General features: G+C 41.3%; 2 protein-coding genes across 5 annotated transcripts; one reads left to right on the top strand and one right to left on the bottom strand.

The window, feature by feature from the left end:
* Positions 1-15,754: 15,754 nt before the first annotated feature.
* Positions 15,755-45,742, bottom strand: LOC124286036 (inositol polyphosphate 5-phosphatase K-like). The gene is given in 13 exon segments (XM_046722353.1): positions 15,755-16,083; positions 16,235-16,420; positions 19,910-20,041; positions 21,122-21,284; positions 21,712-21,821; positions 24,263-24,374; positions 24,653-24,720; positions 24,878-24,985; positions 39,556-39,567; positions 39,569-39,673; positions 39,983-40,076; positions 41,946-42,050; positions 45,474-45,742. Coding segments are annotated over 13 exon segments (1,239 nt in total). The 5' UTR covers positions 45,506-45,742; the 3' UTR covers positions 15,755-16,071.
* A 159-nt stretch (positions 45,743-45,901) lies between these two features.
* On the top strand, positions 45,902-54,574 carry LOC124286037 (RPA-interacting protein-like). Of its 4 annotated transcripts, none has more exons than XM_046722355.1 (9): positions 45,902-46,197; positions 46,598-46,699; positions 47,747-47,929; positions 48,584-48,662; positions 48,862-48,982; positions 50,137-50,200; positions 50,956-51,093; positions 53,731-53,836; positions 54,563-54,574. In XM_046722355.1, the coding sequence occupies exons 2-8, from the start codon at positions 46,619-46,621 to the stop codon at positions 53,758-53,760; spliced, it is 696 nt and encodes a 231-aa protein (XP_046578311.1). In that variant the 5' UTR covers positions 45,902-46,197; positions 46,598-46,618; the 3' UTR covers positions 53,761-53,836; positions 54,563-54,574. The 4 variants fall into 4 exon arrangements, with proteins under 4 accessions (XP_046578311.1, XP_046578310.1, XP_046578312.1 ...); XM_046722354.1 differs by lacking the exon at positions 54,563-54,574 and adding an exon at positions 53,873-54,556 and having other exon boundaries at positions 53,731-53,833; XM_046722356.1 differs by lacking the exon at positions 54,563-54,574 and adding an exon at positions 53,873-54,556 and having other exon boundaries at positions 46,603-46,699; positions 53,731-53,833.
* The last annotated feature ends 6,846 nt before the right edge of the window (positions 54,575-61,420 follow it).

The raw sequence follows: 61,420 nt of genomic DNA on the forward strand, positions 1-61,420 counted from the left end.
AACATATGTGATTTTCTACATCCAATGTATGTGCTTGTCTGCATCCAACCCATGTGCTTGTCTTCTTCCAACCTATGTGCTTGTCAACATCCAACCTATGTGCTTGTCTATATCCAACCTATGTGCTTGTCTACATCCAACCTTTGGCTTGTCCACATACAACCTATGTGCTTGTCTACATCCAACCCATGTGCTTGTCTACTTTCAACCCATGTGCTTGTCTGCATCCAACCCATGTGCTTGTCTACATCCAACCTATGTGCTTGTCTACATCCAACCTATGTGATTGTCTACTTCCAACCCATGTGCTTGTCTACATCCAACCCATGTGCTTGTCTACATCCAACCTATGTGCTTGTTTGCATCCAACCTATGTGCTTGTCTACATCCAACCCACGTGCATTTTTACTTCCAACATATGTGATTGTCTACATTCAACCCATGTGCTTGTCTACATCCAACCCATGTGCTTGTCTACATCCAACCTATGTGCTTGTTTACTTCCAACCCATGTGCTTGTCTACATCCAACCCATGTGCTTGTCTACATCCAGCCCATGTGCTTGTCTACTTCCAACCTATGTGCTTGTCTACATCCAACCCATGTGCTTGTCTACATCCAACCCATGTGCTTGTCTACATCCAACCCATGTGCTTGTCTACTTCCAACCAATGTGCTTGTCTACATCCAACCCATGTGCTTGTCTACATCCAACCCATGTGCTTGTCTACATCCAACCCATGTGCTTGTCTACTTCCAACCTATGTGCTTGTCTACATCCAACCCATGTGCTTGTCTACATCCAACCCATGTGCTTGTCTACATCCAACCAATGTGCTTGTCTACTTCCAACCCATGTGCTTGTCATAAGAGGATATTTGGTGGATCAGGTGGTCATATTTTCTAAAGATTTGGTTGTCAGCCTTCCATTTAGAATTTTGTGATTTCCTTTACCAACTGAATGCCAGTAGTACTAAAGTATTTTCACACTTTCTATCGACTTTTTACAGTCTATTATAGAATGTAACACATGTTGTATTTGGGATTACACTTCTCAGTAAAGTACTGATTCTAGTGCGTTTGTTGGGTTGAGTCCCATCTGCAGACTGAGGCACCTCACCGCCAGCACACAAAGTCAGACGCCTATCCCGCTAAGCCACCGCGGCTTCCACAAAAATGGAAATCGGACAACTTGTAGTCTAGACCACGGACTTTGTGTACCCCTCTGATAAGTGTAAATTGGCACGACTCCAACGGCCGAAAGCTATGAATACACAATGCCATGTAGAAAGTGGTCAAATGTAGTCTGTTACACTTGGGATTACACTTTCTCAGTAAAGTACAGAGTCTACTACTTTTGTTGGGTTGAGTCTTACCAGAATTCAAACCCACACTCAGTCAGGCACATAATCGCCAGCACACGAAGTCAGTCATCAAACAACTGGTTGGACAACTGAGGAAGTGCAATCCCAAATACAACATGTGTTACATTTGACCACTTTCTGAACACCATTGTGCATATATATTTAGAATTTGGTGATTCCGCTCACCAAGTGAATGCCAGTGGTGCGAAATCATTATCATCTGCAGGTAAGATTGCTCTAAATTGAAAACACAATATGTTTACCTCCCAAGTGCACTCTGGAATTTCATTCTCATCTCCTTGGGAATACACAACCTGTGCTGTGAGGCACTAGAAGGCCTAATTACAAACCTTGTTCTGCCCCCATACAGGAGGAATACAGCATTGTCTTACACAAGTCAACAGCCCCCTATACAGGAGGAATACAGCATTGTCTTACACAAGCCAACAGCCCCCATACAGGAGGAATACAGCATTGTCTTACACAAGTCAACAACTCCCTATACAGGAGGAATACAGCATTGTCTTACACAAGTCAACAGCCCCCATACAGGAGGAATACAGCATTGTCTTACACAAGCCCCAACAGCAGCCCCTATACAGGAGGAATACAGCATTGTCAGTCAACAGCCCCCTATACAGGAGGCATTGTCTTACACAAGTCAACAATACAGGAGGAATACAGCATTGTCTTACACAAGTCAACAGCCCCTATACAGGAGGAATACAGCATTGTCTTACACAAGTCAACAGCCCCCTATACAGGAGGAATACAGCATTGTCTTACACAAGCCAACAGCCCCCATACAGGAGGAATACAGCATTGTCTTACACAAGTCAACAGCCCCCTATACAGGAGGAATACAGCATTGTCTTACACAAGTCAACAGCCCCTATACAGGAGGAATACAGCATTGTCTTACACAAGTCAACAGCCCCTATACAGGAGGAATACAGCATTGTCTTACACAAGCCAACAGCCCCCCCCCATACAGGAGGAATACAGCATTGTCTTACACAAGTCAACAGCCCCCTATACAGGAGGAATACAGCATTGTCTTACACAAGTCAACAGCCCCCTATACAGGAGGAATACAGCATTGTCTTACACAAGCCAACAGCCCCTATACAGGAGGAATACAGCATTGTCTTACACAAGTCTAACAGCCCCCTATACAGGAGGAATACAGCATTGTCTTACACAAGTCAACAGCCCCTATACAGGAGGAATACAGCATTGTCTTACACAAGTCAACAGCCCCTATACAGGAGGAATACAGCATTGTCTTACACAAGTCAACAGCCCCCTATACAGGAGGAATACAGCATTGTCTTACACAAGCCAACAGCCCCCTATACAGGAGGAATACAGCATTGTCTTACACAAGCCAACAGCCCCCATACAGGAGGAATACAGCATTGTCTTACACAAGCCAACAGCCCCCTATACAGGAGCCATACAGCCCCAACAGCCCCTATACAGGAGGAATACAGCATTGTCTTACACAAGTCAACAGCCCCTATACAGGAGGAATACAGCATTGTCTTACACAAGTCAACAGCCCCTATACAGGAGGAGGAATACAGCATTGTCTTACACAAGCCAACAGCCCCTATACAGGAGGAATACAGCATTGTCTTACACAAGTCAACAGCCCCTATACAGGAGGAATACAGCATTGTCTTACACAAGCCAACAGCCCCTATACAGGAGGAATACAGCATTGTCAGCAACAGCCCCCTATACAGGAGGAATACAGCATTGTCTTACACCCAACAGCCCCTATACAGGAGGAATACAGCATTGTCTTACACAGTCAACAGCCCCATACAGGAGGAATACAGCATTGTCTTACACAAGTCAACAGCCCCTATACAGGAGGAATACAGCATTGTCTTACACAAGTCAACAGCCCCTATACAGGAGGAATACAGCATTGTCTTACACAAGCCAACAGCCCCTATACAGGAGGAATACAGCATTGTCTTACACAAGTCAACAGCCCCCTATACAGGAGGAATACAGCATTGTCTTACACAAGTCAACAGCCCCTATACAGGAGGAATACAGCATTGTCTTACATTAAGTCAACAGCCCCCTATACAGGAGGAATACAGCATTGTCTTACACAAGCCAACAGCCCCCTATACAGGAGGAATACAGCATTGTCTTACACAAGTCAACAGCCCCCTATACAGGAGGAATACAGCATTGTCTTACACAAGCCAACAGCCCCTATACAGGAGGAATACAGCATTGTCTTACACAAGCCAACAGCCCCTATACAGGAGGAATACAGCATTGTCTTACACAAGTCAACAGCCCCCTATACAGGAGGAATACAGCATTGTCTTACACAAGTCAACAGCCCCTATACAGGAGGAATACAGCATTGTCTTACACAAGCCAACAGCCCCCTATACAGCATTGTCTTACACAAGTCAACAGCTCCCTATACAGGGAATACAGCATTGTCTTACACAAGTCAACAGCCCCTATACAGGAGGAATACAGCATTGTCTTACACAAGTCAACATACAGCATTGTCCCTATACAGGAGGAATACAGCATTGTCTTACACAAGTCAACAGCCCCCATACAGGAGGAATACAGCATTGTCTTACACACCAGTCAACAGCCCCTATACAGGAGGAATACAGCATTGTCTTACACAAGTCAACAGCCCCCTATACAGGAGGAATACAGCATTGTCTTACACAAGTCAACAGCCCCTATACAGGAGGAATACAGCATTGTCTTACACAAGTCAACAGCCCCTATACAGGAGGAATACAGCATTGTCTTACACACAAACAGCCCCATACAGGAGGAATACAGCAACAGCAGCCCCTATACAGGAGGAATACAGCATTGTCTTACACAAGCCAACAGCCCCTATACAGGAGGAATACAGCATTGTCTTACACAAGCCAACAGCCCCTATACAGGAGGAATACAGCATTGTCTTACACAAGTCAACAGCCCCTATACAGGAGGAATACAGCATTGTCTTACACAAGTCAACAGCCCCTATACAGGAGGAATACAGCATTGTCTTACACAAGTCAACAGCCCCCTATACAGGAGGAATACAGCATTGTCTTACACAAGTCAACAGCCCCTATACAGGAGGAATACAGCATTGTCTTACACCAGTCAACAGCCCCTATACAGGAGGAATACAGCATTGTCTTACACAAGTCAACAGCCCCTATACAGGAGGAATACAGCATACACAAGCAACAGCCCCTATACAGGAGGAATACAGCATTGTCACACAGTCAACAGCCCCTATACAGGAGGAATACAGCATTGTCTTACACAAGTCAACAGCCCCCTATACAGGAGGAATACAGCATTGTCTTACACAAGTCAACACAGCCAACAGCCCCCATACAGGAGGAATACAGCATTGGAGGAATACAGCATTGTCTTACACAAGCCAACAGCCCCCTATACAGGAGGAATACAGCATTGTCTTACACAAGCCAACAGCCCCTATACAGGAGGAATACAGCATTGTCTTACACAAGCCAACAGCCCCCATACAGGAGGAATACAGCATTGTCTTTACACAAGCCAACAGCCAACCCCCTATACAGGAGGAATACAGCATTGTCTTACACAAGTCAACAGCCCCCTATACAGGAGGAATACAGCATTGTCTTACACAAGTCAACAGCCCCCTATACAGGAGGAATACAGCATTGTCTTACACAAGTCAGCAACAGCAGCCCCCATACAGGAGGAATACAGCATTGTCTTACACAAGTCAACAGCCCCTATACAGGAGGAATACAGCATTGTCTTACACAAGCCAACAGCCCCCATACAGGAGGAATACAGCATTGTCTTACACAAGTCAACAGCCCCCTATACAGGAGGAATACAGCATTGTCTTACACAAGCCAACAGCCCCTATACAGGAGGAATACAGCATTGTCTTACACAAGTCAACAGCCCCTATACAGGAGGAATACAGCATTGTCTTACACAAGTCAACAGCCCCCTATACAGGAGGAATACAGCATTGTCTTACACAAGTCAACAGCCCCCTATACAGGAGGAATACAGCATTGTCTTACACAAGTCAACAGCCCCTATACAGGAGGAATACAGCATTGTCTTACACAAGTCAACAGCCCCCATACAGGAGGAATACAGCATTGTCTTACACAAGCCAACAGCCCCTATACAGGAGGAATACAGCATTGTCTTACACAAGCCAACAGCCCCCTATACAGGAGGAATACAGCATTGTCTTACACAAGCCAACAGCCCCCTATACAGGAGGAATACAGCATTGTCTTACACAAGCCAACAGCCCCTATACAGGGAGGAATACAGCATTGTCTTATACACAAGTCAACAGCCCCTATACAGGAGGAATACAGCATTGTCTTTACACAAGTCAACAGCCCCTATACAGGAATACAGCATTGTCTTACACAAGTCAACAACCCCCTATACAGGGAGGAATACAGCATTGTCTTACACAGTCAACAGCAGCCCCTATACAGGAGGAATACAGCATTGTCTTACACAAGCCAACAGCCCCATACAGGAGGAATACAGCATTGTCTTTACACAAGTCAACAGCCCCCTATACAGGAGGAATACAGCATTGTCTTACAACAACAGCCCCCTATACAGGAGGAATACAGCATTGTCTTACACAAGTCAACAGCCCCTATACAGGAGGAATACAGCATTGTCTTACACAAGTCAACAGCCCCCTATACAGGAGGAATACAGCATTGTCTTACACAAGTCAACAGCCCCCATACAGGAGGAATACAGCATTGTCTTACACAAGTCAACCCCTATACAGGAGGAATACAGCATTGTCAGCCAACAGCCCCTATACAGGAGGAATACAGCATTGTCTTACACAAGCCAACAGCCCCCATACAGGAGGAATACAGCATTGTCTTTACACAAGTCAACAGCCCCTATACAGGAGGAATACAGCATTGTCTTACACAAGTCAACAGCCCCCTATACAGGAGGAATACAGCATTGTCTTACACCAGTCAACAGCCCCTATACAGGAGGAATACAGCATTGTCTTACACAAGCCAACAGCCCCCTATACAGGAGGAATACAGCATTGTCTTACACAAGCCAACAGCCCCTATACAGGAGGAATACAGCATTGTCTTACACAAGCCAACAGCCCCTATACAGGAGGAATACAGCATTGTCTTACACAAGCCAACAGCCCCTATACAGGAGGAATACAGCATTGTCTTACACAAGTCAACAGCCCCCTATACAGGAGGAATACAGCATTGTCTTACACAAGCCAACAGCCCCCTATACAGGAGGAATACAGCATTGTCTTACACAAGCCAACAGCCCCCTATACAGGAGGAATACAGCATTGTCTTACACAAGTCAACAGCCCCTATACAGGAGGAATACAGCATTGTCTTACACAAGCCAACAGCCCCTATACAGGAGGAATACAGCATTGTCTTACACAAGTCAACAGCCCCTATACAGGAGGAATACAGCATTGTCTTACACAAGTCAACAGCCCCCTATACAGGAGGAATACAGCATTGTCTTACACAAGTCAACAGCCCCTATACAGGAGGAATACAGCATTGTCTTACACAAGCCAACAGCCCCCATACAGGAGGAATACAGCATTGTCTTACACAAGCCAACAGCCCCCATACAGGAGGAATACAGCATTGTCTTACACAAGTCAACAGCCCCCTATACAGGAGGAATACAGCATTGTCTTACACAAGCCAACAGCCCCCATACAGGAGGAATACAGCATTGTCTTACACAAGTCAACAGCCCCCTATACAGGAGGAATACAGCATTGTCTTACACAAGCCAACAGCCCCCTATACAGGAGGAATACAGCATTGTCTTACACAAGTCAACAGCCCCCCATACAGGAGGAATACAGCATTGTCTTACACAAGTCAACAGCCCCCTATACAGGAGGAATACAGCATTGTCTTTACACAAGCCAACAGCCCCTATACAGGAGGAATACAGCATTGTCTTACACAAGTCAACAGCCCCCTATACAGGAGGAATACAGCATTGTCTTACACAAGCCAACAGTCTTACACCCCCCATACAGGAGGAATACAGCATTGTCTTACACAAGTCAACAGCCCCCTATACAGGAGGAATACAGCATTGTCTTACACAAGTCAACAGCCCCCATACAGGAGGAATACAGCATTGTCTTACACAAGTCAACAGCCCCCTATACAGGAGGAATACAGCATTGTCTTACACACAGCAGCCAACAGCCCCCATACAGGAGGAATACAGCATTGTCTTACACAAGTCAACAGCCCCCTATACAGGAGGAATACAGCATTGTCTTACACAAGCCAACAGCCCCCTATACAGGAGGAATACAGCATTGTCTTACACAAGTCAACAGCCCCCATACAGGAGGAATACAGCATTGTCTTACACAAGCCAACAGCCCCTATACAGGAGGAATACAGCATTGTCTTACACACAGCCAACAGCCCCCATACAGGAGGAATACAGCATTGTCTTACACAAGCCAACAGCCCCTATACAGGAGGAATACAGCATTGTCTTACACAAGTCAACAGCCCCCTATACAGGAGGAATACAGCATTGTCTTACACCAGCCAACAGCCCCCTATACAGGAGGAATACAGCATTGTCTTACACAAGTCAACAGCCCCCTATACAGGAGGAATACAGCATTGTCTTACACAAGTCAACAGCCCCTATACAGGAGGAATACAGCATTGTCTTACACAAGCCAACAGCCCCCTATACAGGAGGAATACAGCATTGTCTTACACAAGCCAACAGCCCCCTATACAGGAGGAATACAGCATTGTCTTACACAAGTCAACAGCCCCCTATACAGGAGGAATACAGCATTGTCTTACACAAGCCAACAGCCCCCCATACAGGAGGAATACAGCATTGTCTTACACAAGTCAACAGCCCCCTATACAGGAGGAATACAGCATTGTCTTACACAAGCCAACAGCCCCCATACAGGAGGAATACAGCATTGTCTTACACAAGCCAACAGCCCCCTATACAGGAGGAATACAGCATTGTCTTACACCAGTCAACAGCCCCCATACAGGAGGAATACAGCATTGTCTTACACAAGTCAACAGCCCCCTATACAGGAGGAATACAGCATTGTCTTACACCAAGCCAACAGCCCCCTATACAGGAGGAATACAGCATTGTCTTACACAAGCCAACAGCCCCCTATACAGGAGGAATACAGCATTGTCTTACACCAGCCAACAGCCCCTATACAGGAGGAATACAGCATTGTCTTACACAAGTCAACAGCCCCTATACAGGAGGAATACAGCATTGTCTTACACAGTCAACAGCCCCCCATACAGGAGGAATACAGCATTGTCTTACACAAGTCAACAGCCCCCCATACAGGAGGAATACAGCATTGTCTTACACAAGTCAACAGCCCCCATACAGGAGGAATACAGCATTGTCTTACACAAGCCAACAGCCCCCCATACAGGAGGAATACAGCATTGTCTTACACAAGCCAACAGCCCCCTATACAGGAGGAATACAGCATTGTCTTACACAAGCCAACAGCCCTGTTACACAAGTATCAACATCCATCTATCTGGAACCCTGTTGGCAGGAATACCATGATGAGGTGTAAGATATTAATATAATAAGGAAGAGTTCCAAAATTCCGTAACAGGCATTCCTTGTGATTTCTGTGGAAACAGCCCCACCCAGCAGATCTTACTGTTGATAAACCTGCCATACTATTGCTCCTGGTGCCTTCCCTCCTCCCATTGTGGAAGATCACAGTCACCAGCAGCCCACAGATGACTTATAAATCAAGTCTGGAACAAGCAAAACCTAAGGTCGATAGCAAGAGCACATATTTCCATTCCAAGAGATGCCAACCCTAATTTAGCCCATTTAGTATTTAAGCCAAAAACTGATGCAAACATTTGTACTTTTGGGGAAAAATTAGTATTAACTTTTCCAAAGAATTTTCATATTTAATAAAAAATACATAGATATTCTAAGAACTTGTTACTAACACTGGACTCACCTAAATCAGTAGTAAGTATCCACATACACCTTGATACTGAATAAAAGGTGGTTGAAATTTATTGTGTATGGTACATATATGCTATTTGAAAATTTAATTTAATGTATTTTTTTCCAAATTTGTACATTTTTACTGCTATAGTAGTCGCAGATTTTGTGTTTGTTTTTCGTAACAAATATGATAAAATCGTAAGGGCTGGCATCTCTGCATTCTCACCACAAGGGTATATGTCCACTGATCATCAAGAGGAACAAATAACATAAATAATCACATTGTAAAATATTAATGTTTATTTCAAATCTGGTATATCTGCAACAATGTATATAATATGTATAACATATGCCCTGATCCGAGTATCATTGAGTAAGCATTTGCTGCAGCAAGAACTACTCATGCTGGACAAGCACTGAATGTCCACATCACGCACAGATCCTGTTACAGGGAAGGCAAGATCACTTTAGCAACACATTCATCTCCACAGTAAACAACAATAATAACATGAATACAAATACTGCAGTCATCTATAACAGTCTCGGAACAACACAAACAATTTAAAAAAGAGAAATCTTGCACTGTGGCCATTTTAAAATGTATGTTTTATGTCTTCAAACCTTAAGTAAATGTGTAAAGGTGGGATCCCATCACAAATAGAAACAATTAACGCAATTACCAGTTCTCCCTGGTACAAAAAACATTTCATAAAATCATATTTCCAATTCAAATGGATTTCGGTGAATTTTAGGACATAACATCCTACATGATACAAGATATTCTACTGCCATTCTAGTCCCAGACTTACTCTGGAGCCAATCACCACCAAAGCTTAAAGAGAAAAAGAGGTTAACATGAATACTATTTCTAATACTGCTGTCCCCATATGTTGAACATACCAGGGCTGTTAGGAAGCAAGCAAGTAGCTTTGGAGATCATCATAGATGTACAGTAAATGTTACAGTGTAGACCAACACAATATGAAATCAGTATACGAAGATTATATCAATACATTGTGTCTATCAACAGTATTGTAATACTGCTGGAGACTTCCAGGAGATCAGGTCATTGACTCTCTGAACAAATGGCTTTCCATTTCCTCCATGAACACGGCACAAACTCTGAAGATTCAGTTAGAGTTGATGTAGATGTAAAACACAACGGTTCTCTTAGTTGTGTTTCTGATGTATAAGCCAGATATCAAAGGTAACAAAGTATGCTACCGTCTCAAAATATATTACCATTAATATGCTGTTCTCTTGAATAAAAAATGAAAATGACACAAATCTGTATCACAGCAGAGGATTAAAACACTGTACACAGTTATAAGATGATATAATCACGCACATGAGTGGCACGTACACAAGAGCAGAGGATTAAAACACTGTACACAGTTATAAGATGATATAATCACGCACATGAGTGGCACGTACACAAGAGCAGAGGATTAAAACACTGTACACAGTTATAAGATGATATAATCACGCACATGAGTGGCACGTACACAAGAGCAGATGAACAATATGTACATCACAGTTAAAACCAATAAAATACCCCAAAATACATCATCAAACTAACAAGAATAAAATACTCTGTCCATGGACATTGAGTGACGATGACAGAAGCACCAATACTAGATATACAACAATAAAACCATTCGGGAGAGTTTGTGGAGAAGGGAAATAGACTTAATGAGCTTGTTATTGAAAAAACACATAAAAGAATTGTCCAAAAGATTAAAACAGTCTAATATGCTGAGTAAAGCAAACTTGATAAAATTGGTATGAAAATCGACCATTAAAATAGTTCCACTTTGATTTTAGCAGAGTTCGGAAGACACACATGTAAAAAACATAATATGTTAATGATAAAAACATTTTGATTTCTATATCATTTTGACACAGTAATGAAGTATGTTTGGTAAAACCTGAGACATATCCTTATCAAAAGTTCAGATATAAAAGATGTAAATTATCTTTCATCGAACTTAACAGATTTATCTTCCATATAGCTAAGACATAATAGCTATATCTTGCATAAATAGCTAAGACATAACAGATATCACACAAAGAAACCTTTCAAAATTCCCCACTAGACCACAGGACCAGTGAGTGGACAATAATTAGTGGTCCTGTCTGTACATCACTGGTCCAAAATAACATTCATAGATTTATTTAACTATCAATACAAACTTCACTGGCCACCAGGACCACTGCAAACTTATCAATTCATGGTCCTGATGAATTTTTATTAGCAACAGGACCAGCGAAATTTCAAACACTCAGATATATCTTGCATATTTAGCTTAGTTACAGCAGCTATATCTTGCACATATAGCTAAGACACAACAGATAGATCTTGCACATATAGCTAAGACACAACAGATAGATCTTGCACATATAGCTAAGACACAACAGATAGATCTTGCACATATAGCTAAGACACAACAGATAGATCTTGCACATATAGCTAGCTAAGACACAACAGATAGATCTTGCACATATAGCTAAGACACAACAGATAGATCTTGCACATATAGCTAAGACACAACAGATAGATCTTGCACATATAGCTAAGACACAACAGATAGATCTTGCACATATAGCTAAGACACAACAAGATAGATCTTGCACATATAGCTAAGACACAACAGATAGATCTTGCACATATAGCTAAGACACAACAGATAGATCTTGCACATATAGCTAAGACACAACCGATAGATCTTGCACATATAGCTAAGACACAACCGATAGATCTTGCACATATAGCTAAGACACAACAGATAGATCTTGCACATATAGCTAAGACACAACAGATAGATCTTGCACATATAGCTAAGACACAACAGATAGATCTTGCACATATAGCTAAGACACAACAAGGTGGATCTTGCACATATAGCTAAGACACAACAGATAGATCTTGCACATATAGCTAAGACACAACAGATAGATCTTGCACATATAGCTAAGACACAACAAGGATAGATCTTACACATATATATCAGATAGATTACACATATAGCTAAGACACAACAGATAGATCTTGCACATATAGCTAAGACACAACAAGATAGATCTTGCACATATAGCTAAGACACAACAGATAGATCTTGCACATATAGCTAAGACACAACAGATAGATCTTGCACATATAGCTAAGACACAACAGATAGATCTTGCACATATAGCTAAGACACAACCGATAGATCTTGCACATATAGCTAAGACACAACCGATAGATCTAAGACATATAGCTAAGACACAAGATAGATCTTACACATATAGCTAAGACACAACAAGATAGATCTTACACATATAGCTAAGACACAACTTGATAGATCTAAGACACAACATATAGCTAAGACACAACAGATAGATCTTGCACATATAGCTAAGACACAACAGATAGATCTTGCACATATAGCTAAGACACAACAGATAGATCTTGCACATATAGCTAAGACACAACAGATAGATCTTGCACATATAGCTAAGACACAACAGATAGATCTTGCACATATAGCTAAGACACAACAGATAGATCTTGTCCATAAAGCTAGGATGACAGAAGTATGTTACATCAACAGCTATCCGACAAGACAGATATACACCAACAGGTAATCTTAACACAGTCAATAGCAGATCTGTTGGGCATCCTTTACACTTAAACTTAATTTCACTACATCTACATAATCATTGATCCAAGGATCATGTTAAAAGTTTTCAGTCAAAAACAAACCTTGCTAGAAATGATGACTGTTGATAGGTCAACTGCATTGCAAGTTCTCTGGTGACACATCGGGTACAGAGGACTGCCTCACGTCTGACGGGGAGACTGTACACCGTACAGTGTACAATCAAAACATTTAGTATTCATGGAGAACTTCTCCAGTCATGGAGGAACTAATGAGTTTCAGCCCCATAGACTGTTATTGTCCCATGTGATAACTATGCAGACAAGTGACAGGATAAGGTCACAGTCAGCAGGGGTGGACCAAGGATGTTAGAGAAGCGGGGTGCACATAGATCATGAAGTCCAAAGGTTAGGGGCAAATGCTCCTCAGGGTAAGTATGACCACAACTCACATATACACTAAGGCAAACAAGAAGCTGGTATACATGAATGTTCATTAACAAGACAAAGAAAAACAAAACTATCTGCTCTGAACATGGGACTCAACATCAGACAAAAGGATCGGTTGATTTCCATACATGCAGATCCAGGAGAATGGGGTGTAGTGTCTGGCTATTCAGAGATGCTATACTTTGGCCAAGTCATTTGTGACTTGAGTATTACATGCACACACTCTTTTTCATTATCCTGGATCTGCCTGACATGTTCCTTTTCTTCTGTCAATGAGTATAGGGTCTCAGTGTGTCACATGATCACAGCATGGTTTATCATATAACAGAGGTAAAAGACTTAAATGATATATGGATACATGATACATTAACCTTGAAAGTGAACAACCCCTTTTTTTGGCATCCTAGAAATTGGAACACACAATATTCATGCTTATGCTTATGTTTGTGCATGTGCATGTGGGTGTGCATGCATGCATGTATGTATGAATGAATGTATATATGCATGTACATGTATGCAGATGTTTCAGGTGATCATTTTGACATGGGATATGTTGGAATGTCACTTAGGCCATTTACAGTCAACATTTTGACAAACACTGAATCAGTAAAACAATTAGAAAATATCAACACTGACTTACGCATTATTTCTCCTGAGTGGACTTATGTTCAAAGTCTAACAAGCTCCATCTTCACAATGTGTACCAAATCTTGCATCTGACACCCCCAGCTGATCAGTTTGTGCTTGGCTTGTACTACTGACTTCAGTACTCAACTTATGCCCTGTAACTACCTCTGTCATGTGATGGGGCTTCAGCTCGATGATGGAGGTCAGCTTGGAATGGCTAGCTAGACTTCCAATCAGATCACAAGCATTGTGTTGACAGTCCCAGAACCATAGTTGAGGGATATCTTACACCCGAGGACTGTAACAGTAGATTTGTGCACAGCAAGCACCATGTATGTCAACAACAACCAATGAATCACAAACAACTCACACCACTCAACTCCTAAAGCAGGACTACTGAACAAATCGGATCAGTTAGTTTTGTCTGTATGTTCTTTAACTCTTCACTGAGCAATATTTAGGTTATATGATGGCAGCTGTTGAATGATCAAGTCAGGACGAGATAATCCAGTGGTTGATATTGTGAGCATCAATCCACTCCGAGGGTTATGATAATTCTCTATCAACCAAATCACAGAGAATGAGCACCATTTAGTTCAGCCTTACAACAGAAGTACAAGCGAAAGTTGCTGGGGCCTATACACGTGAGTGAGTTGGGATTTACACCACTTTTGGAAATATTCCAGAAAATATCATGGTAGGGGACACCAGAAATTGGCTTCATACCTGGTACCCATGTGGGGAATGAAACCCAAACCTTTGGCTTGACCAGCAAACGCTTCAGCTACTGGCTAGCCCACTGCTCTGGGGCCTTAAAACCCAGAATCCCAATTGGGTACTTAATGATCCACAATCACTCAAAGATGCCATCCACAGGTGACTTGCTCTTTGTGATTAACATCGACTATAACCCACAACATGCCCTTAAATTGCCCCAACATACAAAAAAAACAAATATACTTTTTCATGCCTAGTGTGTCTGTCTCATGCAGGAAAAGTGGAGAAAGAAAACTTGGAGATTTGAGCCACATTCTCGTCTGAGTGAGGTAATGCGTTAGTCACATTCTCAACTGACAAATGGAGGAACGGTATCTGTGTATGACTATGATTAAACAACTGATGGAATTGGAAGTTGTGGAGGAAAGTCAAGTTTCTGTAAGTAAAATAATGTCATTTTCATCTTAATGTGTACATCCAGAAGGATTGTATGGTATACATCTGTACATAATTAATGGGATATAACCAGGTACAAATGCCTCATTAACTAGGGGGAATGTGTCCTGGCTGACCAAAGTGTTCAAAGGTTCTTGTTCTGATGTCTATCTCCCCTCTAGCAGTGTAGGAAAGATGTAGAAAATCTAGCCTGTCCACAGGACTGGCAGGTCAAATTTTTACCAGTCCTGCCAAAATCTAGCCTGTCCTCCAAATATAAATAAAACACCTTCGGCAGTAAATATTCAAAAAGGTTATAATCATTATATATATGTCATTGGTTTGCTAAAATTGACCCGACATGAGGACGGACTAGATATTTTTTTAACCCGTCCTCCACAAAATTCACCCGTCTCGGACGTTGGGACGGGCTATCTTTCCTACACTGCCTCTAGGTCAGATTTTATTAGGACTCAGCTTACAAGATATGATGAGGCCTTGTTAAGCTTCTCTGACTAACTACTCATACTGAAGATTTCAATACTCAAAGATTAAATAACTTCAGCACATTGGTAATATAAGCTACAATGTCACTATGCTGAAAAATATATTAACTTATCACAGTCTGGTGATTATGCACAGGTCATGTGACTACTACAAGTCACATGACTGTCAGCACCAATCAGAAGGAATCTTGTCCTGCCAGATTTTGGATATGTTGAGCTGAGTTGACCAGGGTTATCAACATAATGGCTTGAGATGCAGCACTTAGGGGCAAATCTGCAAACAGTCAATATTAAGATCTGTCAAAATTCCTTAAAATAACTAATATAATAAAGATTTTCTCTGCTGTCATCTTGTAAATACATTCAGAAGTCCTCATTAATTGCATGTGTATTAATTAATGAAACGAAAGGGTTGTTCAACTCACCATGAACTCATTAGTAATGCCCTGTAGGGAGTAGTTCTTGGTCAGGTAGCACAGAACATAATGGCCAGCAGCCACACGCACTTGACTGGCAGGGAACTCCATCATCACCCCACGGTCGCCATGTTCCTCTGCCCCACCTTCAGCGTAGATGTAGCTCACATACTCATTGAAGCTCCGGAAGTCTGCCTGGAACCCCACAAACAACACATATTTAACACCTTCCATAACACCACGCACTTGACACCTTGTTAACACCAAGTGTATTAACCCTTCTGAAGATCAAGTGCTTAACACCTTCATGTCACAAGTGCTTAACACCTTCATGTCACAAGACCTTAACACCTTCATGTCACAAGTGCTTAACACCTTCATGTCACAAGACCTTAACACCTTCATGTCACCAAGTGCTTAACACCTTCATGTCACAAGAGCTTCACACCTTCATGTCACAAGAGCTTCACACCTTCATGTCACAAGACCTTAACACCTTCATGTCACAAGAGCTTAACACCTTAGCGTCACCAAGTGCTTAACACCTTTATGTCACCAAGTGCTTAACACCTTCATGTCACAAGAGCTTCACACCTTCATGTCGCCAAGTGCTTAACACCTTCATGTCACAAAAGTTTCACACCTTCATGTCACAAGAGCTTAACACCTTCATGTCACCAAGTGCTTAACACCTTCATGTCACAAATGCTTAACACCTTCATGTCACTAGAGCTTAACACCTTCATGTCACCAAATGCTTAACACCTTCATGTCACAAGAGCTTAACACCTTCATATCACAAGTGTTTAACACCTTCATTTCACCAAGTGCTTAACACCTTCATGTCACAAGAGCTTAACACCTTAATGTCACCAAGTGCTTAACACCTTCATGTCACAAGTGCTTAACACTTTCATGTCACAAGTGCTTAACACCTTCATGTCACAATTGCTTAACACCTTCATGTCACAAGAGCTTAACACCTTCATGTCACAAGAGCTTAACACCTTAGCGTCACCAAGTGCTTAACACCTTCATGTCACAAGAGCTTAACACCTTCATGTCACAAGAGCTTAACACCTTCATATCACCAAGTGCTTAACACCTTCATGTCACAAGAGCTTAACACCTTCATGTCACAAGAGCTTAACACCTTCATATCACAAGAGCTTAACACCTTCATGTCACCAAGTGCTAAACTTCAGGTCACAAGAGCATAACACCTTCATGTCACAAGAGCTTAACACCTTCATGTCACCAAGTGCTTAACACCTTCATGTCACAAGAGCTTAACACCTTCATGTCACAAGAGCTTAACACCTTCATGTCATCAAGTGCTAAACTTCAGGTCACAAGAGCTTAACACATTCATGTCACAAATGCTTAACCCTTACATGTCACAAGTGCTTAACACCATGTCACAAGACCTTATAACCTTCATGTCACACTGCTAAATACCTTCTTGTCACAAGTGCTTGACACCTACATGTCACCAAGATCTTAACACCATGTCACAAGAGTTTAACACCATCTTGTCACCATTTACAATTTAAAATTATGGATAATTATGTCTTAATCGCGAAAACAGTTTCTGTAAATCTCAGTTTCGGCCATTATGCATATTTCGCTGGAACCCATGTGACCTTTCCACTCGTGATGTCAAATGTGCCTGGAGTCCGCCATATTGCCAAAGACCAAGCGCTACAGTAGTACAAATCGTGTTGTTTCTGTCGTTTTTGTAAATGGTACGATGGTGTATTCTGTTGCCTGGGGATGCACGGAATCATCGAACAATGGAAAGCCACCATTTCTTCCGTTTTTCAAGTAAAGAGACAGACTTAGGCAGGAGAAATGCTCCGATCATTCCGAGTCGGACGCATATGAAAGATACAAGCACACATGAGACATACAAATCCCAAAGCTAGTCTGAAGAAGGAAGAATTACCCACAAGATTCATTTCTACTCCATCATTCCCTGTTACAGCTTACTGTCAGTGGTATTTTTAACATAAATTAAATCAAGTACGATTGCCAGTCGAATTGCCCCCGCTGGAAATTGCCCCATCAAATTTGGTCAAATTGCCCTGAAGTTTTGGTCAAATTGCCCCAGGGGGGTAGTTAAAATGCCCCAATTTATTTAAAATGATTAAATATAGGTCAAATAGTATTCTTGTTAAATGATATGGTACATTTTAAAATTTATTTTGAACTCAAGCGGTGCCTCCTTTTCGCTTGATTCTTCTTCTTCATCTTCACAAGATTGTCTTGCAAGATGTAACATCGGATCGTATTGATACGGTCTAACATCGGTTTCAGAAATGACATCAGGAACACCTTTTACTGCTTCAGAATCCATGGACACTGTTAAGTGGCGAGGTAATGCAGCCATCAGCAACAGGCACATATTATGTCATGTCATGTGATACCCCTGTGCTCATTAACTGTCAGGTGTTTCCATAAAAGGCGTAAATACGAGTACGTTTTTTGTGGTTTTATTGCTACTTTACAAACTTTTTGTTCAAATTTAATCACGGAAGGGGACTTTTAGAATATCCTTTACAATATATCAACAGTTTTGTTTGCGTTCAGATTCTCCTTTAATTTATCTTGTCACCATGTGCTTGACAGGTACCAAACACCACACACTTAACATTTGTTAACAACTCCCTGATACCAAGAGTTTAATACCTCCATTACATCAAGTGCTCAACAGTTCACTTACACCAGCATAGTTAAGGGTATCAATGGCTAAGATATTTGGGGAAGTCTACTACAACAATAGATAAGGGTTTTATTCACTAAGATATTCAAGGATGATCATGACAAAGTTAAGTAAGGATGCCAACAGGCAAGGTGAGGTGACATGGGCTCCATCACATTCAAGATCACTTCACTAGGCCAGACATGGGCACATACATGCAAGCTGATGGAGCATGTCTGATAGAGCTGGTTTACACTATACCCGAGCCTGATAGAGCTGGTTTACACTATACCCAAGTCTGATAGAGCTGGTTTACACTATACCCAAGTCTGATAGAGCTGGTTTACACTATACCCAAGTCTGATAGAGCTGGTTTACACTATACCCAAGTCTGATAGAGCTGGTTTACACTATACCCAAGTCTGATAGAGCTGGTTTTACACTATATCCAAGTCTGATAGAGCTGGTTTACACTATACCCAAGTCTGATAGAGCTGGTTTTACACTATACCCAAGTCTGATAGAGCTGGTTTACACTATATCCAAGTTTGATAGAGCTGGTTTACACTATATCCAAGTCTGAAGAGCTGGTTTTACACTATACCCAAGTCTGATAGAGCTGGTTTTACACTATACCCAAGTCTGATAGAGTTGGTTTTACACTATATCCAAGTCTGATAGAGCTGGTTTTACACTATATCCAAGTCTGATAGAGCTGGTTTTAAACTATACCCAAGTCTGATAGAGCTGTTTTTACACTATACCCAAGTCTGATAGAGCTGGTTTTACACTATACCCAACACTGTCCCCAGGCAGAAGCCTAGCACGCATACCCTACTTGACCCATCACACAGATACTGAGCCACTGGCACGGTAAGATAAAGAACACGTACCATCTCTTAACATCTATGACATGATACTACCAGACCTCAGAACTGTGTTCAGCCATGAGAGTTTACGTAGTTGACAAGACTCCAACCAACCTTGTACAGGCCGATCCAGTCTGTGGAGAAGGACTTGGCCTTCATGGTGTAGGTCAGAGTGCTGGCCTGGGACATGTACCACTTGAGGATCATATGGAACTTCACAGGGGACGGAGGCGGCTTGCCAAAAACCTGGAAGTAGAGATCATGGAAATACTGAGCATTTCCAGTATATCAGACAATGATGTGACCTACTGTATATCATCCAATGATGTGGCCTACTGTATATCAGTCAATGATGTGACCTACTGTATATACATCAGCGATGTGACCTACTGTATATCAGTCAATGATGTGACCTACTGTATATACATCAGCGATGTGACCTATTGTATATCCATCAGGGATGTGACCTATTGTATATCAGTCAATGATGTGACCTACTGTATATATATCAGCGATGTGACCTATTGTATATCCATCAGTAGTGTGATCTACCTGTATGTCCACCTGTGATGTGACCTACCTGTATGTCCACTTGTGATGTGACCTACCTGTATGTCCACTTGTGATGTCACCTACCTGTACATCCATCAGCGATGTGACCTACTGTATATCAGTCAATGATGTGACCTACCTGTATGTCAACATATGATGTCACCTACCTGTATGTCCACATATGATGTCACCTACCTGTATGTCCACATATGATGTCACCTACCTGTATGTCCACATATGATGTCACCTACCTGTATGTCCACATATGATGTCACCTACCTGTATGTCCACATATGATGTCACCTACCTGTATGTCCACATATGATGTCACCTACCTGTATGTCAACATATGATGTCACCTACCTGTATGTCCACATGATGTCACCTACCTGTATGTCACCTACCCACATGTCCACATAATGTCACCTACCTGTATGTCCACATATGATGTCACCTACCTGTATGTCCACATATGATGTCACCTACCTGTATGTCAACATATGATGTCACCTACCTGTATGTCCACATATGTCACCTACCTGTATGTCCACATATAATGTCACCTACCTGTATGTCCACATATGATGTCACCTACCTGTATGTCCACATATAATGTCACCTACCTGTATGTCCACATATGATGTCACCTACCTGTATTCACCTACCTGTTTGTCCACATATGATGTCACCTACCTGTATGTCCACATATGTCACCTACCTGTATGTCCACATATAATGTCACCTACCTGTATGTCCACATATGATGTGACCTACCTGTATGTCCACCTGAGATGTGACAGGCTTGTGGTCACTGATCCTGTACTTAGGGTGACTCCTATAGTCCAGCTGCTTGACATCAAGGCTGACAGTTCCATAACTCTCATGGTAGGAGTGCCACAGGATGCGGTCACACCAGGCTGGGACACGCTTCTTCTTACTGGTCGTACAACAGACATGAATACCCACATATAAGTGTCCACAGAGAGACAGAGAGAGAGTGAAGGAATAGGACAGAATGTCAGCTATATCCTGTTTACCCCATGCCCACAACATATGCACAACATGAGGCCACGGTGAAAAGTCAGTGAATTCTATAGTTTATTCCATGCAGTAACCTTGACAAGGCCTGGATACAAAAAATGTCATCTTGCCATACCTGTGATGACAATACTATCAAGCCAGGGCCAATATAAACCAGAGCCTCCTTCCACAAAGCAGAAAGGTGATCGTAAGTCACTAAGGTAACCTTAGTGCAATGTTAAAGAATGGGGGTTAAGGTTAACCTTAGTAAAGGTTGCTTCGTGAAAGGAGCCCCAGGCCACTAACAACACAACTATCAGCGAAGGAACATTTGGCTGCTTCACCTCGTGTCATACGTGTCGGTCCCCTTGTCAAACTTGTAGGTGGGGGGAAATGTAATCCTGCCTTCTTGAAAGTCTTCATAGATCAGTCCCTCTTCCTTACACTGTTTTAGCTAAAAGGAAAGCAGTTATAATCAGGTGAGGTGAGGTGGGTTTAACATCGTGCTTGAGAATATTTCGCTCATATGACAATGTAAATGCATGTGTATGTGTATGTGCGGCTGCTTGTACTAGCCCAGACTTAAGCTGGTTTTATAGTGCTAGCCCACTGAGATACCACGCCTCAGTGAAGCATGAATACCCACTCAGACACATTATACTGACTCCGAGCTGACCAGTCCTTGTTGTACCCATTAATGCTGAGCGCCAGGCAGGGACCAACAAGTACCATATTTTAACGTCTTTTGGTCTGACTTGGTCGGGGATCGAACCCGCGACCTTCCGCTCTCCGGGGGTTGCTCTAACCACTACACCACGGAGGCGGTCAGTTATAATCAGACAACCATAAGTTCGATATATCAAACCTCAACACAACAGCTTTTGACTGCAGGAACACAACTGAAATTGGCGTTTTAAAACAAGGTCATATTTTTTTTCGATTTCCTTTTTACAAATTTATTGTTAAAATTGTGAAAGAAAGAACCAAAATATAATAAACAACACATTATGTATTTATCTTTACTTTACATAATGTTGACACACATACAGTTCTCGGTAGTCTGTTCTATGCACATAACAAGTGTGTATTTAACAGAATAATTAATATTATATGGGGGGTGTCAATGTTTCACTTTCACAGGGTGGGATGATCTAAACATCATTTGACTTGTTAGTAACTAATATATTTTGCCTGTAAAATATTGTGAGTAGTCTTCCTGTTGTCTCATGTGCATTTCAATGTATGTTATACATTTTCTATATTCAAATAAACTTCTGCTTTAGACACTAGTTCAGTACATTTGTTTCTAGTTCAGCAGATAATACACTGACGTGCAAAAGAAACTTTCTCTTACCAAACTTGACATATTTTTGACATAATAGGAAAATAATCAGGTGCGTGTTTACCTGTCGGCACCGTATAAAACAGCAGTTTGTATTTTGAGAACGAGTCCGACCAAACGCACCTAAAGTCAACTTTTGTAAGGAGATTTGCCAAAATTACGTGTTGAGCAATAAAGGCAAAAACCACGTGTGGAAAGGGTATAAAACCATTGCATGCGACAGGTGGGCATGTGACATTACAGAAAACCACAAAAAAAATGCCATGTTTAAGTTCAGCAGAAAGAGAGGGCTACAGGAATGCTACAGTTGCTCCGTAGTTACTGTCAGGAACCTTCGCCAATGCTTCAATCAGACTGGTCAGACATCAGACGGGCCACGAACAGGCAGACCCTGGATAACAACAGCAGCGGAGGACCGACATCTGAGAACGTTGCATTTGTGGAACTGCTTCCTGACGGTGATGGCATCTTCGGTAACGGCACTCGGTCACCCCGTGAATCGGTGGACAGTAACAAGAAGACTTCGTGCCCATGGTATCAGATGTTATTGACCATACCTAGGTACGCTGGTAACGGATAGACATCGCGAATTGAGACTACATGTATGCTAGGCCAGACAGGTCAGACGTTGGCAGCTACATGACTGGCGTAGGGTACTGTTTTCTGACGAAAGCAGATTCTATCTATTGAGGCCTGATGGCACAGTTAGAGTGTACAGGAGGAGAGGTGAAAGAACAGCTCGTTGTTGTGTACAGGAGTTGGAGCCGTATGGTGGCGCTAGCGTCATGGTCTTGGGTGGCATATGCGGTGACCAGAGGACGGACCTTGTTGTCGTCAACGGTAATCTGACTGCACAACGGTATATCAATGAGGTGCTGAGGCCCAAGGTCCTGCCATTTATACAGCAACAGCCACAGGGAGTCGTATTCCAACACGACAATGTTCACCCACACGTTGTTAGGATTGTACAGAACTTTCTGAACGCCAACAATGTCAAGGTTTTGCCATGGCCAGCTCGTTCCCCTGACTTGTCACCTATCGAACATTTGTGGGATCAACTCAATAGACAGATTCGGGGAACACTGAATCCTCCAATTACAAGACAGGAGCTGGCACAAGCCCTCGTCGAAGAATGGAGGCATATCCCTGCTGACGTCATCAGACGCTTGACCACTTCAGTCAGATATGTTAATTCATGCATCCAGGCCAGGGGTGGACATACTCGTTATTAGAGACTTCACTTTTCACATTCATTCGGTTTCCAGTGTTGTTATCGTTAGGGAAATCTCGTATTTTCACCCCATGTGTACATTTTCATGTGTTATGGCAGAATATTTTGTTTTGATTTCAAAGTTTTCTGTTTAACACGTGTGTAAATGATTTGTTAAAAGAGTAAACCATTTACTTTTCACTTCGTTGTTGTTGCTTTTGAATATAATCAATTTCAAAGAAGAGAAAGTTTCCTTTGCATGTCAGTTTAGTTCAGATGTTACCACTTAAATCCACTGACAATACTGTCAAATGACAGGTTCAGGCTTGTTAACTTGAGCTACCTGGTCATATGTGAGCAGTTTTGTTAGATTTCCTTTCTCAATGTGACGTATGGCTTCTTCGTAGGTTAAATCTTCAAGGCGGAAATTGAGGTCTCCCATCCAGAAAACATAGCTACAAGAAAAGAAACATGGTAAAGACAGGGAACAGTACTTCAGCGACATCATGGTGTGGCAGCCTAATGGGGACAGAGAGTGAAACAAGCTGCAGAAGGTAACAACTTGAGTAAATCCACAAGTACTGATATGATTCGGACTAAGAATCCTGATCAAGGCAAATCTGGGATGTGAGCACTTGGATCAGCAGATCCTTGCCAGACTAAGAGGCAGAACTGAGGCACTTGAACAGGCATGAAACACTGGGTCAGCAGGATGCTGAAACACATCACTTACTCATGGTCTAGAATGTTGTCCACATCTTCATCCTTGAACTTCTGATTATCCAGGATGCTGTCAAAGTCCTGGAAGGCAGCAGCAAAAACTCAGCTCTAATACTCACTAAACAGACAGTGTGTACTCAATAGATTACGGTATAATGGTAAAGATTATCATTTGAGATTTAACATTTGAAGTCTATTCTGTGAACGGTCATTTGTTTGTGTTGTCATGGTAACTCACAATAATTCTCTCCTGAATTTTTTCCCTGTGAGCAGCAAGATGGCAATTAACAATGATGAGATTCATCCCGAACAGGTCCAGCCGCACGCTGGCACCTCCCTTGTTGCCCTGAAACATTGTAATGTCAACATATGATAATAATGTACAGGTTTACAATGTAAATGTGTGTTGGTATGGTTTCATCATAGTAAGTATAAGAAAGGGTTCCACTTTTTGATATGTAACCATGCTCTGGAGAATTACTTGGCTGTGATGTGGCTTTCCATGGTGCTCATGCCAGACTTTATTGTTAACATACTGTTATCACAGTGCTAAATCAGGATTGAATACTGCTGACTTCAGTCATCAGAAGATGATGGCCCCCGCATATTTGAAAGAACAAATTATCTGACAGTTACTTAAAGTCCAGCTCGATATTTTTTTAGACTAAGTCCAAATCGTTTCCATGGAAATCATAAACAAGAGTCATCAGAAGATGACATATCCCCCCTGCCCCCACATCTTTGAAAGAACAAATCATCTGACAGTTACTTAAAGTCCAGCTTGATTTTAGACTAAGTGCAAATCGTTTCCATGGAAATCATGAAAAAAATAAATGACAAAAATCTGCAAATAGCAAAAGGCACCACTTCAAGGTCTGCCTCACATATCTGCCAAGTTTTGCTGAAAGATATTTAGAAGGTTTCCAGTTGTGCTCCGGAAACGAAACCTACCCCGCCCTTTTGAGACTAAGTCCGAATCGTTTCCATGGAAACCGAGAAAAATAAAAATGACAAAAATCTCTAAATAGCAAAAGGCACCACTTTGGGATCTGCCTCATATATCTGAAAAATATCGAACGGTCTTTGAGTTATGCTCCGGAAACAAAATGATTACGGACGGACGGACGGACGGACAGACGGACGAGGCGACGACTATATCCCACTGCATTACATGCCGGTGGGATAAAAATAAAAACAAGGAGACAAAGTCATCAATATCCCCCGCAATGGCAAAATACTCTTCATGATTATGTCTACGAGTAATGATTATGTCAAATATTTAGCTGTGTATATAGAAAAATTGGAAGGAGAGTATTGAAAGGTTTTTACAGTTCAGGGCCTCGTTCCTCAAAGCGATTGCAGCGCTACGACAGTCATAAGTCTATGTTAAAGTATGGGAGTTATGATCATCTTAGCGATACGATCGTTGTGAGGAACGGGGCCCTGCTCCAGAAAGGAGCACTATCACCAATTTCAGTCTATGTCAAACTTCTTGCCATGTAAATGCCAAAAATGTTTTATTCAGAATTCCAAAACTACCAAAAGGCACCAGTACACCACCAGACCAATCTATGTGCCAAGTTTGGAGAAGAAATAGTGAACGGTTTTAGAGTTCTGCTCCGGAAAAGAGCACTACCACCAATTTCAGTCTAAGTCAAACTTGTTGCCATGGAAACGCCAAAAATATTTTATTATCCAAAACTCAGAATTCCAGAAATCTACCAAGTTTGGAGAAGAAATAGTGAAAGAGTTCACCAGCACTACCACCACAAGTCTAAGTCAAACATGGACAAAAATTCTTTATTCAATCCAAAACTACCAAAAGGTGTACACAACCAGACCAATCTATTGCCAAGGAGAAGAAATAGTTAACGGTTTTAGAGTTCAGCTCCGGAAAAGAGCACTACCACCAATTTCAGGCTACGTCAAACTTGTTGCCATGGAAATGCCAAAAATATTTTATTCAGAATTCCAAAACAACCAAAAGGCACCAGTACACCACCAGATCTATCTATGTGCCAAGTTTGGTGAAGAAATAGCGAATGGTTTTAGAGTTCTGCTCCGGAAAAGAGCACTACCACTAATTTCATTCTAAGTTGAACTTGTTGCCATGGAAACGCCAAACATGTTTTATTCAGAATTCCAAAACTACCAAAAGGCACCAGTACATCACCAGATCTATCTATGTGCCAAGTTTGGTGAAGAAATATTGAACGGTTTTAGAGTTCTGCTCCGGAAAACACAAATGTGCACGGCCGGCCGGCCGGAGTCCATTTTAAAACGCGTTGAGGGGGATAATGACAAAAATTTATACAAACCTGTAGAGGTTATGAATTCTTTGAAGAAAGTCCTCCTTGGGGGACATATAAGCATTAAAATGTCAATTTTAAATCCTACGACAGTTGTAACTATATTTTTCAATAAAATATTTACAAAACAAAAAACTCGTTTTGTCTAGTGAGACCACCCCTACAGGGCCCCACCGGACCCCCTACAGCCAAGAGCAGGTAACTCTCGCTGTCTACCTCGTATCTCACTTTTCATGCTGAACGTATCAGACAGAATGAGGGGAGGCGGGTGGCTGTACCCCAAGGAGGACTTTCTTCAAAGAATTCATAACCTCTACAGGTTTGTATAATTCTTTTTCAGAAGAAGTCCTCCTTGGGGTAGGGGCCGTGGGGTAGCCTAATGGTTAAAGTGTTGGCTCGTCACGCCGAAGACCCGGGTTCGAATCCCCACATGGGCACAATGCGTGAAGCCCATTTCTGGTGTCCCCCGCCGTGATGTTGCTGGAATATTGCTAAAAGCGGCGTAAAACCAAACTCAGTCAGTCAGTCAGTCAGTCCTTGGGGTACATATAAGCATAAGACAGACTCCCAAAGATATTTGTGAAGGGAATGTCTGGCAACAACTAAACCCGTGGTGGAGTGAAATCTACAACCGATACGGAAATAGAAAAAAACACACTTACCGAGCCACCTGACCGCTGATGTCAATCAGACAGGGGCATGGCTAGGGCAGGAAAGAGAGAGCCCAAGCTTATACGTCAGTTGGCTCAAATCAATTATGACATAAAACCCCACCCCCAACCATTACAATGGAAAGGAATGTATGGGGACATGCCGAAACAACTCCCAACCTTAATATAGCCCCAGCCAGAGATGTGTGGCAAGAGGTATAGGGAAGGGAAAGCGTAAAAAACGCTTAAAAGCCAATAACCCAGGAGTCGAGCTAATAAGTACTGCAAACTAATGCTCAAATGCACCTCTCCTGTTTGGAAGAGGGCTTGCCGGGACCTCGATAAAACCCAGAGAATTTATTAGCCTTGCTAAAGACTTAATGAGGACATCGAACGAGTACAAACGCCATGCATTGTACGAGTGAAAAGCAGGATAAAACACCCCCACCAAATGCTCTCGGTGTGAAGAAGGGTAAGTGTAAACCACCATCACCCAATGTGCTGATTAACACAGACTCCCAAATACCGAAGTCTTGGGAAGAGGGAAAAAACTGTTAGCGTACACAAATCCCCTGAATAGCGAAAAGCGTAGCCGAACATGTGTTGGCTCACTATTACACTAACCTGGTCATGTGACATGTGGCTCGAAAAGAGGCATACCAAACAGTGACCCGTGGGGGGTTCGTACCCAATTCCATCGCAAGACGGGTTAATAGCATATGACTGGTTATATTGTTCAAAACCGGCCCCGCCCTCTCTTGCCTTTAGGTGAAGAGGACGTAAGGGACACCCAAACCCGACCCAACCCTAAAGGATAGTAAGGCTAATACGATGTAGTGATATGAAATATATCGACATTGAACACAGAACCGATACCAATGACCAGTTACTAACTTGGTCAGGGTGGCAGGACACTCTCCACTGGAGAGAACCAAAAGACCGAACCGTGCACGATCCTTAGAATGCGTGTCAAGTCGGTAATGGCGAATGAAGGCGTTCTGCCGGCTCCAAAGAGCGACAGAACCGATCTCTTCATTGAGCAGTGCCGCTGTGTATTGTCAACAAAGCGGCATCTGCCCTACCCAGTCTCCCTTCAACCCTGAGGTAAACCTTAGCATTGTAACCGAACAATTACGGAAACAAGCCAATGAGATAAAGTCCGCTTGCTAGCAGACTCTCCAGTCTTCCCGCCACCAAACAGAACACATGGGTACCCGTACGGATCCCTTTCATTCGTTCATTATACTCACTCCAACGGGTGAGAAATCGAAAGATCGGTCCCCGGTGTGGAAGGCTGGGTAAGGGGTGGAAGTTCCATATGAGCAGTCACGTGGAAAGCAATATCGAACTGAGAGTGGTAGGTATCCGGGAGGCGAATACGGACATGATCAGTATAAAATACTGTCAGTGTGGGATCAGTGGGTATCGCATGGATGTACCCAACCCTTTTACCAGAGCTCACCACCACAAGTAACGCCGTCTTCCACGTCAACAAGTGAAGTGAGAGAGACAATATACTTGAAAAGTCAGGGCCAGACAGCCAATTGAGAATAATTGGCAATTTCAAGGTGGGCTGCGTCACCGCCAAGGCGGTTGAACCCTGTTCATGCCAGCGAGAAGTGCTGTACGAGAGGGTGCTGCCTAGGCAGAGCACCATCGAACGAGGTGTGAAACGTGGAAATAGCCATGGAGTACCCGGGAATGGTGGAGGGCATAAGCCTCTCAACCAAAACGAGGTTATAGTAACTCCAATATCCGAACACAATCCGCAGAATAGGGATTCTGAAATCCCCTTATCTGCACGCCAGTGCGCCTCACCGATCAACACACTGAACGGGTGTCGAATTCCGCCTCGAAGCCAGAATTGTGTCTGCAACAGCTGCAGGAATTCTGCGTGTCTGGGGGTTAGACCCGACAGAGGCCAAGCCACCCAGAGAATCCAAGGATTCGGACCGAAAAGGCCATTCGAATCCCGGCATGCGGGATCGAACACCAACCTGACTGCTGTCAATTCCAGCACATTGATGTGCAGGTTGTAACTTCGGTAGGGATGTATCTGGCTGGACTGAGAGCGACGGTGTCTCCAGGGGGAGTCCCTCGGAGAGACGCCTGACGTCTGTCCATCTGACTGTGTGAGGTTGACAATTCAGCACAGTTTCGTAAGAGTGACCAGACTCAACTGTTATTCTAAAACTCTGATGAGCCAGTCGCCTTGGTACGGGTGACAACACCGGCACTAGCTGCGATCTGGCTATCTGGGCTGTAATAAACCTCAATTTGGTGAACACCCTTGGCGCCATAATGTAGCCTAAGGGGAGCACACGAAACTGGTAGCACGTCGAAGAAGAACCGAAGGTAAATCTTGAAATCAGGGTGCAATAGACAAGGAGGTACGCGACCTTTAGGTCGATTGACGTGCGCCAATCCCCTGTCTCGACAGATGAGATCACCGAGATCATCTTGAAGGACAGTACCTCTATTAATTTGTTCAGCTCTCAGATGAGAATGGGTCTGAACATTCCGTTTTTAATGGCAACAAGGAAATAAATGGAGTCAAACCCCACATTTTCCTGACCATTGGAAACCACCTTGATGGTTGCTTTGCCCCGCAGAGACTGGATCTCGGCACGGAGTATTTTCGCCGTCTCCAGGAAGCCGACACTGGTGTGTCACACTTCTACCGGGGTTTGTAGCAGAATACAGTAAACCCCTGCAGTCGGCAACATAACGTTTGCTGGTGTCTGGGCACCTGAGGGATTAACGAGAAGCTTGACAGACTTCCGTATTTCTCGAAACAGTCCCTAGTCAGATGAGAGTTGACCTCCGTCAGATGCCGCCGATGAAAAATCACCGGCACTCTTTCCCCTTTCCAACAGCTCCCTCAGCAGAGCTGAGAGATGCGCCGAGTGGAGCACACAGCTCCTTGAGCTGTTAAGGGGAAACAACGGCAGACTGACGGTAGAGTGTGAGGCCTTGTCCCAGATGCCTTGCTGGAAGCAGGCTTCCCGCCGGGAGGCGAACTCTAACGGTTCGGGTATTCGACACGGACAACACCTGAGACAACACCTGAGGCAACACAGCCGCGATTCTATCTCGCACTTGCCTCAGGAACGAACCTACTCAGTGTTAAGTTCAAAGTAGCGAAAAGAGCCGAAGCTCAAATCGACTTGTCCTCTGTACGAGCCTAAACCCCGGTTCCGAGGGGTATCCCAAGCACTCAGACAGACCTCGGAGCGTCGAGATGACCGCAGCGCCCTACCAGTGCCGAAGCCCAGAACATCCGCGGAGACAAAGCTCGGCGGTTCTAGACCGAACCCCGATCCCGAGACACGTAGGAGTAGCCTGATACAAAAGGGTTCCCCCAGTACTGTCTCCAAAAGCGCACTGAGCATATAGTCAAACATAGCCTATAGCGATATATAAATAGATATACCATATATATATAAGTGCTCGGGTCGGATGTTCGACAATGCAGGGTTCCCCTGGTGTACACGGGTAGACCTCGGTGCGTCAAGGTGATCGGTAGCTCCATCACACTCAACAGCCTCTTGGCCAGGGCGAAGATAGACATCAGTCCGAGACCTGAGCTAACAGCGCTGGGGATCTGCTCCGTACCGGGGCCAAAGCCCAGGTCGGTGCTAGTCCGACCCCCGGTCCCGAGACACATGGGAGTAGCCTGGCAATGCAGGGTTCCCCTGGTGTACACAGGCAGACCTCGGAGCGTCGAGGTGATCGGCAGCTCGGTAGCTCCAACACACTCAACAGCCTCCTGGCCTGGGCGTCGATAGACATCAGGCCGAGACCTGAGCTACCGGCACCAGGGATCTGCGCCCGAAGCCCGGGTTGGTGCTAGCCCTCAGGTTCAGAGCGTCCCCTGAGCAGAAACTCGGGTCCGATCGTCCCCGGGAGGTCGGACCCTTCCCAGAGCCGGAGCTCGGGGCGGGACCTCCCCCAAAAGATGCGCCGATGTAATCTCTACCCGTAGACTGAGTACCAATCTCCTCTCGGAGTCTGGAAACCACGTCTGAGATAAGAGACGTGCACCGACGATCTCCGCTGCTGGTATAAGTAAGAAATCAATCGTTAGTGTAGCAACATTGTTTGTGGGGGGAGGAGTAGGCGTGGGGACGATAAAGGGATTTCCTTAGAAACCTTTCATCAAAAATTATCCCCAGCCTGAAGCAGATTAGTGAAAAATGTAATTTTTGGAGTAAAATTGATATTTTATACTTATCCTGACTCATGCTCTTTTTGCTTGTCTTCTTCTTCTTGCGAACATAGTGGAACACTTGTATCTCCCTAATTGAAGCTCCCTTCAATTTAAAATCACTAATTAGTATTCACCACAAATTACCTCCTTTCCACAAGCGCGTGAACGAGGGCGCCACCTCTACCCATGTGCCTCACTCTCTCCATATACTGAGCCCAACATTTGAATTTACAGGAAATCCAAAGTGTTATTTGGGAGGATGGGAGGGCTGACCTCATGAGTCAGGATAAGTATAAAATATCAATTTTACTCCAAAAATTACATATTTTTCCTTATCCTGACTCATGCTCTTTGCTTGTAGCATCCCTACGGAATGGAGGTGGGAATATCTAATACTTTGGATTTTTAATAATTAGTGATTTGAACTGTGATGATTGTAATAACCCTATGGGAACTTCATAAAGGCACTGAATTGATGAATTCCTGCTGCTAACTTATCAGCTGCCATATAAAAGGTTATTACCATGTACTTATTATGATAAAGTATATATAACATTAATACAATGCTTAAGACTAATAGACTTAAGCTTGTTAATATGCTAGTATAAACTCCTTAGAGTTTGTTAGCTAAAATACTTTAAGATATAACATAGTGCTAAGCTTAAGATATGATTAAACTTAAGCTAATTATATAATAGCAAACTCTTTAGAGTTTGTTAGTTAATATACTTATATGATATAGATATAATGCTGAGCTTAAGATATGAATAAGCTTTTAGCTACATATATAATAGCAAAAACTCTGTAGAGTTTGTTAGCTAATATATTTTTATAATATGAGTATAGTACTGTGCTTAAGCTATAATTAACTTAAGCTACATATATAATAGCCAAACTCTGTAGAGTTTGTTAGCTAATATATATTTATAATATTAGTATAGTACTGAGCTTAAGATATAATTAACTTAAGCTACATATATATAGCAAAACTCTGTAGGGTTTTGTTAGCTAATATATTTTTACAATATGAGTATAGTAGTGTGCTTAAGATATAATTAACTTAAGCTACATATATAATAGCAAAACTCCGTAGAGTTTGTTAGCTAATATATTTTACAATATGAGTATAGTAGTGTGCTTAAGATATAATGAACTTAAGCAACATATATAATAGCAAAACTCCGTGAGAGTTTGTTAGCTAATATATTTTACAATATGAGTATAGTATTGTGCTTAAGATATTATTAACTTAAGCTACATATATAATAGCCAAAAAACTCTGTAGAGTTTATTAGCTAATATGTTTATAGTGTAACCATAGTACTAAGCTTATAGTACTGAGCTTAAGTTATGATGAAACTTAAGCTATATATATATAATAACAAAACTCCGTCAGAAGTTTTGTTAGCTATAATACCTTTATAATGTAACCATACTGCTTAAGATATGATGAAAACTTAAGCTAATTGTATAATGTGAAAACAACCCTTTAGAGTTTGTTAGCTATGATATAAACCTAGTATTGAGCTTATGAAGGAAAACTTAAGCTACATATATAATAGCAAGAACTCCGTAGAGTTTGTTAGCTAATACATGTTATAATGTAACTATAAAGCTTAAAATATGATGAAACTTAAAGCGAGAAATATATAATAGCAAAACCCTCTTTTTAGAGTTTTGATAGCTAATATACCTATATGATATAAACATAGTACTGCTTTAAGATATGAATAAGCTTAAGTTACATATATAATAGCTAAAACTCTGTAGAGTTTGTTAGCTAATACATGTTATAATATAACCATATTGCTTAGAAATATGATGATACTTAAGCCAAATAGCAAAAACTCTTTAGAGTTTGTTAGCTAATCTACTTATATGATATAAACATAGTACTAAGCTTAAGATATGAATAAGCTTAAGCTACCTATATAATAGCAAAACTCCTTAGAGTTTGTTAGCCAATATATTTTAATAATATGAGTATAGTACTATGCTTAAGGTATAATTAGCTTAAGTTACCTATATAATAGTAAAACTCAGTAGAGTTTGTTAGCTTAATTAACTTAAGCTATGTATAAAATAGCCAAAAACTCTGTAGAGTTTGTTAGCTGATGCATTTATCATGTAACCATAATATTACTCTTAAGATATGAATAACTTAAGGTAAATATATATAATAACAAACTCTGTAGAGTTGTTAACTTATATATTGTATGATGTAATAATCATAGTACTGTGATGATAAAAGGAACTTAAGTAAATTATATATAGCATGAAGCTATTTAGTATTGTTATAAGATAAGTAAAAATCTGTTAGATTGACTTATCTTCTCGAGGAACTGTCAGCTGTTGTGCGAGGACCATGGGATCAATTGGTGTATACCTGAGACGTCCTCGGTGGTGATATCTCTCAGATAATGGTTTTGCAACCACCATATCGGATCTCCAGAAATAAACCCTCCAATATTTCAATCACATTTCGTGGAACAATTGTAGAAGTTAAGCTATAATATCATGAGTATTAAGCTCATGGAGGGTCGGAATAGGTCCATCCGCATATGCACGTAGTATGACAGTTCTGATCCAAATGGAGATATAGTACATGAGACTTCTCTCTCTCAAGTAAGTTGATGATAGAGGAAATAATCTGTTGCATTTTTTCCTCCTGTTTGGTTTGGTGGAGATAAATTTACAGTGCTCTTGCTGGCCATCTTGATAGAATCATCGTATCATGGGGTCCAAGTATGTCATCCAGCGTGTTCATAAACCTCACTTGTGAGGTGTTGGAGCACTATATTCATATCCCCAGGTTGGGCGTGAAATTTCCGTTTATTCTCCAAACAGAAGTTTAGTAGGTTTACTAACCATCTAGTTGTGTTAGTCGCTTGATGAAATTCAGCTGTAGTCTGAAGCGCTGTGGATTTAGATCCACTTGTATCTTTCGCTCTAGGTAATTCGCTCGCGAAGTCCTTGACGATGTAGGTGCACAACCAGGTGTGTCTGTCCTCGTTGAACTTTATGTAAAATCGCCTGACTGCCGATCCCTCGCCTTAACTTGACAGGGGAGGTCTCTATCTTGAAGAAAGGCAGTCTAATCATGAATGTTCAGGTTAACTGGACTGTAATGAGGCTTGCTCGATTTCACTGATATATAGTTGTCACTTCAGACGTAAGTCTTGAACTGTGAATAGAGATCGACCTCTGTGTAGGTCGTTGTCCCTCATGGTCCAATCAGAACAAGGCATTTTGATTCTGTATAATACCCGCTGTGATGTCACCGGTGTAGCGGAAAAAACCCACCTTGAATAAATTCTTGTCGCCGTTGATATTAGCATAAACGCCGGTCTTCACCGTAGCTTCCCGGTTATCCGAAAGTGACCACGTGTTTCGAGGGTTAATGGTAACCGCCGCTGAAACCTCCGGCGCAAATATCTCGCTCTGTAATTTTATGCTGGGTAGGTTATTTTCCTGGTTGTCGTGAAAGTAATTTCAGTTTTGAATATAATTCGACTTCCTTATATATAAGGGTATAAACAACTTGCAAGTTGTGAGCTTGTAGACTGTATACATGAATGTATCGTCATAATTGTAGAATTAACGTTGAACTTGTTGTACATATTTCTTCTCAGAAACTTTGACGATTAAGAGTTATACTCGCTGTAACAAGGCTGCTGTTCAATTTCGATATTGAATTGTCTGCAGATATGCGTAATGGTCACGCATGTAGATAATCGTATCGTCGTCCGGGATTGTATATTAGCAATTTATCGCGAATAGTTGATTTCTGTGAAGATCTATGAAATGTCGCTGACTAATAATACAGCGACGTTCTGTGTTGTAAATAGCCTGAGCAATTATCTTCACAGTAGGCTTATAGGCGGCATCTGGCATACAGTTGATAATCAACTTATGCACGCCTTGAACGGACTGACGAGTAGCTATATATGACGAAAGTGGCTAGTATATGGAAACCTTGGAGGAGACTTCCTCGGTGAACGCCGAGACTCCGAAGTTCTCAAGTATCCCCTTCTAGATCTTCTGGGTGAAGTAGACTTGGAGCCACTTAGCCTTAGCCTCTAACCATCGCTGAAGGTGTCGAAGTCAAAGCCCGATTAGTATATATATATATATATATAAATATATATATGAGCTTGTTTCGCGGAACAGCCTCTGTGTTTAACAGGATGTGGGATCGGTGGCTTGCCTAAGCATGGCCGCATGGATCATCTTATCATATTCAGAAGTCGTGGTTACGAAGTCTGGTGATAAGTGTCTAATTGATCGCTCTAGATCTATTTAGGCCAGCTTTAACACACGCCTCGCCATGGATTCAACAGAACCAATATACGATTGTAGTTCTTATACTTGATATCGATGATCAACTTGTCTATGGGTTGATCTTCTCGGAGACTTGTGAGGGGAACGTTGATAGTTTCGCCAAGCTCTTGTATAGTCCCTCGATGTCCTTCTAGATGATGATGATCTGGATTCAGGTGTCTTCCAGCGATGCCTTCGCGAAGCTTCCTCTCTGCGTCCGGTCCGGGGAACGACGATATGACCTTCGAAGGCTTCCGTGATGTCTGATGGTCGAGTCCACATCTAGGGATGAAACCGCATAAGGTGATGATCTATCCTGCCTTCAGCGAAGTCCTTCGAAGGCTGTACATCTAGGTTCTTTCCGCCGAAGGCTGTACATCTAGGTCCTTTCCGCCGCCGAAGGCCTTCGGCGAAGAGCTGTACATCTAGGTCCTTCGTCAAGGTGGTCCGTGACTTCCTTCGCGAAGGTGACATCGTCCTGGCTGCTACGCTGGACGGGGGTGCCTCTGGGGTGCTGTCACGTTGGAGCCTTCGGTTGTTCGGACCCTGCTACCGCGAGATATTGGTCCTCCATGATGTTCATAATTTGTCGCATCATGTCTTCTGGGATGGTCTGCGGCGAAGGTCGCCGGTGCTTTATCTGGCGGTGTTAATGGAGGGTCCACCGGAAAATCGTCCGACATCAGTGTAGAGGCATCAGGCTGCATGGTGATCTCTGCTGATGTCGTTGTAGCTGTCCCCGGTCGCTTCTTGTGGCGTCGCCGGGGATGATGATCAGCTGATCATCGTAGAGGTCCAGGTCATCGGCTGGAACAATCTCGGTGAGAAAGTCCTAGTAGACTTCGTTGATTTTCCCTCAGAGGTCGGACGCTGCCCTGGGTGCGCGACGCCTGCGTTGAGTGTTGGTAATGATGGGACCCTCAGGACGATCATCGCGATATCTCGCGTTGGTACATCAGGCTGCATGCTGATCTGTGCCGACATCGGTCAATCTTTGATGTACATCCGTATGATGACCGGCTGATCATCATACAGGCCCAAACTTCGATGGGGAACGGTCTCGGTTGTTGAGATGTAGTAGAAAAACCCTCTAGTCTTCTGCTGCGGACGATGGGATGTCTGGGGAAGCAGAATGCTTCTTGAGATGGCGGACTACGCCCCACACCTCTCCACCACTCTAGCGGAACACCACACGGGGGAGTCGGCCAACAGCAGTAGACTGGCGAGGGGTTCCGTATCAGTCATACTAGACTCTGCATACGCGACCTATCTGCTGTAAAGTGCCAAACGCAAAGTAAATATTAATAAAGAGGTAGAATTGGATAAATTAGTACCGCAACTGCAATGTGAATATAATAAACATGGCGACATCATATTAAAGGTGGATCAGCAGCAGCATAAAAACGTAATCTGCAATAGTACAGAATTTTCATCAACGTAATCCACTGAAACAAACACAGCGTCCGTGAATAAACTGTAGAAAAACGACTAAATATCAATATATAATCGTTGAAGGATACTAGCTAAACCTCTATAGATGTCTATACGAGGTAACTAACTAAATATAATCAAAGGATATAGTGTGTCGGGAGACACAGGCGCTCTCACGTCCAGCTCACTGGGCGAAGAAGGAGAGAGTGAGGCACATGGGTAGAGGTGGCGCCCTCGTTCCCGAGCTTGTGGAAAGGAGGTAACTCGTGGTGAATACTAATTAGTGATTTTAAATTGAAGGGAGCTTCAATTAGGGAGATACAAGTGTTCCACTATGTTCGCAAGAAGAAGAAGACAAGCAAAAAGAGCATGAGTCAGGATAAGGAAAAATACATAAAATCTGCGTGCCTGAAAGAATGCGCGTTAGGCGCAGAAACCCAGGCAAAAAAAACAACAAAACAAACACAACCTCGGCCACTATGAGCCATGTTGTGTATAAACGTATGAAATGTGTATGTGTAACATAACACAACATAACGTAACAGGAATATTGATGCAAGGGCACTTATTATGAACATCCTTAATCGTCGTGAGGGTCCTCGGGTAAACACCAGAGGCACACCTTATGACCATCCTGTCGCGGTAGTGTGCACGGCACAACGCACAGGGCTTAAACTGCAGCAAACAGAACCGCGCCAGTGTTACTAACAGGAACTGTGAAGCAGCAAACATATAAACACAAGTAAATAGCAATAAATAACACGCATGGGCGATATTTAAATGCTACAAGCTGCAGCCATTTAAATACTAAACATACAATGCAAATCAGAAAAAAGGCTAGCCGCACCTGCGTGTACATACTAGTGAGTAAAGTGGAGTGATATGAAATGAATACTACCAAAATTACTCAACAACGACTTACCACAAATTTGCTGAAAAGAGAGAGAATTTAGGCAAGCCTACCATATAATATGCAAACATAATATATGAACTCCCTACTACAAGCTACCAAGAACATGTAGCAAGGAAACCACGATCGCACGGTCCATCCTATGAAGTCCATCTAATGCCCGTGCGTAAAGAAAGGAACCATACATACAGATTGAGACTCTTTTACACTCATCGTATCGGTAGGAGAGCAAACTCAAAACGAACACCACGCACGTCTATTCAACAGAACGACATCATGAAATGTGAGGTACGAGGTCGACGGCGAGAGTTACCTGCTCTTGGCTGTAGGGGGTCCGGTGGGGCGCTGTAGGGGTGGTCTCACAAGACAAAACGAGTTGGGTTTTTTGTAAATATTTTATTAAAAAATATAGTTACAACTGTCGTAGGATTTAAAATGGACATTTTAATGCTTATATGTACCCCAAGGAGGACTTCTTCTGAAAAAAACTGTAAATAGCAAAAGGCACCACTTTAGGTTCTGTTTGATATATCTACCAATTTTTGTTAAAAAAAATTTGTACGGTTTAAGAGTTATGCTCTGGAAACAAAATGATTAAGGACGGACGGACAGACGGACAAGACGTCTATATCCCCCTGCATTACATGCTGGGGGAATAACAATACTCCCTCACTGAATGAAATCATTGAATTATATCCTGATCAAGCAGAAACTGATCTACACTTGTAATAAATGTTTCAGTGAAGGGAGTGGGGTGGAAAATAATTCACTTACAACTTTTCTAAGCAAGCCAAAATTATGTTGGAGGTGACAAATAGCACAGATGTTCCTGCTTGGAGCAATCCACAAGCACAGGAATAATGACAGACCAAGAATCAGGTAGATAATACTCTTCACAAAGGAGTGTGCACAGTGTGTGAGTGAGGTTGTATTCTGCTTTTAAATATATTTCAACAATACCAAAGTAGGGACAACAGATATGGACTTCACACAATTTACTATGAGGATAATCAAACTGGGGTCTTCCCAGTGATGGCCAACTCCTTTAACCATTGGTGATGACAACACAAGAAGTCAGCCACCTACCCACCATCCCCCCAAAGCCTGTTTTGGTAGCTTCAGCTTCGATGCTGGTGATATAAGGCAGCAGGGTTCTCTTCGCAAACACAATGGTCATCACACCACGCATCCTACGAACTTTCAACTGAAAATTTTAGAAGATTATCATGCATAATCAGATTTTATACAATGCTACAACAAATCTCCAAGATTAAAACATAATACAGACAATATGTGTTTTGTTAGTGAGGACGGAGTGGTTGTTCCTTTGACACAGTTTAATCGGCTCCGCAAAACATACATGCGACATCATGACATAATGGCAAGTACACAACCGGTGACGTCAAACTCATTTACAAAAAAAATCACTGCTTCTGTATACATGTATCATTTCTATCCTGGTCAAACACATGTAATATTTGTGAGTGTAAGGTTAAACAATAAACCAACCTACCCTGACATATCCTCTACTTCCGAGACAGGCGGTGAGTGCTTTGCTCCATGGGTGTTCCTCCAAACTAAGGTCTTGCACGTCAATCTCCTGCAGACTGCCCCACACAAGAGAACAACATACATGAGGAGACAAACAGTATATAGGTTGTGTTACATTGTCCTACTTACATGTCTTTGGAAAATGTTGCAACCAAAATGATAATAACAAGAAGACAAAGTCATCAATATCCCCTGCAATGGCAAAATACTCTTCATGAATACCTGTATGTCTACTAGTTATGATTATGTCAAATGTTTTCGCGTGAACATAACAAGTGGAAGGAGAGAGTTGATAGGTTTTAAAGTTCTGCTCCAGAAAAGAGCACCAATACCAAATTCAGTCATAGTCAAACTTGTTGCCACGGAAATGCAAAAATATTTTATTCAGAAATCCAAAACTACCAAAAGGCACCAGTTCACTACCAGACCTATCTATGTGCCAAGTTTGGAGAAAAATTAATAAACGGTTTAACCGTTTTACTGTTCTGATCCGGAAAAGAGCACCAACACAAATTTCAATAGAAGTCAAACTTATTGCCATGGAAATGCAAAATACATTGTATTCAGAAATCCAAAACTACCAAAAGGCACCAGTTCACCACCAGACCTATCTTTGTGCAAAGTTTTGTGAACAAATACTGAAGGGTTTTTGAAGTTGAGCTCCGGAAAAGACGAATGTGCACAGAAGGACGGACCATCTGCCGACAGGGTTTTACATGGCGCGTGATTCCTGCGTATTTGACGCAACAATTTTGTAAACAACTTTCAAAATATTATCATGCGAGTCAAGTTTGACGCAAGTTTTATGGGTGGCCCTCACAATTCAGTTCAATAAAATCGATTTGATAAGCAAAATGTGATATTGTTCGATGATAGTTTGACTTTTACAGAGCTGTCAGATTGTTCCAGAGAACTCAGAGGAGACAGTAATCCTGGCTGTGTGAATTGAACAATGCTGTAGTTTCATTTGGTGGTGGGGCGGTGGGGTAGCCTAATGGTTAAAGCGTTGGCTCGTCACACCGAAGACCCGGGGGTTTGAATCCCCACATGGGCACAATGTGTGAAGCCCATTTCTGGTGTCCCCCGCCGTGATGTTGCTGGAATATTGCTAAAAGCGGCGTAAAACCAAACTCAGTCAGTCAGTCAGTCATTTGGTGGTGTGACATAGACAGTTACATACTGAGAATGATTACCACAAAGAAATAATAAAAGTTTCATATTTAAATTACTCCCAAAAATAAATATTGTGAGTCACCATGACTCCCATTTTCAAAAGTCTGTGTAAAACCCTGTGCCGAGGATAATTAATACCATGAACATGATTCCAGATCATTTGTGTTAACATCAACTACATGAACTTTCCAATATTATATCAGTGAATGAAGTTTGTTACTTTGTCAACACTGTTATCCATACTCACTGTACAGTTATCTGATAGGTCAGGTACTTTGAGAGTCCAGGCAATATGGCTGACAGACCTACACATGATGAAGGATGTGATATGTTTAACTTACAGCCGGATGACTCAAGATACCCTGTGATAACAAGCTACTAGTTTATTGCCTTCCATGTTAGGCAGACATTGCGACTCTACGACCCTAGGGCACTATCCTGCTAATGAGTACACATTTTAGGAAAACTTCTCCTTCAAGATATTCACATGATTCAGCAGCATTGTTTAACATAACATCAACATCAATGAAACATCAACTGAAATTGACCTATAGCTGGAAGGCAGAATGGCCATAATGGCCTTGATCATGTTGACAAGACTGTAGAAATAAATTGTAAATTCCATGGCCATGGACTACTGTATTAATATTGTCTGATGAGATGGAAGGATTCATGTTGACTGAAACTTGAAAGTTTATAACCTTGAAACATGTCAACACTATTCTACTATTGAACATAAGCGTTTAACTTACCCAATACAATACAGGTCTGGGTGCTTGGAATTCTGAAGGTCAAGGACATCTGTAAAGTCCAAATCAGGCTTGGATCCTCCAACATTCCAGGTACACAGGTAAAGTCTAAATGAAATATGTTGCCTTGGATACAAGAACAATTCTAAATGTTGAAATACACTAAACTACAACACCATCTGATCATCAATGGGAAATAATCAGGCATTGTCTTGATCATACACATGAATGATGTCATGATGCTACTAGCTTCCTGGGATTATATTGTTTATGTACTCTTGCCATAAAACTTTACCATTCTATGGCAAAAGCATTTGAAGGTTGTCTCAATTTTAAAAAGAAACAAGCATTAAGATGAAGTTAAATGTCAACAAAAACATTATCTTGTTCTTTAGTTGTTCAAACACTCATATTTTCAAGACTGACTTTGACCTTGACATGCATGTCATAGTGTATGAAAAATGCAAAACTAGTACTAAAGAAATTGCTTATTGAAAAACATTCAAGGGAGGTCTTGAAAGTCTATGAAGAAAATCCAGTGAACCGTTCTTAAAATATCTTGCTGACAATTCAGGTTAACATTCTGAAATCTTCATAGTGTCGTCGTGACCCTAAAAATTATGTGAAGGTCACCAAAATTGACTGGGCCCTGGGCCTTCCCTAGATGAAGCTTGGTGTCAAATATGAAGAAAATCCACTGAATATTTTTTTGCGATATCTCGCTGACTATCTTTAAGGTCACATGCAACGTAAAACACAACTTTGCAGATTCTGATACCTTTCGGTATGGACATACCAAAACAAATCATCAAAAATGCAAATTGAACTTATAAAATTGAAAAATAACGCGATGAAAGAAAACGTGCGAAATTGTAGTTCAAACGATTCACTAACTTGAAGTGGTTTCAACAGTTGGGCTGCGCTCATAGCACATGCGCAGTGAAATAGGTTCGCGCAGCTTGGAAGCGGGTTGTCCGCTGAATATTCGGTGAAGGCTTTGGTGTGAGCTATTTTTCTAATGTTTTGTTGATATTTCACAGGCGCGAGCTTTTTATATGTTATAACAGTAGATTACCGATTTAACTGTTTATATAATTTCATTTGTCTATTTCACCACATGTTCTTCTTAACGAGTCACTTTCTCAGTTCGATACTTAAAAGCAATGTCATTATTTAGCGTCGACAGGATTTCTAACTGTGATATAGATATGTCGTTGTCACAGACAAAACTCAATGTCTGTATTATTGGCACCTATGTGTCTGCCTGCCCGTCTGCTAATGACAATATTCAATACACAATTTCAATCACTGACCACATGCAATTTGAACTTAACACCTATCAGGCTATACACCATAAACAAAACGCATTGATTTATGGCCCGAGTTCGGTCTCCGTCACATTATGTAATTACACAGACAGGCAGGTGTGATACTTGTACACATGACATGTTTTGATGTCTGTTGATTGCAAAATGTTATACAAGAAAAATGAGCATGTATTTACAAAACCCAACATCTCTATATATACACACACAATGAGCCGTGAGGGCGGCATCTGCAAATGAACCAGCCGTTACACTTGAGTGCACACCCGACCGCTGTGACTGGGTTCGGTATCCCGACTGCTTCGTTTCTTGGGAAGTAAGCCCAAGTACAAAATATTGCACTTTTGATTTGCGATTGTACGCTTATAATTTTGTTTTTATGTTTTTTCATAACCAGCAATGTATATTATATGTCATGAATAAGTGATAATTGTGTTTTAATTATGTTTGATTTTTGGGTTGCATGTGACCTTAAACAATGGTTATCTTAACTAATTTAAACATTTCAATGACAGTGATTGTAAATGTAGTATTATTATTCAGAAATATGTATCAATATATCATAGATATAAAACAATACTGATACACTCAAGTCAATTAAAGATAAACTCATATCAATTAAACATATATATGACATCACTATTTTAACTGCTTGCACTGGTATACATCGATTTGTTTTGGCTTTAGTTTGGTTTGTGTTGTACACCACACTTAGCAGTATGGTGTCTATCTGTAAATAATTGAGTCTGGACCACACAGTCCAGTGATCAACATCATGAGCATTAATCTACACAGTGTGCGAAATAGTTTCCAAATTTTGCTAGCCGCTCGGGCTAGCTATGCCTGAAAGTTACTAGCCCACAAAATAATTCACTGGCCTGACATTTGAATGTAGAAACTAAGCAAAAGATTGCAAAAAGGTAAAATACCATCAGGATTGGGAAAAGCAGGGGCCATGGGCTATTTTGCACATTAGAATAAAAAATTGCCCCTTAAAATTTTAAAGTTTACCATTGATACAAGGGTTTTGGCCCATTCTAAATGCAGAAAATGGTTAATAATCCTGAAAATGGCCCATTTTCAGAGTTCTCTATCCCAATCCCTGTACCATAAAAAATACATGACCCCATGAACATAATGAAAATTCACTATCCAGTTGGGCCAGTGACTGTGGAGATTTACTGGCCCGACTGGAGTTTTACTAGCCACGGGCTAATGGGCCAGTGGCTATTTCGCACACTGAATCTACGATTCGAAGACATGTGTTAACCATGTCAGTGAACCTGACCATTTGATCCCGTTATTTGCCTCATGATGACAAGCATGGGTTACTGAAGACCAATTCTAACCCAGATCTTCATCATGTTCCAACTGTGTCAATTTGTGTTGGCAGACAAACAGAGTGCTGCATGAATGCCAGCTTGATGACTAAAATTGGGAGTACTGCACTTTACTGGGCGCACATTTTCAGATTAATTAGTGCTGCTGGGGTTCCCTAACCCTAACCCTAAGGATCGTAAAGGGTGCCTAACCCTAACCCTAAGGATCGTAAAGGGTGGCATACCCTTACCCTAACCCTAAGGATCGTAAAGGGTGGCATACCCTTACCCTAACCCTAAGGATCGTAAAGGGTGGCATACCCTTACCCTAACCCTAAGGATCGTAAAGGGTGGCATACCCTTACCCTAACCCTAAGGATCGTAAAGGGTGGCATACCCTTACCCTAAACCTAAGGATCGTAAAGGGAGCAGAGAGGGCTGCGCCCGGTAAAGTGCATTCTAGCCCTAAAATTGATTCATAAATGTAAATGTGTCCAGGGTGTAATTATTTGAACTTTCCGGTAAACATGTCAACAAATTTAATCTCTAACTTTTCAGTTAGCTCGGTGTCAATGTTCATTCCTTCACAATATCGGGTTTTCAAACGCTTCAAGAAACAATCGTTGTTTACTCGCTGATCAAAAAAACAAAAACAACTTAAAACACCTCACTAACTTATAAAGGGCATGTCATCTAAGCAAAAACAAGCCTTCAGAGGATTTACAATGTCTTTGGAGCACAACAGACCTCGTTATTGCGCGAGGAACACAGCAAAACATAAAATGCAACGATAAAGATTACCATCTATTACTTTCATGTACGCTGGTGGCAAGTACTCACACTTTCTGAAAAACACCTAGCGATATACATAGATATGATATACCTACCTCATTTGCTTACAGGGTAATTTCTTGGCCATACTGATGTTATTTCCGCACTCCCCTCAACCATGAAACTGGAATATCCAGATAACGACGGTATAAATGAAGTTCAAACTAATTATAATGGCAAGTAGGGTGTTCTGTACTCAGTGCATTTTAGCGACTGGCATTCTCGCTATATGCTCTATTATATCTTGTTGGCTACAATTATGATGTGGGGACGTTTGCAAGAGAAGTTTGAGCAAACTGTATTTTGAAAGAAGATCCTTGGAAGTACCCATGTGTTCTACGTCATCAGAATGTGTATACTATATGGTTAAATTCCGGACGATATTTACATGCAATATCATAACAGATGTGCCTGGTAAAACGTATCCGGTTCTTCATAATACAACTAGTTTACTCATGACTTATTCGATACTATTAATTATCCTAGTAAATACATTCCTTGAAATAAGTCATCTTTATCAAAATATTTTTACGTCTCTATTTACATAGAAATTCTATGTTGATATGAATCTATGTACTAATAATAAATGTCTTCATAATCAACAGTTGCCCAAATACACTAATAATCATATAATTTGCTGGAAAATACTTTTCTTTCTTCAATGAGAAGACAACTCTTGTGTTTATATACAGACGCGCGAAGTTAAATCAGTGGTGTGGAAGCAGGCAGTTGACGGCCGTACTTCGTCTCACGCTTATACTGTCAGAAATAACTGTTTTGGTTAGTTACAGAACAACTGAATCTTAGTGAGATGTATGTGACCAGCTACATATTGGGAAATGCAGCCATTAATCGATATGATTCTTTATCTCGATACCATTCCTGATTTCTTCGTATATCGATATATTTTTTAACTGTGCATCTAAGTTAAGTTTGCATCTAGGTACATTTTGTCCTTTTGTGGTACGAAATCAGTTTGTCGAATGTGTTTTTTAAATGCAAGAGTTTTGTGTAGTTTGAAGATTCAGTTATTCGGATATGGGAGTGAAAATGAAAGCCTGAGTTTGAATGCCTATCATTACTGTGCTAAAAGAACAACTCTTTGCACTTTTAGATTTTGATTTTGAATCAGTGGGGAGGGGAAGGGAGTTTCCAAGCACTATAATATCTGTTCTTGTAGTGCAGTCACTGAGGTCAAGACATGGCATCTTCCCCACGATCTCTGAAACGCAGAGAAATGTACAAGATTAGAACGCCACCATGGAAGGAGGCGTATAGAAAGGTACGGAAGTTTAGTTTCTTTACCATGTCTACCCATCAAACTATAGTTGACACGTGTCATCATATCCCAGTTGTGTAGATTGATGCACTTGCTGTTGATCACTGGATTGTCTGGTCCAGACTTGAGTATTTACTGTCCACCAACATGTAGCTGGACTATTGCTGAGTGCTGTGTTATACAACAAGCAAACAAACTATAGTGTAAAGAAAGGAGATTATAGAAAGGTACAGTGCCATTACTTGTTCACATGTCAAACTGTTGGTAACAGATTGTCATATTAATACTGCTGCATGGTTTGGGTTTATGAAAGCCTTACAGATGATTATGGGTTCAAACCCAGGTATATGTTGATTATGTTTCTCGGTCTGTCAGCACCACACACCTGCCTGTGGGTTTCACCAAAAGTGGAAAATGTCTGAGACCTGCATCATTTTGAGCTTTAGAAGACAAACCATGATGCATCTGGAAGAGTACTCAAAGCTACATTAAAGTCCAACTCTTGATGTATTAAGTCCCTGTTGTATTCAATATCAACAAACATTGACTTGTGGTGGTTTTGCTAGGTTCCATCCAATATAATTTGCTATTTTTTAGAAAAAGTATTTGGTTCTGGCTGCTGTTAGATGATGAATCCCTTGTTGAAATTATGTTGGTATTGCCATGATTGCACATGTCAGAAATAAACCTAAAATGAGAATCAGTCCTTTGAAACTTTACAGTAGATTACACATGTAACACCATGTGTTGATTATGCCAGACAGGTAAATGCAGCGTGTTGTTTTAAGTACTTATAGAGGTTTTGGGAGACGACTGTTTCTAACTGGTATTGTGTATTCAACACCTGTGAGGTTTGTCATTTGATTTTGGATAAGTCCAGGTGGATTGATAGACCAGGAACATCTGACATTGACATGCCTCTGTGATACATTCAACTGATAGTGAGGGTCATAGGTCAAGGGATCTGGACGCTACATTGTCCAGAAATTTATTAATTCAACTGGTGACCAAATATGTTTCCTACTTAAGTATACTTTTTCCCTATTATAGCGATGTCTGGATCGGTTACGAGGAAGTCGAGAGAAATTGTTTTCCCGTTTCCGCAACATACAACCTGACAGTGAGGGAAAGAACAAGAAAGATGAGTTTATCAAGGACCTGATGACAGATGAGTGGAAATCTCTACAGAGAGACAAGGCATCAGGCAACAGTGCAGATTTAATGGACTTTGATGTACCTATGCTCTTTTCTACTTGGTTTAATACTATTTAAGCTTTTGTCATTCATCATAGTCATGTGGCCTTAAGCATTTTACCTTTTCTGCATCACTTTTACAGCTGAAACTTTTTTTTTCTTTTGCACCTTGCAATGTTTTTTCTCTTGAAAGGCACACAGAGTGAGGGGCAGAAATGACATATTGGCATAGTATTTGGGTGGTTATTGAATCAGAGATAACATAGCAGAATAGGCTGGTTAACATCATTAGGACTGTGATATTGGTTTTCTCTTGAACTGATATTTAGGAGTTTGCTTTGTCATTTACTGTATTATTTCTTAGAAGGGAATAATTATACCCCAAGATATTCTGCTAAGGAGGAATATTATTCCCATAAGATAAGGAATGGAAACCCAACTTTATCCAATTCTTTGGTTCAGTTCGGTTAAACAATGAAGTGTAAAGAGGATGAGAACCCTTTTCATACTAGCACCAGGGAAGAAGAATATCTCAAACTATCCTTCAGTGTATGGTCACAATTTCTAGATGTTAACATGAATGCCAAAGTGAAACATTAGGTTTGTCTAAACAGAATAATCTTCAGCAAACAAATCATTTTGTGAATGATTTTAATGAAACTTAAATGCATTGTCATTTTGTTCCCTTCACAGATGGCTTCTTTTGATGTGAGTGAGGTAGATGAGATGCTGAATTTGTTTGAAGACATTCAGGATGATCTGATTAAAGAAGGTATGTGCATCACATGGACGTTATGTCCTTTTATGTACCTTTGTCAGATATAAGCCATAGAGAGGTGTCATTTGGACAATAGGGATCTGATTTTGTTGTTATATTAGCTGAAATTCATGAACATGTATGATATTACATCATAATAAATTAGCATTTTGATTTGAGATATATAGCAGACAATTGATTGGTTCCATTTCAGAAAGTAAACTGCTATCTGAGTACGAACGTTATGAACTTAGTCTGCAGAGGGAGGAGGAGGTTCTGTGTTCTGCCATTGAGACCCTGTCTACAGAGGATGTTCTCTGCCCAGTGTGTCAGAAGTAGGTGCTAAACAAAACACAACAGAACAAATAGTATCCCATAGTGTCAACAAAACTGCTATTTATTGTCAAACATGTCAGTAGCCTTTTATAAAATCTGTTATTCTAACTTTCATTTTGTAGCTCTGAATCTGTTTTCATTCAAATACAGTCAGACCTCGTTTATCCGAACACTTTGGTTTTTTATTGAATTGTTCGGACAAACGAATCATTCGGATATCTGAATCAGGACCTAGGCGGTCGGCTATATGTGAAAACAAAACAACTAACAATAACATTGAAACATAACTACATCTTTACTTAACATAACATCTTGCATAACATAACAAAAATTACATCGGCTTGAAAAAGTCTTTGGTTGATGATTGTTGACGGACAGAGTTGTTATTCGCTGCTTGGATTTTTAACAACAGCTCCAGGTTTGTGAGGTCGCCAACATTTTCAAATCCATTGCATCCATTGGCTGAATGTGTGCGGTTGTGTTGGGTGGCAGGAAATGGACAGTCACGCTGGTCAGTTTCAGATTTTTACAGTTGTGACAAGCCGCATTGTCAACAAGCAAAATGACCCGCCTTACACGTGACCGCATCTGTCAATCAAAAGACAGCAGCCAATCACGAAACAGCTCTGCTGTCATCCACGCCTTTGTCTTGTTTCTATATCTAGCATACACCTCCGTCTTTATTTATGCTTACTCAATCAACGATTCGAATCAGTGTCAACTCAATGTCAAACTTTAATTGTTTCTTCTCTAATTAACCTACGAGCCCTGTGATAAATATTCAATAAACAATGAATTAACTAGCAGCCAGCACAATGTTTTGACAAGCGGTAGACATGATAGCACTGTTGAGGAGCGGTAAACATCAGACATCTTGCCGACGACAGCCTTGATGTTCGGATATACGAGGCAAATTTGTACATATTTTGCTGTTTTGTTACCAAAATTGACTGTTCGGATACGGAAACCAAACATTCGGATATACGAGGTAAATTGTAACTAGAAAATTTCGTTTTTTGTGAAGAATGTTTCGGGAACCGAGGTATTCGGATATCTGAAGTTCGGGTATACGAGGTCTGAGTGTATGGAGTAGTTGCTAGAGCTATGTAATGGATCACATTGTCAGGATTCTATGTGTAGTGTTTGTTTTCAGACATGTATTGATGCTGAACAAGGGTATTGTGTTCTGCAGCTGTGGATTGAGAATTGATACTGAGGTGAGACACGGAACACCACAAATGTGTTAAGACAGTGCCTGGATATTGACAACACGTACACACGTCCCAGTGGGAGTCACCATTGACCCACGGCAACCTATGCGTAACTTACTGATCATTTTGGTTCATACTGTGAGCCTCAATACAAGTATCTATGCTGCAAAAAGTATTGTATTCTATCTGTACCACATGTGGCATGGATGGCCAAATCTGAGGAGCCACAACTTGCTGTGCAGAGTTGTGTCCCTTACTTATCATTTGGTTAAGGCAGACACTTTGCCCCATGTATGTTTCTCAGTACCAGACACACGCTTATGGGTTCCAACACACTGGGACACAACCTCCTTAATTTGGGCTTTCCTCTCACTCACTCATGGAATAGTTTCAGGCGCAATGTTTTGCTGAAGAACTCTAAAAGAGAAAAGGAAGCCCATCGGCAACTCAGCAAAATATCAGTTACTCACAATATGAGTGTCATATCTGAGCCACAGTATGAGTATTGTTTCTGAGTTGCATTTTTAAACAAAGGTTGTTTTAGACAACTATTTGCTGAGTTGTTTCATGTGCTAATATGGTGTTATCATGACACTTCAGGGGTGGTGGGATAGCTGATCACGCCAAAGACCCATGTTTCGATTATCACCATGGGTACAGTGTCTGAAGTCCATTTCTGGTGTCCCCTGCCATGATATTGCTGGAATATTACTAAAACTAAACTCACTCACTCACTCCTCACACTTGATGATTGCTTTCAGCAAGATTGTCTGAGCCTAAGCAACATCAGCCAGCAGCTGACTGAAGGAATGTCAGAACATACAGCCAAGTGTCCTGACAACCCCAGCTTCCAGGTTATGTCTGGTCTTGGTGCAACTAACCTCCTCATGACATGTCAGGTACAGTCATCATCTTACATCGTCTAGAGTCATGTCATGTACTGCCTGTATCATACATCATCTAACCTCCTCATGACATGTCAGGTACAGTCATCATCTTACATCATCTAGACTCATGTCATGTACTGCCTGTATCATACATCATCTAACCTCCTCATGACATGTCAGGTACAGTCATCATCTTACATCATCTAGACTCATGTCATGTACTGTCTGTATTATACATCATCTAACCTCCTCATGACATGTCACATACAGTCATCATCTTACATCATCTAGACTCATGACATGTACTGCCTGTATTTTACATCATCTGACCTCATGAACAGCTATAATCATTATTATACCAAAGTCTGCTACATTGTGCTAGTTCTCTGAAATTCATTGCAACTTTCTCTTCAGGCATTGAGTATATGTAATTAGAAAGTAGCTGTCTGATTGAGATAAAAAATGTGATTTATCTAACAGGAAACAGTCTGTTATTTCCTGCTTTCTTTTATCGACACTGACTCTTGTTTACAAAACAGTGTAGCATGTCGAGGTTAGCAGTATGGTTGTGTATATTACTTCCTGGTGTTACTTCAGCCACCAGCTGACTTCACAAACAGTTGCCGCTGTGATCTACAGTAGAGTTTCGGAGCATTACACTCAGTGGTACCTGTAGACAGGGTTCATGTTATAGTGTGATCTACAGTAGAGTTTTGGAGCATGACACTCAGTGGTACCTTTAGACAGGGTTCATGTTATGTTGTGAGCTGTGGTGGCTGAGCAGGTTAGGCATCTGACTTTGTGTGCTGGCGATTAGGTGCCTGACTCTGAGGGTGTGGGTTCGAATCCTGGATGGGACTCAACCCAACAGAAGTACTAAAGTCTGTACTTTACTAAGAAAGTGTAATCCCAAATATAACATATGCATGGTCAAGAATAGTTGGGACAATGGGTCATCGCAATGCAAGACCAACTCTCCTCCATCTTGCCTCCTGACATGCAGCAATTCACAGTGCAGGGTAGCAGCCCTAACATGATCCGCTGATGGGTTTGAATCCCAGGATCAACCTGATTATAATTTGTGATTTGTCACCACTGTACAAAGTTTGTGGGTTTCACGAAAGTGGTTAATACCTCGGACATGTTTTTTGGGGGGTTTTAACAGACTGGGCTCACTTGCACAAAACGATTGTATCTCTACAATAGTCGTAACTCTGATTGTAAGGTAATTGTAGGGTCACCCGCCTCTTGCAAAAGCGATTGTAAGCCTACAATAGTTGTAAGTTACAATTGAAACCTACAATAGCCCACTGCCTATTGTAAGTGCCTACATTCGTTGGTAAAAATGGCATCGTACATGGCTGCCGAGGAAGTCTCAGAAAAAATTAAATGTATTTTTAGAGATAGAACATCACATTTGGAGTTATTGACAGAAGGTTAACTCATTTCAAGGTATAGGTTGCCTCGGCATGCCATATTCTCACTTTTGGAGAAAGTTCTGCCACACATCGAACATGGAACCAAGCGTTCACATGCCATTACCCCTGAAACTCAGTTGCTGGTCTACACTTCGTTACCTGAGTAAAGGAGGTTTTTTAGGTGATCTACATGGCGTTCACGAGTCCTCTGTGTCCCGCTCCGTCCATCGGACAATCCGTGTCATAAACAACGTTTTGGACATCAAGTTCAATCCTGACGCAAATAAAGTTAGAATGCAAGACTTCTACAAAATAGCTGAATTCCCCCGCGTTATTGGGGCAATTGATGGTACACTTATTCCCATTAAACGACCACCTGCAGACGAAAAAGTGGCCAACGTTTGTCAGAAAGGCTTCCAATTTAAACACATAATTTAGATAGATAAATAAATAACACACATACACACGTGTAAAATCACATCAGATAATTATCAAATATTGATAACAAAACACATTGGAGCTGGTGATTTTGCAATAATTTCAAAGAGATATCAATAGTTTTTATTTTCAAGCAGTTGTTCAAACTAGTGGTCCCTTAAGTAAAAATAAAGTCTACTGAAATGAAAATAATAATTAATGTTTATATAAGTTTCGGTTTATTCCCATTTTTCTTATCAATGTATAATTTTTTTATTGTGATTTTGATAATCTATAGATTTAGTGATATGCAATGTTTATCAAAATTATCAAATGTATGAATTTAATGTCTCAAATACGATAAAAAAAAGAAAACAATGAATAAAAGTTTTTGACTTTCATAATTATTTGCTGATATTCCCAGATTAGAAAGTGGCCACGAATTCACTCTTCAATTTGGTTACGAATTCACTTAAGGGACTTTAACTCTAAATTGTTGTCTATGTTGCTAAGGATAATCTTATCTTCAGCACAGAAGATTACGATTGTAACTTACAATCGCAATTGTAAAATGAGATGAGTTACAACTGTGCTCTTTGTAAGAGTTGTAAGAGTTACGATCGCGATTGTAATTTCGATTGCAAATGCCTGCAATTGATTGTAGCTATGATCATTTTTGTGCATGTGGGCCCTGGCCATGACAACCTTGAGGTAATTTAGGCCTGAACTATGTTAATTGTAAACATGTATTCATCCATTATCAGAAATAATACAAACCATCACGATGTACTGACAATCATTCCTTTATTTTCAGACATGTGACTTCATGAGCGTTGTAATCTGACAGTGTTCCAGGTCCAGCTCTGTGCCAAAGTGTGATAGAACAATATGTTGTGGCTGTGCCTGACTGCAAAATATCTGTTATGAATAACGTCACAGATCTACTTTACAGATATTTTCCCATTTCTGTTCATATTGTCAATCAAACCATGCCTATTTGTGATGTAAGGAGGCAGACATCACACATTTTTCCACCAGCCAGTCAACCTGAAGAGCTTCTAAGAAGCAAATCTGTCCAGTGAGCTAGGAAATGTGTTGAACCGTATTTCAAGTGATGTTGATCGTTCCATCTAAACTGCTCGAATTGATGACAAAATCCTGTAACAAGGATCAGCTATGTCACTTATTCAGAAGTTCATATTCTACAATATCTGAGCATGTCTCATGTACTGTGTTAGGCATGTGTATCGTCAGCTGTCTCTGGTTTGGTGTTTCCCATCTCTAGTCACCCTAAATACTCCTCAGCTCAGAAATGAAAATTTATCTTATATCCAGTCATTCTCCTGTCAGAATACATAATGTTCTGCTCTGGGAAAGATAAATGAATTTCACTTTTGATATAAAAATACATGCTGAATTGCATTGCTGCCATATTTGAAGACGGGACATTACTCTGCCTGCATCTATGTTTTTCTGTCTTGTATATCAGTTATTGCTTCTTATGTTTATATAACCACCACTAACACCTCCCCACCCCTGCCTCCTCAGATGCTGCACGGGGTGGTGGGGTAGCCTAGTGATTAAAGTGTCCGCTCATCACACCGAAGACCCAGGTTCGATTCTCCACATGGGTACAATGTGTGAAGCCCATTTCTGTTTTCCCCCGCCATGATATTGCTGCAATATTGCTAAAAGAGGCGTAAAACCCTACTCACTCACTCTGATGCTGATCATGGAAATGAGGAGCACTGTTATCGCCTTATAGCCTTAGTATCATCCACTAATATGAAGAACATATGTTCACATTGATTATTTATGATGTATGAATGATATTTCAATGATGGAGGCAGGTTTCTTTGTCACAAGGTATTATATTGTTGTCTGTATCATATTCAGTGGAAAGATGTCATCTGTAAGCATGATAAGAAATACAGCAATGGTAGTGGAACACCAGCTACAATTCACCACCAAGACATTGTCACTTTCAAAACTGTTTCTCTTTCAATATGTTCCCATGTAGTTGAGCTTATTCATGTATTCCAAGTTTACAACATACAGTGATGGGCGTCAGTCAGGCTGTGTAGTATATCTATTATATTATGTTAATTGAGTAAACATTTGCTGTTGTAATCTGCATGAACTCATGCATAAGCTCCCTCGCTCATCTATTCAAGTGAGTGAAATGAATATTAATGTGTTTAAATTTGGAGAACTAGTTGAAAGATTTGAGCAAACAGCTTTCTATATGAAAGTCAGTTCTATGTATTCAAATAAATGCATGTTCTTGTCCCAAGTGCTCCATATTGTCTGGTGAGTTGTCCCATTAGCACATTGACAAGGAAAGTTATGTCATTGAAACTTTTCAGCATGAGAAAGTTCATTTACACAAAGACTGTCTGTACATTTATGTAAATAGAAAAAATTGTTGCAATATATTATTTTCTGCATATAATTATTTTTTCATACTTATTGTTCATGTTGTTTTTTCAATGAAGGATGTGAGTGCATTACAGAGGACAAACAACTTCATTTCAAAGCTTCGTGACCCTCATATTGATGAGGGATTTCATCAAGCACTGTGTTTACAGTTATTTCCAGCTCAGCACTATAAACATGGTCGACTTTGCTCAAGCTTTCGGCATGAATCCTCATATTTGATGTGATGAAGTATGTTGTATGTCATTAGATCTTTAAAATGGTTTAATGGAATTAGATTTTCCTAATGGATATATACTGACTGACCCAAAACATTGTATGCCAAATACAATTTTTAACACACTGATCCAATAATATAGTTAGGTCTTCAGACGAAAGTCTGGAAGACCTACTGTTATTATCCGAATATTCTTATTCTTATTCTTATTATTATTTGTACAAATTTTGTGAAAGCTCTCCTGAACTAACTACTGCGTCGATTTTCATGAAACTTTCAGGGGTGATAGCCTGTGTGCTGAAATTGATACATACTGGAAAAAATCCCGGCTTCCGGTAAGGGCAGACAACCCAAAATGTCAAAATCTTTACACCTCATTATCTCAAAAGCTATTAGAGATAAATTGACCAAATTTTTACTTAATGTAGACAACATCATTCCTCATCGATTCAACGCATAGCGGAAGTTGGCCAGCAGAATAGCTTTTCTGACATTTTGAAAAAACTTAAATTATTGTCGATTTTCGTGTTTTGACGGTGCCTGTGTTTAAAAATCTTCTCCTCCTGAACGGCAAATAGTACAATCTTGTTTGATATATCGTCGTAAAGTCCACACCCCGGACTACATGGAAAGCCCAAGGCATGTCGATATCTTGAATGGTTTTGGAGTTATCGCCCTTGGAAGTTGGCGTATTTTTCAAAGACGCATTTTCATAGAGTTCACAAAAATGTCACAACTCTGCGAAAACTCAATGGATTTCATTTTCCAAAGTACCAATTTGTAGATAATTGAATGGCCAACATGTTTGCTTCAGGATGTTATTATGTAATAATGAATAATTACGTCACAATTACGACACAAACACAAACATCGCGATTTTTCACATTTCCGCACGTTTTGACGGTACCTGTGTTTCATAATCTTCTCCTCCTGAACGGCAAATAGTACAATCGTGTTTGATATATCGTTGTAAAGCCCACACTCTGGACTACATAAACAGCCCAAGGCATGTCGATATCTTCAATAAATTTGGAGTTATCGCCTTTGGGAGTTGGTCAATTTTGTCAAAACGCATTTTTGCTTCACATTATTGTTTTGTAAAAGTCAATGATTACGTCACAATTACGATACAAACATTAGGATGTTTCGCTTTTTGCTCTTTGGGCATTTGAAAACCAGGAAGTGGTGATTGTTGCTAGATTTTACTGACACTTCTTTCAGCTATTTCGCTCAACAGCTAGGTGCTCTTGTGTCAAAAACGTCTTCTGCCTGCGTTTTGGACGGTTTCTAGCCATTAAGTACACTTCAAACACCCGTAACTCCGAGAGTTAAAATGGACGCTCCAGCTGGCGTCCAAAGGAAACAGTTCAAGTAAAGGTAGTCACGGGGAGTGTATGGGGGAAGTCTGAAGACCGTCAGTATTGCCCAAGAGGCTAACCTAGTTTTCATTGTTTTTATTTTTTTCATCTGAACCATCCTGAGTCTGCTTGTAGGCATAAAAATGAATAAATCATCAGAAACATATGGTGAGGTGAGGTGAAAGGTTTAAGCTGGTTTTATAGTGCTATCTCACTGAGATACCATGCCGCAGTTAAGCATGAATACCCCACTCAGACACATTATACTGACTCTGAGCAGACCAGTCCTTGTACCCATTAATGCCGAGCGCCAGGCAGGGACCAACAAGTACCATAGTTTAATGTCTTTTGGTACCGTGACCCACAACCTTCCGCTCTCTGGGCGGACTCTCTAACCGCTACACCACGGAGGCGGTTTCAGCAATATATGGAGTGGCCATGGTATATGAGAGCCAACAATGTACACCATGGAGGCGGTTTCAGAAATATATGGAGTGACCATGGTATATGAGAGCCAACAATGTACACCACGGAGGCGGTTTCAGCAATATATGGAGTGGCCATGGTATATGAGAGCCAACAATGTACACCACGGAGGCGGTTTCAGAAATATATGGAGTGGCCATGGTATATGAGAGCCAACAATGTACACCACGGAGGTGGTTTCAGCAATATATGGAGTGGCCATGGTATATGAGAGCCAACAATGTACACCACGGAGGCGGTTTCAGCAATATATGGAGTGGCCATGGTATATGAGAGCCAACAATGTACACCACGGAGGCGGTTTCAGCAATATATGGAGTGGCCATGGTATATGAGAGCCAACAATGTACACCACGGAGGCGGTTTCAGCAATATATGGAGTGGCCATGGTATATGAGAGCCAACAATGTACACCACGGAGGCGGTTTCAGAAATATATGGAGGGGCCATAGGTATATGAGAGCCAACAATGTACACCACGGAGGCGGTTTCAGCAATATATGGAGTGGCCATGGTATATGAGAGCCAACAATGTACACCACAGAGGCGGTTTCAGCAATATATGGAGTGGCCATGGTATATGAGCCAACAATGTACACCACGGAGGCGGTTTCAGAAATATATGGAGTGGCCATGGTATATGAGAGCCAACAATGTACACCACGGAGGCGGTTTCAGCAATATATGGAGTGGCCATGGTATATGAGAGCCAACAATGTACACCACGAGAGGGTTTCAGCAAGCAATATATGGGCGGTCATAGGTATATGAGAGCCCAACGGAGGCGGTTTCAGCAATGGTATATGAGAGCCAACAATGTACACCACGGAGGCGGTTTCAGCAATATATGGAGTGGCCATGGTATATGAGAGCCAACAATGTACACCACGGAGGCGGTTTCAGCAATATATGGAGTGGCCATGGTATATGAGAGCCAACAATGTACACCACGGAGGCGGTTTCAGCAATATATGGAGTGGCCATGGTATATGAGAGCCAACAATGTACACCACGGAGGCGGTTTCAGCAATATATGGAGTGGCCATGGTATATGAGAGCCAACAATGTACACCACGGAGGCGGTTTCAGCAATATATGGAGTGGCCATGGTATATGAGAGCCAACAATGTACACCACGGAGGCGGTTTCAGCAATATATGGAGTGGCCATGGTATATGAGAGCCAACAATGTACACCACGGAGGCGGTTTCAGCAATATATGGAGTGGCCATGGTATATGAGAGCCAACAATGTACACCACGGAGGCGGTTTCAGAAATATATGGAGTGGCCATGGTATATGAGAGCCAACAATGTACACCACGGAGGCGGTTTCAGAAATATATGGAGTGGCCATGGTATATGAGAGCCAACAATGTACACCACGGAGGCGGTTTCAGAAATATATGGAGTGGCCATGGTATATGAGAGCCAACAATGTACACCACGGAGGCGGTTTCAGCAATATATGGAGTGGCCATGGTATATGAGAGCCAACAATGTACACCACGGAGGCGGTTTCAGCAATATATGGAGTGGCCATGGTATATGAGAGCCAACAATGTACACCACGGAGGCGGTTTCAGCAATATATGGAGCGGTCATAGGTATATGAGAGCCAACAATGTACACCACGGAGGCGGTTTCAGCAATATATGGAGTGGCCATGGTATATGAGAGCCAACAATGTACACCACGGAGGCGGTTTCAGCAATATATGGAGTGGCCATGGTATATGAGAGCCAACAATGTACACCACGGAGGCGGTTTCAGCAATATATGGAGTGGCCATGGTATATGAGAGCCAACAAGCGGCGGTTTCAACATATGTATATGATGAGCCAACAATGTACACCACGGTGGCGGTTTCAGCAATATATGGAGTGGCCATGGTATATGAGAGCCAACAATGTACACCACGGAGGCGGTTTCAGCAATATATGGAGTGGCCATGGTATATGAGAGCCAACAATGTACACCACGGAGGCGGTTTCAGAAATATATGGAGGGGCCATAGGTATATGAGAGCCAACAATGTACACCACAGAGGCGGTTTCAGCAATATATGGAGTGGCCATGGTATATGAGAGCCAACAATGTACACCACGGAGGCGGTTTCAGAAATATATGGAGTGACCATGGTATATGAGAGCCAACAATGTACACCATGGAGGTGGTTTCAGAAATATATGGAGTGGCCATGGTATATGAGAGCCAACAATGTACACCACGTTGTCCATAACTGCAACAGGTGATCTGTTGAATGTGAAGTCATGAATGACCTTCAACAGAAGATTATGAGTTGAAGTCTGTGTGGGATGTGGAAACTAACTATATTTGTAACCAAAAGCTGTCCACCATCGTGGGTGAGTGAACAGAGCCTGTGGAGTGAAAGAATGGTGGCTTGACCTTGCAGACCATATCATCCATGGCATATCTATACACAGTAGTTGATAGGAGTTGTAATTACTCTGCCTAAAGTGCAGCATTATGGGAACAAAACAAGGGTCGGTCAGTGCGGAGTCAGCATTGTGTGTCAGAGTAGGTTAAAAATGCATCTTTGTATCTCCAGGGGCGAGCACTATAAAACTGTCATTATTTTGGACTTGTACAAGCGCACACCGTGCACGCACATGCGCGCGTTGCAGTGCACACACACATACGAGAGAGAGAGAAATGACCCAGGTTTTATAAACTGAATGGAGCTGTTTGCCCGGTCATTACCTGCACCATTTGCACAGGCGAAACAAGAGCTTGTGAATACTAACAGGATACAGTCACTACAGTTAGGTGTCTTCGTGGTCGGCTGGGAGGAATCTAAATGTTCAACCTGGGTACCTAACCTTCCCAGATATCCACTGTCAAGCTCATTCATTTGACGCAGTACTCAGCACCAGTTGAGCCATATGACGCTAGTCTGTGAGAATGGTTCTTGTTTGACAATGTGTGTAGCATCAATTCGGGCAGATAAAGCTGTCGTGTCCTGCAGCACTGTAGTGGTTAGATGGATTACAAGTGATGACCAACAGGACATTACTTTATCAGGTCATTGTCATATCCATTCCTACAATTGCAAGGAATTTCAAAGTTGAAACTTCGAGATTCTACAGCAGTGTGTTAAACGATATAATGGGTTTTTTAAAGTAAGGAAACATATGACTTTATCATCTTATTATTAACCAAATAATTAATTGCATTGAGCGATGATGCGATGTAGATTCTAACCCATTTATCAATGTTCCTACACTCACCAACTTCTAGAATATGATCAAACAATGTCTTTCTTTAGGTCAAACATTTTCTATTTATGAATCATATTCTTCCAAAATGTTGAGTGATGTTTTGTTTGTACTGCCTTTAAGGTTAAGCTGTAAACAAACAAAAGAAAGCAGTTGACTGTAGTACTATCATATGAGTAGGTATAAGGGCTAAAAGGTCAATGAGAGAATTATTAACAAATATCTATATGAAATGTGTGATTGATGGTATATTACATAAACTATTGTGATGAAATAAAATTATGAAATACAATAAAATATATTTCACACATTTTGTGCATTTTTGCTCAAAGTAATACTCAAATACATCATACATAACTGATCAAATTCTATGATCTATATTGATAGCAAGCAATAGTACCAGGAGGTATGATCCCATAGTTTATTATTCCATATTTCATCTAGTTCACAAGTTGGTAACTTGCAATATGTACTTGTTGTACATGTACATGTTAACTTACTGGTGGGTAAGAGAGGGTTGTGTGATCAGGATTCATGCTCTGGTTTGTCTGTTCCAGAGGCCATTACCGGTATATGAAAACACCAGCAGGTAGCATTAGGCAGATGTTTATGATTCTAAGTGAATTTTCTAATGTTGATTATCCAGTCCAGTATCAGGAAAATATTTAATTGTTTGGTTCAGGGTTTAAATTATTTAAATTGAATTGAAATTGAAACTTTATTCGTATGACTTGTTTCCTGTTAGTCATACCAACTTTGAATGTGCATA

The sequence above is a fragment of the Haliotis rubra genome, unplaced genomic scaffold (assembly GCF_003918875.1).
Source record: "Haliotis rubra isolate DU_JTF1 unplaced genomic scaffold, ASM391887v1 Scf373, whole genome shotgun sequence".
NCBI classification, from domain to species: Eukaryota; Metazoa; Mollusca; class Gastropoda; order Lepetellida; family Haliotidae; genus Haliotis; species Haliotis rubra.

What these genes read in the sequence shown, in the direction of transcription:
- LOC124286037 (XM_046722355.1), top strand. Translation starts at nt 46,619, where the DNA reads ATGGCATCTTCCCCACGATCTCTGAAACGCAGAGAAATGTACAAGATT. An exon ending in GGATGATCTGATTAAAGAAG is followed by an intron (nt 48,663 to 48,861) that starts GTATGTGCATCA and finishes GTTCCATTTCAG; the next exon opens with AAAGTAAACTGCTATCTGAG. An exon ending in CTCTGCCCAGTGTGTCAGAA is followed by an intron (nt 48,983 to 50,136) that starts GTAGGTGCTAAA and finishes GTTTGTTTTCAG; the next exon opens with ACATGTATTGATGCTGAACA.